We start from the raw sequence: 72,089 nt of genomic DNA, 5'->3' as shown, positions 1-72,089 counted from the left end.
ATTTGATATTATCTTAACGATGTCCAGGAACTAATTGAATAGGAATAAGACTCTGCTCCCAGCCAGGGTGGTCAAAGACATGAGTTGGATTTTACAATATTTTATACACATATATAGCATGAATTAACTCTAATATATATGTTATAAATGATTGAATCCGCAGCCAAATAAAAAAAAAAATTGACAAAGATTTCTTATATTAATTACAAATTATTGAAAATCCGCCACAGCCAAGACAGCGTCAGCTCCGGAATTTGGCGCTGGGTGAACCTGGATCCGACTGACAGAGTGCCAGCATTTCCCCGGAGGTTCACCCTGACCTCTCATACAGCCCGCTTATATCCCCAGTATTTTCCCTGAGGCCTGAATAACAGGATGTGCCTTGTGTTTCTTCATATGTAGAGTTAGAACATAGGGATGCAAAAGTCAGTCCGGTGCTTCTACAACCATCTAGGTTCTTCCTGGATGTTCTTTTCACATGGATAACCGAGTCCATACGGATGCAAAAGGCAAGCCTGATGTCTGTATAGCTGTCTTTCACATGTACTCAGGTACTGCTTCAGGACAGCTGATGTAATCTGTTCCTGTTTCTCCTGAAAGTTTAATCATCACAAGACGGGGGAAGGCTTCATTCTTAGGCTAAAGACTTTATATTATCTTTAGAGTGGTCCAGGAACTGATTGAATAGAAACGGGACTATGCTCCCAGCCGGAGTGGTCAAGGGCATGCGGTGGATTCGTGTAATATTTTATACATACACATATTCACTTACAGCATGAATTAAACATACATCTATAACATATATATAACAATTTTTAAGGTGTTTATACACAGCCAAAGAGAGTCAAGAAATCTCTAATGACTTTCTAATCACAGCAGTCATTGACCCTGTGTGAGTGGGATGAAATCTAATATAAAGCTTGACTCAAGACAATGCAGACCAGAGTTTTGTAACAACTATTGAAAACAAATTGTTTTTCTTTCTCAGAGCAAGGTACTTTCATGGAATTTTATGGAAAGATTGAGAAGTAAAACCTGGCTACTCTCAACAATTCAGTAACCCCTTTTTTCCCCAGGACTCAGACAATTGCTCCAGGCTATGAAATGCACCTGAAAAAACTTTTGAGACTGTCAGGATTTAATCCAGAAAAAAATTTGAACAGCCAAAACAGCACCCTCAGCCTGGGCCCTACCAGTGCTTCTTTCCTCTTACTTAGTCAAAATCCACATCTATTATAATTGCTCTCCCACTCTGTTTTGATGGGAATACATCCTGGGTCTTGGAAACACAAGTGTTAAGAGTGAGAAAAACTTTTAACAGGACTACTGACCAGTAATGTATTGGGAGCAAAGTCTTTTAACACTAGATAGCTGCATCACTAAGGTTAAGCTTCCTCCATTGTTTGACATAAATGTTCTTTGCTCTCTTTTTGTCTTAGTAATCACAGTTTGTGCATCACTGATGAATAGTTAAACCCACTTTTTGCTTTCTGCAAAATCAATTCACACATCTCTGTGTGAGCAGATGGAGGCTTCATTACCTGAGGGTGTACAACTGCAGAGAGGAGCAAGTGAGCAGCACACAGACACCCACTCTTACGCCCACAGACTTCAGTGTGATGTGGCTAAGGGGGGAATCAGAATTCCCCTCTCTGCTCAGCTACCATACCTTTCCTTCCCTTCCTCTATTAATAAATTATCTTTCATTCCCTGCCCTGGAATGGGAAACTACTTGCTTTGCCCTCTTAGGGCTTGGTTGGGCAACTGCTAATAGCAAATCTGTGCACAACCAAACCAGCTGTCAGCATGACTCTCTTTGGATCAGGTCATGGACATAGTCCTGCAGCAGCGAAGCTGACCTGCCAGTGAGCACTCAGTGTTTATGGCAGCTGGTGAAATAAATAGGGCAGGAGATCTTCCTCCTTTTTAATGCCTTTATTAAAAGTGATCTGCTCAGGTGGGGAGAATCAATGGGTCACACTCACGCCCCACTCTTGCCAGGAGTGGCACGGGAGGAGGAGGAGGGAAAAGTGCAGCTGTGTCCGCTGGTCTGCAAGCAGAGCTGGGGGCTCCATCCTCACGAGTGCACCAAGAGAGACCCGGTTTTTTCAGTTTGACATTCAAAGTTCTCCTTCTGGCCGACGTCTTTTAGGTTATGGTGAAAGGTAAAAAGGGTCTCAGCGGGCACTGGATTCTGTTCCTCACATCTAGACATCACTTTGATCTCTTAATTTCATGTTGGCTTGTTGTTTTTAGGGGTTTTGTTAGGTTTGGTGAAATATTTCTCCATTTGCATGTTATTCCCTTCATCCCCTCTCCTTCACCATCCCGGGGGGGGCCATCTTCCAGGCAGCAGGGTGGTACTCGACAAAAAAGGGGGATTCTCAACAATAGGGAGTTAATGACCGACTATTAACAGGTGATTACAACATAAAACTATCAACAAGGAACAGTTAGAACTCCCAGCACCGGCCCAACCTGTGAACTCTGCATCCTTTAAAAAAATGGGTAACTTTCCTACTCATAACAGCTGGAGCAGGGCACCCCACCTTCCCTTCACCCTTGGGTGCGCTCCTTAGTGCTGTTATAAATGATCAAATCTGCAGCCAAATTATAAAAAAATGTAACAAAGATTGATTAGATCAATAACAAAACATAATTTTGAAAAACCACCACAGCCGAGGCAGCATCAATTCCGGAATTTGGCGCTGGGTGAACCTGGATCCGACTGACAGAGTGCCAGCGTCTCCCCGGTGGTTCACCCCGACTGTCTCATTCAGCCAGCTTATATCCCGTGTATTCTGCCTGGGGCCGGAATGACAGAATGTCCTTTTGTGTCCCTTCACATGTAGAACTGGGACCATACAGATACAAAGCTGAGTTTCTCCGGAAAATGGCTGAGTTTCTCCGGAATAGCCTTCTTTGACATGTAGAACTGGGACCATACGGATACAAAAGCCGGTCCGGGTGTCCGGATGGCTGTCTGAATTTCCTTCTTTCACATGTAACCGAGTGGTGCCAGTACTCGAGATGGTAGATGCAATCTGCTCCAGGTGCAGGTCCTCATGAAAGGCTCAAACATTCCTGAGAAGTGGACACTCATGGCCCGGGAAGGTTTTATTCTTAAGCTAATGGACTTGATCTTATCTTTAACTTTGTCCAGGAACTAATTGAATAGAAATAGGACTCTGCTCCCAGCCAGGGTGGTCAAAGACATGAGTTGGATTTTACAATATTTTATATACACACATATATACAGCATGAATTAACTCTAATATATGTAACAGTGCTAACTATTTTGCACAGTGAAAACACTTCATAGGTGGTTACAAGATGCTCTGCTTGAAAGTGCCGTGTTGAAAGCATTGGCTCAATGCACCTCTGGCACCTGCCCCTCAGAAGTAGCTTCCAGTTCTTCTTTATTGGAAGGCATGTTATCTGCCATCTTCCAGACCTTTCTGCATCGCAGGAGACTCTTCCCAGGTCGGTAGTCTAGCTAAATTGTGGAGAAGAATTAATTCCTACCCATTGCAGAACATGATCCAGGGTGTGCCAGGTGGCCCAGAAGGGCAGTGGCATCCTGGCCTGGATCAGGCAGGGTGTGGCCAGCAGGAGCAGGGCAGTGACCGTCCCCCTGTGCCCAGCACTGCTGAGGCCACAGCTCCAATGCTGTGCTCAGCTCTGGGCCCCTCACTGCAAGAGAGACATTGAGGGGCTGGAGCGTGTCCAGGGAAGGGCAACGGAGCTGGGCAAGGGGCTGGAGCACAAGGGCTGGGAGGGGCAGCTGAGGGAGCTGGGGGTGTTCAGCCTGGAGAGAAGGAGGCTCAGGGGGACCTCATCACTCTGTGCAACTGCCTGAGAGGAGGGTGCAGCCAGGTGGAGATTGGTCTCTTCTTCCAGGTAATAAGCAACAGAACAAGAAGAAATGGCCTCAAGTTGCACTGGGGAGGTTTAGATTTTATTAGGAAAAATTTCTTCTTCTGAAAGGATTACCAAGCATTGGAACAGGCTACCCAGGAAACTGGTGGAGTTGTCATACCTGGAGTTGTTCAAAAAATGTGTAGATATGTCACCAGGGGTTGGAGTGACATGGTTTAGTGGTGAACACAGCAGTGCTGGGTTAACAGTTGGACTCGGTGACCTTAGAGGTCTTTTCCAACCTAAATGATTCTATGATTGTAACTCTTCCCTGCAAGAGAGAGTTAGAGGTGCAAGTCAGTGCTCTCTTTGGCTTGATTTGATAATATTAACAGGATCAGTACTTTGCCCATAGGACCTAAGCAACCATCTGACACCTAATAGACTGCTCAGGCTGGATGACATGACACTGAACTGTGTCAGCCCTGGATAATAGAAGTATCTCTTAATCCAGCAGGAACAGCCAGGGAACCACACTCTGATCTGCTGCAGAGCTCCTGTGGGGCTTGTTATGCTTTTGGAGAGAAGCAGAAATCTGTGCCAGGTCAGTCAAGAAACTTGTTATTCCAGGAAACATTAGAGGAATGTTGCTTCATTATCTTGAGCTAAAGTTCAGTTTTTCCAGCCCGACACACTGATAAGGGTTGAAGCTGTTGATGATTACCTGGGCAATAAGGGCATGAGAACCTTGCTAGCCTGTGCTGTTTCCTACGTGCAACCCTCGCTGTAATAAGCAGTTATTGGTTTTGTGCCAATTATTTTCTGAGGGTTGCCAGCACGTGGCTTGGGTATGACCAGCCTGAGAGAACAGAAGGCACTGAGGAAATGTCAGCCAAGGAGTAATGGAGGAGTGTGTGTGGTATATGGGGGGGCAGGATGCACGGGATACCCTGAGCCAAGGAACCTGCCTGCTCCCCACCCCCAGAGGCATAACTGTGTGCCTTTGCCTGCTGACTGTCCCCCAAGCCATTTGACTTGGAAAACAAAGAAGGCCTTGCCCTGTGAGTGCTCTCAAGATATACAGTCTATTAAACTTGGTTGGAGGGAAAAGTGGCCAAGCAGAGCCCCATTCAAATTTGGGGAAACTGGTAAAAGACAAGTCACAATGACTTAGAAAAAGCTGTTGGGCCCCAAGTACTTACAGTGAGGTTGGCAGGACTCAGAGACCACGTCCAGTTAGAACAGGGCTGAACACAGCTGGGGACAGATGTAGGGCACAGAGCTTTCTGCATCCAGCAACAAATATTTTTGAGCATGATTGACCCCACCATTAGTTTTCACTTGGTCAGCAGTGGCACCCAGAATGGGACTCACTGTGATTAATCACCAAGGCTGGTGCCTCTGGCTTAACTACACTAACCAGGCATAACAGAGCTGGTTTAGAAATGTCAGGGAAATACATCTTATTTTGGGCAGAAAAGTGCAAATAAAAGCATGACTGTATAAATTACTGGCTTTTGCCAACTAACCTTAAAATCCCTTCTTCAGCTGCAATTCAGACAATTACAGATTTAAAAATGCAGTAGGCAAGAGCAGAAAAATCCCATCCCAGTTTCATTAATAAGAGATTGTTTCTAAAATCAGGTTATTTGGGCTGCTTTCCTTCCCTCCCAACACTCCTCTGTTCTTCAATCCATAACCACTCAGCTCAGATCCAGGTTATCGTAATTGGCCAAGCTATGAATTTCATAAACACCTTTGGCACTTTAGCAGGTTGATGCCTGTAAAATAACCATAATCTCAGCAAGAAATATTGCTCATCCCACCTGTAAATCCAGCCTTGGATTTGGGTTGCAATCTCATTAGTGCATGTCCTGTCCAAAACTCATCACAGAGGACATGCAGGAGGTGATGAATTTTCTGACCAACCTTCTGAGTGCACAACAGAGACAAAAATTGCAGCCATCTGTCTGCAGCATCCCAGCACCCACCCTGAGGGACGTCAGGATGTATGTGGTACCCATTGAGCCCTGTGTCTGTGGAGGAAGGAAATTTGTTCTTCTGAAATCAGACCCAGTGCCCACTGGCTCTGCATGTCTGTCACACTCACTGCTCTGTATTTTGTATTCCCTTCCTGTTGTGTTTTACTCAGAAGTTTCAGATTCCCATCGCAGGCTATCAGCTTGCACATGACATAGAAGTGAGAAAAAAGGCGTGTTGTATTATTTGATCTCACTCCTGCCAGGTTTATCACAGACCCAAAAGTATTCCCTGGAGGAGGCAAGGCCTTTTACTGAGCAATGCACAGCTTGCCACACTTCACACATGGCTACGTGCAAATCCTTATTTACTGGGTTGCTGAAAATTTAGTTTGGAAAAAAAGTTTGGGGAAAAAAAAAAAGATGTGGCAGGATTCACCTACCCATTAAGTTTGTAGGACTGTCTCTGCTGGTCCTTGTCTTTTCAGCAGTGTCCAGGCACACAGGAGGAGTGGAGGGCTTTGCTCCCCTCTAAAATCCCAGAGATCCCCCCCTTTAGATCCCCCCTTTGCCATACAGATGGCCCCATCTCCATGCTTCCCACGCCAAAGGTACCATTTGTCCACCCAGGACCCACAGGCTGGGACGTGCCCAAGCATGGCTTCTGCAGTCTGTTACTGGCACAGTCTGGATATGATCATCCCATCTTAAGAGGGAAGAGAGCTATGGGCAGGGCATCTGGGCCATACCTCCCCCTCTCAGGGCAAATAATGGCCCTGGTTTGTTTTATTCAGTAGCACAGGCACAGCTGTGCAGGGCTAACACTGTGCCAGGCTGGTCAGCCTCAGTGCAGCCTGACGTGCTCTCACTCCTGTCCCTTTCCCTTCCCTTTCTCCAAGCCTCCTCACCTGGTGCACTTTGCTGAGACTTCATTTGGGTTCTTTTGAGCTGAGATTAAAAGCAAAGTGTTAAACCGAGCCTGGGAGAGGAGCAGCAGCTCCGGGACTCCTGACAAAGGGGATCCATGCTATTAACAGCGTCACAAGGGAACAGCTGTCCCACTTACAGTCCATGAAATATTTCTGAAATATACTTCTGGAATGTGATAAGAAGGTCTGATAGGATGTCACCTCCTGGAATTAACGAAGCACTAGAAGTGCTGTAAGGTCTCAGTCTCGTGGCCCTCATCTGCCACTTGGATTTGTAGGGTGGAGGCACGCAGGGGAGAAGCCCCTTGTGCCAAGGGCCATTCAGGCACAGGATTGGCCATGACCACACAGCAGCCCTGGAAGGAGGTGCCAAACCCAAGCAGGTCTTGCCACTCCGAAGGAAAGACCCAGGCTTGTCTTCTCTGGGGAATTCATTGGGCACTTGACTTCCCCTGGCTTTTGTGCATCCATTCAGGCTACAAGAACATTCCCTCCCCAAGCTGGGCTGTGGATCTGTCCAGCCTCTCATGCTGATGTTTGAAATCCACTTCCCATGGCAGGAAGAGCTGAGACCCTCAGCCAGGGCAGCTGGAGGAGCACAAGGTGGAGCAGGGCAGCCCTGGGAGCAGTGCTGGACTGAGCACAGGCAGAGCAGCCCGGCACCAATGCTGCACCCATGCTGGGGGCACAGCACCCCATCACAGGGGCTCCTCAGGAGCTCCAGGGCCATTGCAGTGCCCTCTGGGAGCAGCATGCAAACAGGACCCAAGGGAATTGCCCAGCACCCATGGAGCCTCTGCCATGATCCCACGGTGTTGTAAAAGTGAAAGCCAAGTCAGGCAACTTCAGAAAGCCAAACTATGGGAAGCTCATGGCATTTTCCTGCTTACATTCTAGGTACACTAATCCATGTAGATCAGAGGAGGTGAATCTTTAATAGCTACCCTCCCAATTTCGGGTGTTTCTAAAGGGTAGTGTGCTATACAGGTGGGAATGGCTGATAGGAGGCACACCTCACCACAGGAATATCCTGCTTTCTGCCATAGAAAGGTAATACAAGCAGAGTGGCAAGCCCTAATTTCTCACAAGCCTTTCAGCCTAGCCAGTACGTTATAACCTAAAACCAGCTTGGTGACCCGAAGGCAGGAATAGGAGGCAGGTCCATGTGCTTTAATGGCTTTTACCTGACTCATGCTGCATAATTTCCTCTTTCTGCATAATCCCAGCTACCAGAAAATGTCAGGAGCGTTAAATTGGCTGCATTGGGGTTTGTACACACCTTTTTCCATTAGGAATATTCCCTGAAAATTTCTGGTAAACATTCCCCTGAAACCTTTCTTTCTTTTTTTTCCTTAAATTTGCTGAAAAGCATTTAAGTTAAGGAAGCCTGGAGAAAATCACTGGCGCTTTGAGTGAGATTTTAAAATGCCTCTTCTCCTGTCTTCCTCTTGGTAGGACCGGGGAGGAATTATTCACAGTTTATTTCTCACTATCTTTCCTGAGAATAGTTCACTGAGGTGATGAATTTACATAAATTCATCTGATCTCTAAATACTGTACTAGTTCTTAGTTTTTCTAAAATATGTTCCTGGACAGATGCAAAAATTTCAGTAGAGAAGCAGTTAATGTTTACTGCAAATTGTAGCTCCAGTGAGCTCAGGGAGAAACAGCACAGCTGGCAAAACAATCTCCCTCTAGGGCCTGATTCAAACCCTAGGAAATCCAGAGAGACTCTGTCATGTTTTTAGTTCAAGCAGTACTTATGCTGTCAATATCTTGGACCTTTCACACTCTTGTGAATATTGGATGGACCTGCAGGACAAGCTGCTGCAAAAAAATTGAAAATATTTTCAGGTCTACTTATTTCATTTGGACAAAAAATTCTTTGAAAAAATGTTGGGTGTTTCATTCAAGAGATAGAAAGAGGAAAGCCTGGAAATATTATGTACTTTAAAAAAAGGGTTGGGGTTTTTTACCTATTCAAAAGCATTATTTGTTTACTTTATAGACAGCAAGTCCTTTTCTTTGAATTTCAAAGCTGAGGATCACTAAAGACCGAGCTATAGTCTTTCCATTTGAAAAAGGGCATACTGGAAAGCTCTTAGCTGTAAGTAGTTCATGAACAATGAAACTATTGCATTGAATCTTTTTTATTCCTGGATAAACCCAGAGGAGAGAATGGGGGGGGGAAAAGATGAAAAAGGCATATACCAAAAGCCAGCATGATTTTTTTTTTGCTCACCCATCTGTGTGATGAAGACTTAGGTGCACACTGCCAAAGCACAACTTCAGCCTGACAAGGCCATCTTTCTGAGATGCCCCAGCAGAGAGAGAGAGGCCAAACTCAGCATCTCTAGAGACCCTTCTACGGGATGTCAGCCAGTGCAGGCCACTGTGGACAGCAGGGTGGTGCTGGGGGAGACGCCTGCCTTGGTCCCAGCCACCCCTTGTGGGAAGGGTTTAACCTGCAGCCCCCCAGGAATGGGAATGATTCTTCCTGAGCCAACCTCATGAGATTGGTGCCAAGCGCTTCAAGGAGCACAGGGATCCCTGCGTGTCCAGCACTTTAAGGAAGAGTTGTGCTGCAGTTCAGCTCTGCATGGGACTGGGACAGCTTTGGTGGCATCTGCAGAGGCCAGGAAACCCAAGGAGAAATTCCTGAGACTGCTGAAGGACGGAGGCAACTTTTCCTTGATACAGCTTGAGTTCTTCAACTTTCACATGCTTCAGTCTCAGGTGGAGATGAATAGAGAAAAAGCAGCTGTGTAGACAGGTATGAGCACAAGACATTTACATTACTTTCTAGTCCAAAGAATTATACAGGTAACTTCTTTTGCTGTTCTTGGAGATGGAGAAGAACCAGAAAAAATATTTTCATAACCAGACACCATTAAGGATGCCAAAATAACCCTCATCTGTTATAAGCATTTTATTCCAATATAAATCTGCTTCCTGAGAACAGAAGGAACGCAGCCATGGCAAAAGATGTCTCAGCAAGGAGGAAAGGGAATCTAGATATGGAGCCTGGAGTTCATGCAGGATTCACCACTAACCTCTTTATTGCGACTGAAATAAATTGGCTTAAAAATTGCAATCCAAACCCAGCCGGGATCAGTCCCACTTGTCAAAGTTATACATTTGAAAATATTTGTATTGTTCATATACTTTATGTGCTGTAAATATCTTCTGTTACAATCTAGGAAAGTTGGGGCTTTTTAAAATCTATTTCAAAAATTATTTTTCAAAAAGAAACATACCAACCACAAATTCCCTGCTCTTTCTCTCGGTAGCAAGATTTCCCTGTTGGTACTGTGACTTTTTATGACTGTGAATACGGGTCTTTTACCAGACCTTTGGAGCTTATCATTCCTATGAGGAGATAATCTGAAGGGCTTGGTGTTTATGGACAGGCAAAGGACAGATTCCCATGGTTTACAGAGGGTTGAAAGCTAATCCTCGTAGACACAGTTTCAAGCAGACTTTGCCCCCTCAGTCATTAGCCCTTGGTGCTGCAGCAGCATCTGAAGTATTCTTTACAGCTCACAGCTCTGACCATCCACAGCAGCCCTGTTCCAAGGGGTCCTGAGGCCTGGCAGGTTTCCTGGGATGAGCCGTGTGGTCTCCCACAGCGAAGGCACAATGTACAGCCAGAGCCCGCTGTTGACAGCGTGGCCAAGGCAACGTCACGCCACGGCTGCCACGGCTCTGGGGCTCCAAAGCTCCCCCACAGCTGTCCCTGGAATGTGCATCCATCCCTGCCACAGGACACCTGTCAGCTCTTGCTTCAAAATCTCATTAAGGACTGGCTGGGCATTATCCAGTCCAGAAGGACTTGTTTGGATGAATTATTTCTACAGTGAGGATCCTGCAGTATAATGTTTCAGCTGAAGTTTGGTGCTCTTATTCTTCCAGGGATGGAAATCAAGAGAACAAATGGAGAAGGATTAGGAGGACTAGGTAACTCTTCACTTAGGGCGCTGGTTGAATAATCCACTGTCAGCTTCAGTCCTTGTCTGATTACCAAGAGGCAATCCCAGAATGGATACAGCTGATGAAATCAAAGTAAGCAACAAAACCACAAAAACCTTGTTAAGTGTTCTTGGCCTGAAAAAATACCTCTTCACATACAAGCAAAGTGTTTTAAGACATTTAAATAAGTGCCTTAGTTATACAGTGGAAGGAATGTGGGTGTGCAGTTAACTTGCAGCCCAGCTGGCACCACAGGATGGTACCTTGACTTCAGGACCTCCTGAGAGCCACACTCCAATTTGGAACTGAAGGGAGCCAGGACAGGGAAGGAAAAACTCACCAGTGCCACTGGCTCTTAGATCCCAACCTCTTTGTTTGCCTAGTGACAAAAAAGTGACAGTATAATAAATGTACAGCTCTGGAAGTGTCCATTCCCTCCACCCCCAGGCTGGCTGGGTGCCGAGCTCCCCGCAGGAGAGGGGCCACGCTGCAGCATCCCAACAAGTGCTTAAGTGCATGTTTAGCTCTTTGTGAGTCAGCTGCTGATTTCAGAATAGCTCTTCTCACTCAGAGTTGAGTGCACTTGAGGAGCTTTGCTGAATCAGGCCACAGGCATATTGTTATGCAGGCGTGTTATGTTTAAATGGTGATGCCCTTGGTGAAAAAATGTATCTATTCTTGTTCCAGCCATTTGAGATTTTGCCACTGACCAATAGAGGGCCTTTCTTTAGTCCAAGAAATGTCATGAAAATGCCAATACAGTGAAGTGTAACCAGTTTCAGCTTTTTAGAAGCTTTCCATTCCATTAGCCAGAAGCCACGTGTTCAGGCAGTACGTGAAATGGCAATGTCAGATACCTACCTAACCCTTGCTCTGTGTGTAGCAGGGTAACACCATGTACCACGGCCCACAGAGACAAAGGGACAGACCATGGCCCCGTGTTCCTGCAGTCTGGTTGCACATATTCAGCCAAGACAGGCTAAGGACACTTTTCACCTGTTACTGTCCCCATTTTCCCCCAACCCAAGTCCCTATCATCCCATGAGCCTTCAACGCCGCATTTTACAACACTGGGTGAAAAATATCCCCCAAGCTGTACTGGGAGAAGCAAACCTGGTCTTCCCTAGGCTGAGGGAACAGACTCCAGGTCTTTCATTTTGCATGTGAATGCTGCAGTCATTTCTCATTACACTCCAGGCAAGCAGTTGTCACAACAGTAGCAGTGCCATCACTGAATTTAGTGAGGATCCCGTTCCTGGAGGCATGGGGACACGGATGCAGAGACCAATACATGGTCCAAGAGAACCAGGTGGCACCTCTGGACACCTCTGAGTGAGCTGTGATGCCAACCCATGCTCCCTGTTCCAACCTTGGAGCCAAACATTGGAGCATGACAAGTGTGGGCAACATGCAGGAACATGCTGTTTGGCTTGAATCATTTGATGGGATACACTGGATCTGGGGTCATTCATTTCTGTCTCAGTGCCTTTTCAGGTCCCAGTGATCATTACCATAGCTAGCCTGACAGGATTAGTTTTGGGATCACTGGCCATCTTCCCACAGGTCTTCAATGTCATTGTTTGCTCAGAGTCTCATCCTGGTGGCAGGTCAGTAAAGGAAGGTGCTGCCCTTTGGACCACTGTTTTGCTTGCTGTAGTGTTGGTACCTGCTGGAGGATGTCAGAAGTCAGCCAAAGTGAGGGCAAAGTACTCCATGGAGACATATAGAGAAAAGGCTCCCAGGAATCCTCAATGGGCCTCAAAAGTCCTGCAGCCAGGCTAACCTTGCCAGAAGCAGGAGGTTGAACTTACGTCCAAGAAATTATGATAATGGCTTCTAATTGATTTAGCCCCTGCTGGTTTTTGCTAATCTGGTCCTTTTGATTGTGTTTTGTGTTTGGTTTTCTGGGGTTCTTTTAATTGCTGCGATGTCCTCTTCAGTACTGTGCTCTCTAACACCTCAGCTGTAGAAGTGCATGTCCTTGCAGAGGGAGTGTTGGTTGGGTTGCTCCACATCAGCACAGTGTAGCCAAAAGAGAGAAGACAGACAGCCAGAGAAGAGACATGCACTTCTATAACATCGGGAATAGCTTGCCTCCAACCTGTACACTAAAGTAGGGCAATTTCCAACTTCATGCAAGTATTTTGTACCATTTAGTAATGGCATTGGTAGGCACAATTTTTCAAAAGCATGTGAGCAATGTAATCATCAAAGGGGCAAAACCAGCTGTAGTTGCACATCGGAGGTATCACAGTAAAAAAAGTTTCCAGAGAGAGAAGTGGAGGGGCATAGAAATAGATGGGATAAGAACTGTTGGTTAGACAATGGAAAATAGCACAAGTGGCACCAGGAAGAGAGGAGACCTTCTGCCCCTGTTTGCAGAGGGTCAGTAGCATGAAAACATAAGGCATCAACAAGGAAAATCAGAGAAGGAGACTACCTGTGCTCTGAGCTGTCTTTCTGATGAACTCTCAGGACCTCGGTGATTGTGAATCAACAGTCTGCAGCCAGCAGTGCAAACTGTTGTATCTGTGGTATCATTCACTCACATTAATTTATGACCGTCAGGGACTAAGACTCTTCTCTATGTAGTGGCAGTGCTTAATATGGTGCAAGAAATACCCATTTGCAAGTGTGTTGCTAATGACTAAATTTAGCAGAGGATTTCATTTTAGAGTTAAGTTGGTATGATTTGCCAGTCTTCCAAATCTGTGGTCTTGAGCAGCCTGGAGCATGTAATGAAAGATATATTCAGTTACATAGGCAGGACCTACCCAAGCTGTAGCTGTATCTTGTGTCAGCTAAAATGTAAGTACAATTTTATTCCCACATTAACAGCTGCAGTATAGCCAAGGGCTACTTATGAACTTAACAGTGATTTTGTTGCTGCCCTTTGAATTAGGACCTGGAAACAAGAGCATTTGCTTGAAAGGTGAAACACAAATTGCTGGGTTAGGAGGTCATTTGCCTGATGGCTTTGCACCTCAAGACTCCTATTTTCAAGCACTTCTCACTATGCACATATGATTTTCAGTTTAAGTGAAGTATTCCTGTTTCTAATATGCTTCCTCGTGCTGGAGCTGCAAGGGGGACTTCAAAGGCACTGTGAAAATCATTATGAATCGCAAGACTTGACACACTTATACCAACCGAAAACTGAAGTTCTTACAGATTCAACCTGGGTATTGATTGATAATGGGACTCCAAACATGTCAGAACTTTGAATCTGTTTCATCAAGGGCAAGGAATTAAATCAGTCCACTGACTCAGCTGCAGTATCAGGGAAAGGGCTCAGACTTAAAATTAAGAGATCTCTCTTTCATTTCAGGTTCAGCTAAGCCTCAGTCTTTTCTGTTAAGAGCTCACTGATCAGTCTCCAGACATTTCCCTGCTTATCAAGCTCATCTGAAAACCTCCTTTTGGTGTATTCTTCCCTTCTCATTGTCTGCAATCAAACATGGATGGTTTTTTCATGATTAGTATGAGCTCAATGCTGACAAAGATGTTCTGGTCTTGGTTCCTCCACCAAGGTGGCTGTAAACAACTGCAGCCCATCTGCCTTTGTAATGAAAGGATGAATAGGAATGTGATTTGGAAAAGATGCTGTGCCTATTTACAAGGCCAGCTCGAGCTATAATTAGGCAGTGCTCAACTGGATGTGAAGGAGGTCCCTGAGCTGTAATGTAATACTTGTGTGGAACACAGTAGAAACAAATTTGTAATGCCAGACCCAAAAACTGGATCAAATATGGAATAAAATTGAGCAGATGAAAATGGGGAGGAAAAAGAAAATGCAGGATTAAAGTCTACACTAGATTTTCTACCCATATTTTACACCAAACCTTCTTTTAAGCCTACAAATTAACTCCCTCCATGCCTAAAAGCTTCCATCCCAGAAAAAAAGAGAGGCAAGAGTGCAGACAGGGGCGAGCACTTGACAAGCAGCAACTATATTTTAAATCTCATTAACTATTTAGCTTTACCTCAGGATGTGTAAATAGAAAGCATCCCTCAACTGTACTTCTGTCTTGTATCTGCCAGACCTTCTGGGGGCTCATGGTACCACCCCAGCCAGGGAGAAGTCTCCAACTACTGACAGCATATGGAGCAAAACCACATTTGGTAAAAATAGGGATGAGCCAAAAGTACAGGCATTTGGAGGCTAGATGAACCCACAGAATCACAGAATATTCTGAGCAGGAAGGGACCCAGAAGGGCCATCAAGTCCAGCTCTGAAGTGGATGGCCCATGGGGGATCAAACCCTCGACCTTGGTGCTATTAGCACAAAGCTCTAACCAGCTCCATCCGTTTTATGTTGCTGATTCAACATTCTGCAAATTTCTGACCTCATATTGATTTCTGATTTTAGTGGAGATGGTGTTTATAAAAACCAATTGTAACTTGACCTACTTACGCTTTCCAGGTCTAAGAATAGCGTGTTTGGGCTGCTGCTGCCTGCCAGGACTGGCAGCTGTGTCTCAGATCACTATCAAACATACTTGAAAGGGTGTTTTCCACTTAAGAAAGATGCCTTTTGCCTTTTTTAGGTTTCACTTATTGATGGGAGGGAAAAAATACTTATTTCAAAGTATTTGTGACCTAAAATCAGCCTTGCAAGAAGTCTCCCTCCCTGTCCCTACAGCAGCACTCAGCCCACCTCTTCGTGGGGCTCAGGACTCAGCACTCCCTGGTTCACTGCAGGCTGCACCAGGCCCTAATTTTACACCTGTCTTTCCATTATCCTATTCTGGGTTTTCTACTTAATTTTAACATATTTTTTTCCCAAGATCAAATATATTCATGGGTTTCTGGTGACAGCCAAATAACTTTGATTTTTTTCTCCTTTCATTTCTGATTTTAATTTTTTCCTACTTTTAGGATTATAGAGCACCCTCTAGGTAGGAGCTGTCAGAGTCCTCTCCCTGAGAAACATTTGTATTTTACAAAAATGAAACTGAAAAAAGAATCAATTACAAGTATTAGAAGTATTAGAAGTTGTGGGGGAAGGCAGAGAGAGTGTGGAAGAAGGCTTGAATTTTTATTTTAAAGAAAGCAAAGGAGGAACCCCCGCTACCTCTTCACTGAAGGGTGGTGAAGTCCATGCAAATCCCTGGGTGCATTTCACAGGGGGTGGGAGGGAGGCCAAAAGGCAGCAGCAGGCACGTCCCTGGCTCTGTGCCCTGCCAGGCAGGCTGCAGTGCTGCCCCGATGGTGCCGTGGCTGTAGCACCTCGGCTGTGGGGCTGGCAGCACTCCTGCCAAGTTCCCAGCCCCAGCGTGCCCTTCCCAGGGCACCATGGACCCCATGGACATCTTGACTCCCTGCCCACCACAGGGCCAGCTCTGCATGGGGAACTGAGCAGGAATGGCTGCAGTAGACTAATCCCAGGGCAGATTTCTCACTGGGCTCACAAGGCACAGCCAGCCTGTGCAGGAGCGCCAAGCTGCAGCGTTCGAGGCACGGCTGCCAGCCCAGCAAGGCCAGGCCAGGCACGAGGGCTGCAGCCATGAGCAGGCAGCGGCTCCCCCAGGGGCACAGCATCCCACCCAGGACACAGCATCCCACCCAGAGGCACAGCATCCCACCCAGAGGCACAGCATCCCACCCAGGGCACAGCATCCCACCCAGGGCACAGCATCCTACCCAGGGGCACAGCATCCCACCCAGGGCACAGCATCCCACCCAGGGGCACAGTATCCCACCCAGGGGCACAGCATTGCACCCAGGGCACAGCACCCACCCAGGGGCAGAGTATCCCACCCAGGGGCACAGCATCCCACCCAGGAGCAGAGCATCCCACCCAGAGGCACAGCATCCCACCCAGGGGAACAGCATCCCACCCAGGGGAACAGCATCCCACCCAGGGCCAGGGCCACTGCCAGGGCCCACTGCTGGTGCTTTCTGGGATGCTGAGTGCTAATCACACTCCCCACTGGGAGCAGCTGGCAGGTCTTGGGGACAAAGTATGTGTTTCAGTGCTGCAGCTGGAGACACAAATGGCTCCTTGCCCAGGGAGCACCGGACAGTAGCACGAGGGAAATCATAGAGGAGGCCCCATGGGGGTCTTTGCTGCATGGACACCCACTCCCCCAGCCTGAGAAAGATGGCTTGAGGTGCTTTAGAGCAGAGCCCAGAGACCCCAGTGCCAAGGTGAGTGGTGAGGGCCAAGCTGAGTGAGGGGAAGGTGACTGTCATGCCCTGGGCTGTGGTAATCACATATCCTCTGAACAGAGAGAGACACATAGCTCTCTCCCAGGAATTTCCTGGGAAGCTGTGAGATAGTTCACAGAAAAGAATGAGAAACAATTCTTACCTCCACTTGCTGCACCTGTTGTTGAGCACATGTGGAATGTGTTATGGAGATTTGTTTACCAAAGGGTGATTTCTTTACTGGACACTGGTGATGGTGTTTGGATTTCAGCTGAATCTGTCTGTCTGTATCGGACTGTCTGCAAGGCCAATGTTTTTTTCTTAATAATATAGTACAGTTTAGTACAATGAAGCCATTGATCAGCCTTCTGCAATCATGGGGTCAATGCTCATTATTACCCAGGGCTGCTACAATGCTGGGCAGCCCTGAGTGGGAGAGAAGAGCTATCCTCCCTGCACAGCCTGGGCAGATCCTCTTCCCCTGCTGTCCCTGCGCCAGCGCTCTCCCTGTCCCCAGCTACAGCATCACTGCTTCCCACAGGTTTGCTGTGAGATATTAATTTCCCCTTTTCAGGCAGAGGACCAAGCAGGACATTCACTGGGGTGAGCCTGGGCCCCCAGCTAATTGAATCTTGCTCTGATGACTGTGGGGCAGCTTTCCACCCTGGAGTGTGACTGTGAGGCATCTTCTCCCCATGCACACCAAGCCCTTTCCTCTCTGGCCACCCAAACCACTACTCTACCACGTAAATGAAACCATTTACACTAAGTGCCAAACAGAAAGATAGAGCCAGCCTCTCCATTCCCCAAACCTTCAGAGACTGAGGATAGGATTTATCCAAGTCCATGCACAGATCTCCTGAAGGAAGGAGCTGGAAGATGGGTCTCCATCACCTTTTTTTTTCCCTTGCTTCAGCTGCTGCTTGTGGAGACTATGGCTGGCCAAGGACATGCTGTGGTAGGGCATGGCCAAAACCTGATCCTGACTGAGAGGTCGAAACTTAAAAGATTTAAGACCTATGTGCTCTCAGCCTTTGAGACAATGGCAAGAAAGACAGACTGTATTTATTCTCAGCGGTATATGATGTTTATTAATGCGATGCTTATTTGCATTAAAATCAGAGGTATTTATTAATACTTGTCATTCATAATGGACATGTTTTGTAGAAACACGTTTTGATCCATCTTTCTTTGTCACCTGATAGCTGTTACTAACTGCCACAGCTTTGTGATTTGCAGCTTTAGAATATCATAGATCCCTTGAATCACACAATTGTCATCTTTCTGACTGAGCACTGTAGATTTTATGAACAGGAATACCCTTATCTCCTTGGAAATTACATTTAGATAAGTACAAATTTTTAATTACTACCTCTAATTTATTATCTATTTGATAAATAAAAGTGCTTGACAACACCTAAAAAGTAATTTCAGTAAGTGCCCTCCCAAAGGCACTATTACCTTCATGTTTTATTACAGTGGTAGTGTTTCAAGAGCAGACCTCGCCCAGGATGCACCAAGCAGTTAAATAACAATAATATCCCTGTCTTAAAGAATCTATGTCTACACTCAACAGTATAAAAAGAGATAGCTAAACATGTTGGTTTTCTTTGCATTTACTGCAAGTAAATGCATGAGGAAAGACTAAGAATGTTACTGGAGGAAAAATCTTTTCTACTGACACAATCAAATAGAATGTGCTTAATTCAAATAATCAAGCAGAGAAAATTTCTGCACTCAAATACCTGCAACATCATGTGGCTCATTTGCTGTGTACTGGTGATAATACTCCCCATGTTGGTTTTGTTTGGCTTCATTTACTCAGTCCTCATCTTCAGGACAGCCAGGATGCAGCCCCAGAGCAATCACCACTCTGCAGCTGTGATGTACAAGGAAACCAGGGCTGTGGACTGTAGTTTGGTCTGAATTGCCCGGGTAGTTGCTTCTTTTGATCCAAGGAATTGAACAAAATTGCAAAGTGTTTCTACTAGGAAGAAAGGCTAAGAGGTATGTTATTTTCCAAGTATGCAAAGCATTTTTTTCCTGTGAGTATACAGTAAGAGACCACCAGGAACATACATTGTCTCTGGCCTTGACTCCTTCCACCCAAAGTTTCATGTTTTATTTCTCTTTTTCTCGCAGTTTCACAGAAAGCACTTCTCTGATTGCCTAAAAAGCTGAACCTTGATGGTTTCCCACTTTCTCTCACAAATATGCAGTAGCTACCACAGCTTCTTACTGAGGTTTTTCAGAGCAGGATCCAAACTCATCACTTCATCATAGAATCACAGAATAGTTTGGGTTGGATGGGACCTTTAAAGATCTAGTCCAGCCCCTGACTGTGGGCAGGGACATCTTTCACTAGATCAGGTTGCTCAAAGCCTGGTCCAACGTGACTTTGAACTTTTCCAATGTGGGCCATCCATAACTTTTCTCAGGAACCAGTTCCAGTGTCTCACCATCCTCATCACTTTGCCCACGTGCAAGAGTTTTCCTCTATGTCTAACCAAGGGGGCATTCAGTTTTCCCTTGCTCCCCAAAGTGAAGGCAGCTGCCATGGCCAGAATCTTCTGCATGCTGATATGACCACTCAGCCCTGAGCACACTAAGGATTTGGTAATTCTGCTCCTGTTTGATGGAGTTTTGGATGCACGAAGTCAAAACTCACAGAACAAACAGAGGCAAACACACAGAACATCAAACATCCAATCCTTGAGTAAGGCATCAGCCTCTCAGAGCAGAATGCGTGTGGGACCAAAAAAATTGAAGCAATAACTCTACTAGTTCTGCAACATCTGTTTTGACCTGACTGGAAGCTACTTTGGCTCTAGAATGAAACAGGTCCTGGTCAGGGTGAAGGTATGGATAATGTGGACATTAATCTTTTGATAGGCACTGCACAGCATGGTAAGCAGAGAATCATCTCACAGGCTGCATACCCCGTGTGTCCCCTCTGCAGAGACAGTGACCCCTGAGTTAGCAAACATCTTTGACAGGAAGGAGATCTGCACTGAGATCTGAATCCAAGCTACCAGCTTGTGCTTTGCTTCGAGCTTCTTACTTCAAAAAGGCAGATAAAGCCTTTAAAATGAAAATCCCGCACACTTTCTGCAGAAAAGACATGGATGCACGCAATTGTCAATGTTGACTGAAACTCATTTACAGCCTCAAAATCTGCACCAAGTTGTGCAGCTGCTCAGCTGAGCCACAGAGCCACAACCCCTCCTCTGGCAGAGCTTGATGATATTGAGAGTGGCAACAGCTCCCTGCAGGAGTGCTGAACTTGTGCTAAGGCTCTTCCCTGGTTTTCATTTAACCAGGCTCTGTCTCACCACAAAATGACAAATAAGAGCCCCAGGAACCGAGGGGATGTGCATGGACATCTAGTGAGTTCATAGTAGTGGTGCTGGTCTAAAAACTTGTCTCTTAGGTGATAAGGGCCTCTAGGGCAAATTCCCAGGTGCCACAGGATTGCCATGTGTGTGCATGAGGTGCACAGTGAACAGAAAGACAATTGTACTTGTCCACACAGGAAAGGTGATTTTTATTTGGGGATACATTGAAGACAGGGAGTGCTGCTCTGGAGCTTATTTGCCTAGGACAGTGATAAGCAATCTGCCATGGGAGACAAGTGTCCAAGAGGTCTCATGCTCTACCTAAAGGAAAGACTTCCATAACATCCCTATTCTCCATATGGGATTTTCATATGAGAAACAAAAGCCTGCTCAAGAAGCTCGCATCTCACCGTGCCTCAATATGATACTTTAGTGACCTCTTATGCAATAGTAATTTCTATGGTACACATTTCTTGTTGAACGAAAATAAGATACCTGCAAAATGGCAAATGACTGTGCTTCCATCTGTCTGCTTTCTTGAGCTGAAAATACGTGAGAAACTTTCCACTTCCTGAATACACAATAGACATGTTCCTAGAAGAGCTGGATCTTGATTTGAAATAAGAATATAACTTTCAGTTCATCAAGTGCAGGTCTCTGCTGTCTTGGAGAAGGGATCCAAGCCAGTTAAATCAATGTACAATTGGATATGGAGCTTGACTTCCTTTTCCCCCTTGTTTCAGGACACCGAAGCTCAAAGGCGTGCCATTGCTGTGAATTCTGGCACAAATAGGGAAGACTCAGGTCTGTCACCACCATCTTTACATTGTGAAGAGGTTGTGGAAGTTTTAAATGGAGAAACAAAGAGTTGGTTGCTACTGCCAGATTCAAATATTTAAGTATCATGAGCCACATTCCCCTAGGTCCAAACAAAATTTTCTTTAAATAACAAAGGCATACTCTTGACTTAGGCTGTTATTATTCCTTTGATCATATTTCCTCTGCAAGCACAAGGACAAGAAATTTACGTTCGGTAAAAAAACAAGACCCTAATCTCAGATCTTCAGAACCCACAGGTCTAAAAGTGGGTTAAGCCAGCCAAAAAAATCACAGGCATGGTGCTAAATAAACCTCTCTTCAAATGCTACTTCATTTTCCAAGCTCATTCACTTGGTAACTGGACTTCTTGTCTTCTCTTTTCTTCAGCGCTTTTTTGTTTCACGTACAGAGGGGAAAACAGTGTTTTAGAGGGTAGCATGATAACATTCTTCCAAGTGGGTCCAGAGCCTCTTTTTCCTCTTTGAAATGCTTTAGATTATGAGATATTTTCAAGTTTAAAAACTGCCAGGGAAGGAAATTTCTTTAGAAGTGTCCTTTGAGTCAGAGATAAAAGTGGTGCCCAGCAGGTATAGGCTAGCAGTAGTCAAAGAAAAGATGAACTCCCAGCAGAAGCTATGAAGTTCACTCCCTCTAGTTCTGCTACTGTATAAGACTACATCATTCTTTATTTTCCTTTTCTTTTTCTATCCCCTGGCTGTACCAATAAATGTACAAAAATATCTGCCTGTCAATCTGTGTTCTTAGCCTAATTATCCTGCTGTTTATGATGTTTTCCCTGAGGACAGGACTCAGACTACCAGCCACTTTGTGCTCCATCAAGGGGTGACACATGTGGACACCTCTGCAGAAGATGGAGCACCCCCCAGGGCTGTGGGAACAGGCATCAAGTTGGACCTCAGGAAGGCAATATTCAACTTCCATGTTTAGCAATGATCTTTTGATAAATCAGTGAGCATTTAAGATCTTCTGCCTTGATAAATCTGAGGGTTTGTGAAAGTTCATTGATAGACTCTGGATTTATACATTTGGATGCAATGCTATGAATGCAGGGAATGTTAAGATCCTTTTGCAAGGGGGAAAAATTTACCTGGAAAGGCAGGGTAAGAGCATCCAGACGCTACAGGAAAGACTTTGGTGGTGAGAGAAGTGCTTCTGAGAAACTTGCTTTTATCTCCTGCAAATCTGTTTTACCATTTCAGCCCATATTCCTCATTTGCTCTCACCTCATGTTTAACTTAAACCTGAGAAAAGCCAAGGACAGAAACACAAACTCTGTGTCCATGACCCTCTCATGCCATCTCCAGCTTCCCCAAGAAAGCCAAATATGCAGAGAGTGACACAGAGACACCTGTTCTGGCAGAGCAAATTAAAATGTTGGTGCTACAACATAAAATCAATGTTGCACATTAAAGGTTCCTTTAATGTGCAATATTGAGGGAGGAAATTACATTCTTGTCTGGCTAGATGAATTAACTTTTAGATAATAATATTTAGATATTAGTATTCCTAATCCATTTTTAACTCCCAGCCCTTTAGGATTGCTGAGGAACAAACCCCTTATAAGCTGTTTCTAACTCCAGAAACATTTGCAAAGGGGGCTGCTATAATACCTGGAAAACTTGAGTTTGGAAGATCGAATGTCTATTCATAGCCAATTACCAGAGCTGTGACAGACTGAGTCTCCTGGCTCAGCTCCTGGGGTCTCAGCTATCAGTACAGTTGCTCAGACAGTGGCAGTTTCATTGTGCTATTTGAGAACCTGTAATAAAATACCTTATTTCCATGCTTTCTCAGTAACCTGTACTCCATGCACCCCTTCTGTGCCAGTATTGCAGGCAGAAACCAAAGAAGCCTGTGCTGACTCCTGCCTACCCAAACAGCAACCAGCACCCCTGCATGCAAAATGCCTTCAATACACTTCTTCCAAGCTAAATAAATGTTCCTGATGTTCTCTGATAAATAAAAGCCCTATAAACTGTTCCCAGTAGTGAGCAGAGAGAAGTGCATCCGAAGCCAACTACTTTACACAGAAGTTTTATATGAAGAATATGCTGAAGCTTCATCATAAATAATTAAATACCTTTCTAAACTATTAATGCAGCTTGTTGATGGCTTCTGGTTTGCTCATGGTGTTTCAAAGGTGTTGACTGTAGGCAAGTATAGATCTTTATCTGGGATGAAAAATAGCTTTGAAAATATTAAAACACCTTTGCAGTTGAAAGTCTTTCTCCAGACAGGGACATAAAACTGAAGTGTGCTGTCTGCAAGACAGCACTCCTAAGAAGGATCTAGAGATCAAAACAGAGCTCAGTAAAGTCACTGCAAACAAATCTATTTGGTGTTTGACCAGCTAATGTCAGCCACTTACAAAACACAGAAATTTCACTGCATAAGGCCACCATCAAAATATGCTGTGCTAGCAGAAATTGTCTGAAGCAATAATTGACATTATTTCCAAACTAACTAACACCAAAAGTGGTTATTCAAGTCATTCCTGAGAAATCAGGTATGAGACTGCAGTACATCACTTTTGCTTGCAGTTCCCCTCCATTTAGAAAGAGCTTAAGGGTATCAAGGCAGATGGTATCTAACAGACAAGTACTATCCCAGTTTCTGGAGGCTACCATGATGTTTCAAATTATCAGAACTGTATTTTTGAACTTGAAGAAGTGTGACAGAGGTTTTCCAATTATGTTTCTGTTCAGAAACAGAAAAATAATTGGAAAACATTTGAGTTTTCTAATCAGCTGATAAAGGGTCGCATAGAGAAGCCTGGAGTTTTCCAGGCTCAACCTCCACCAAGCAGAGGGCACAAATGTCCCAGCTCTTGTGCCAGATTTATAAAAAAATCCCTGTCTAAGCTCACTCTGCTAAGAATGATCCCATGAGCAATTTTTGTTGAGCCACATGCCCTCTGCCCCAAACAACTCCAGGCTAATCCACAGCTGATATTTCTGCACACTCTGGTGATGATGACAGCCCACAGTAAATGTCCCAGTGGATTGCATTAGTGATTTCATGTCAGAATAAAAAAAATATTCTGCTAGCTTGTAAGTAGAGTCCCAGATGTGGAAAAGTGTCCCACCTCACCCTAACCCCACATCACTGCCTTTGTGCTACCACAGTAAAACAACAATTTCAAAATGCCAGCATTAAATCATCTCCTGTTGGTGCAGTAAAGCTGCAGATGAGCTCTGCTGAGCTGTCCTACAGAACACAGGGAGCTCCTGTTAGTGCTGCTGTCTGCTGAGCTGGGATTCCCATGCTGCTCATGGCTGCAAGGCGTTGGAATGCCGGAGCCCATCTGCTCCGATGTTAAATGGGCTGCCGATGTAAATACCAGTGTAAATGGTCAAACTCATTATTTCCTCCGAGGAAGGTGCTCTATCTGTTCCTGTTAGAAGGGGCTGCCTCTCTTGACTCCTGCAGCCTGCCTGCAGACCTGTCATTGCAACACGATCTCCAATCAATTAGGCCACTCCAAAACAAAATGAGAATATTGAGTGTCACTGGCAGATGGTGAAGATCTGTACCAAGCAGATAAAGTCCCTGCATATTTTTGAGGAATATGAATGAAAAGAATAAGAAGAAAAACATGAAATGTTGCTCAGCTTAGGAGAAGAATCATGTTGGCTGGACAGGAATAGCAGAGCAAGGAGCAGTGGCATCAGAGGGGGTGTTCTCCTGCAGCCTGAGCTGCATCACTCAGATTCCCAAAAGCCTCCACTCACAAAGAGAGCCTAAGGAAAATAATTAAACTCTCATGGATAATGCACAACTTTTGCCCCACCTCATATAGCACCAATATTTTTTGGTATCATGTTGGGGCACAGACATTTTTCTGAGTGCCTGGTCCATCTCACAGAGAGGGCACTTAAAAAACTACCAAAGGGCTTTCAAATTGCTTTTGTATAACACTATTGGTCTGGATTCTTGTCCTGGCAATTTAGCATCAAAATGTCACTGATCAAAGTGCTGGAATTCACCCTATTTTTCTCTTCTTGAGGAAGTAACATGATTAACTAGGTTATTAGAATAAAAGCAGTGTATGTATTCACAACATTTTGCTCCCGCTAATTAATTTCCGATCGAATACCCTGCCAGAGGATCAGCTTACTGCTGAGAGAGAGATCACAGCACACAGAAGCTTAATTGGATGGGAAGTGGTCCCAGAAGGACACAGCTCCACTGCATCTTGACGCTGTGCTGGATCAAAGGCTGCCAGGAGCTGGGCAGGACTGGAGCCCCCTAAATGTGGCTGCAAACGCAGTTGCAAGGCTTGGCTGGCAGCAGGGCCCTCATTGCAAGCAGCAGGCATGGGAGCACAGGAGACTGAGCGTGTCCTTCACACTGGAAAGGGTCTGCAGCCAGCTCTGCATCCCTGGAGGAGGCAGGTTTGCACCTCAGCACAGCATGGTCACAGCGCTGTGTCCGTGCTGGGATGCTGGCACAGCTCAGCTGTGCCTCTGCAGGGCACACCCCAGGGCTGGCTGCCAGAGCTCCTGCTCGGGTCACTGAGAGCTGCCCCATGGCACCTCGGTGTCCCCCTGTCTGTGCAGCCTTCAGCAGCAGAGGGGGAAGGCAGGGACAGCCGGGGTGGGCACCGTGCCCATGACCCTCCCTGCTGGGCACACAGGGGCATCCAGCACCTCATGGCCCTGCCAGACCGTGCTGCCAGCAGACACTGCTAGGGACAGGTCCCTTGTGGGGCAAAGCTGACCTTGCTGTGGCTGATGGCAGACAGGGAAGACCAGTGCATTCAGGTTATTTTAGCCAGCTTTGGTCAGTTAAACCAGGAATGTGACCAACATTCATCCAACAGAAGCGTCCACATGGCAATTCCTTACTGCGAGAGGTTAAATTGGCAGTTGTCATCTGCTCTCTTTTCCCTGCTTTAAGGGAAGGGTGTGAAGGATTTGGTCACAGGTTTGTCCTGCACTGACCTTCAGGCCTGTCAGGTTTCCAAAACATGGTCAGTACCTCATGGACACAAATCTGTCAGTGTTGTCTGGAGGACATGAAGCACAATCCTCAATTCTTCTGTGAGGCTAAAGGTCAATCCAGTAATGAGTAACTAAACATGCAGCTTCCCCAAATTATAATCAAAATTGAATATTGGATCATTAAAATGAAATTAATCCGTCACTTCTGTTAACTGAATTGTGGTTAAATGACCTGGGGTAAATTGAGGCAGTCCCTGTGGAAAACTTCGTAACACTACAAGCAAATTAAAAAGAAAAATGCAGGTCTTCTTTAAAACAGTCTTAATTGTTATAAACCTGACTCCAAGTTCTGCCAGCAGCCTGATAATGCTGCTAAAAGACAGCTGTACTCTCCTGCAGAAAGAAAGGGAAGCAGTTCTTCAGTTCTCCTCATTCAATGCTGAGGTGAAAGGTCTTTTTCTTTACAATAAAAGTTACCAGCTCTCAGTAGACCATAATCCTCATGTTGGAGTCTTGAGGTTAACAGCCTGGGTTGGGGCATTCATCTTTTGAAATGCCTTTCGTGCTTTGACAAATCATTCCTTTCCCTCAATGCAGTACCTTTTTTCCCAGCAGCCATTCAAAAATGAATGAAAAGTCTGTGAAGGAATTGTAGACAAAAAGAGAGCAGACACCTCAAACTTCCAAGGAGTTTTCAAAAGACCTGCAGAAAACCCAGATGGGTGTGTGATACAAGATCACAAGTTTTATTAGCAGCAGTCGTAGCAGCTCGCTGGAGCCTCTGAAGCATCTCCCTCACTCCTCTGGGTGACTCATTTCTCCCTCATCCCAAACACTGCAGCCCATCACAGTGGAAAATACTGACTTTGCCCAGCAGCATTAAGGGATGAAGAGCGTGCACTCTGAAAATTCCCATGCTGTCCTTTAACAAAAAAGAGACTTTACTGAAAGAAACAGGGCCCAGGAGTGTGCACAGACTTGACATTTGGGAGATTGTCATCACACAGCACTAATGAATGTGCACTAATGCTCATCACTGGTTGTTCCTGGGTGAAATATGTGCAGATTCCTGACATCCAAGTGATTTGTTGCAGAAATCACACAGCAGAGGGTAGCAAAGGACATTATAAAAAGCATCTGGAGCACGAGTGAGGTGGGCCTCCCACATTTAACCTTGCTCAGCCTCCTGAATAGGTGTCACAGTAGGATCATGGTGCATAGGAGGAAGTGGAGGAATTACTGGATCCTTCCCTCCTGACTTTGCTTGTGATAACCAAAGGTGCAGCTAACTCTGCCAGAGCCTTCACTGGGTGAAACATGGAAAATAAAATAAGGGCTGGCAAACTGTGGCCTGTGTTGGCTGAACTTCCCCAGCAAAGTCAGGGGAGACAAGCACAGAGCGGGGCAGAGCAGCAGCTCATCCTGGAAGGCAGATCCATGAAGCCCCAGCCTTTAAGGAGAGAAGTGTAGGTGCAGGGACACAAGCTGTGTCACACCACCTGTGTGCAGAGCCAATCAAGGGCTCCCAAACATCTCACATTCCTTGCTGACTCCTGGATCTTGCTGCTCTGATCATCCAAGCCAGCATCCTCTGAGACCAAACCCAGCCAAGGGCTGCTCCAGGTGAACATGGATATAAGGTTGCACTGGTCTGGGCTCCCACAGCCCTCTGCAGCCCTCAGCACTCTCCTGGGGGACTCAGACAGAGCTTCCTACTGCCTGCCAGAGCCTGTGAGATGCATCCTCAGTTCCATGAGGTGAGACCATTCTGCTGGCAGACTATGCCTCGCCCTTCATGCTTTTTCAGACTCTGAAACTAAGGAACCCCCAGAACGATAACCAGCATCTCAGAGATTTCCCCTGAGCCCCGGGAGGATGGGGGCTGATTACCAAGGCAGGGGAGGCAGCTGCAAGCACAGCACAGCACAGCTTACAGCTCCACACCACTCCAGGAGACCAGAGTGTGAGCACCAGGCAAGACCCATGATGATCTACACTCTCTCAGCAAAACCTGCTGTTACTGCAAGTCTGTGAGGCAGCCAGCCTGACAGAGGATTTCTTTTGTTCCCACTGGTTTCTCCTTTCTGCTGAGAAATGTTTTCATGGCAAGAAATGTTATGAAATATATTAATATAAAGCAAAACAGGAAGGGGGAAAATAAATGCAAAGATTAAGTTAACCATGGTGTTTTCACGGTGTTTCTCAGGCCTTTCTTCATGTCAGCTGCCACGAAGATGAGCGTACTTTCCTCTTTGCAGAAGCAAGACCTCAGCTGGGGCTGAATCTGCAGTTTTGGCTTAGGGGCCAGAAAACAGCCTCTTCTATTTACTGGTGCAAACACATCCATAAAGCTGTGTCAGTGACCTGGCTCTGCAGGATGGCTCTTACAGGGTTTTGCACCCAGAGTTGAAGCACCCCAGGTTTACGGGGTAACCCCGCGCTCGGTGTCTGGTTAAGATCCTCACCAGAGCGGAGGGCTGAGCTAACTCCAGATCCTGCCACACGTTCCTCACTCACACCCTGCTGCAAATCCCTTCCAGGAAGTCATCACCTGTGTATCCCAAAGTGGGCTCCAGAGGGTGAGGCTGGAGCCAGGTTCCACTGCAGTTAACATGATTTGGGACCTACCCCTTCACTCTGTCCTTGTGAGCACAGACTGGCACTGCAGAAGGCCCATGGCAGCTTTATTGCTGCAGTAAATGCTCTCTGCAGAGGCCAGGGGACACTCACCTTTGGAAAACAATGCTCCACTAGAAACCAGGACCCTGGGAAAGCCACGACAGCTGCAGTGCATCCCAGCCAAGAGCTGCACTCCTGCAGGCGCTTCCTGCTGCCCCAGGGGAAGCCCCACAGTAGCTCCTGGAAGAGTCAGGCAAAGGTGAGAGGTGCCCAGACTCCTGTCCTGTACCCTGGTGCTCCTGTGCAAAGAGAGCAACACCTCCCAGCAGCAACTCACTTTCTGCCTCCCTCAGACAGGGGAAAACAAGCGGGATAAGAGCAAAATCTCTCTGACAGAGCACAGTGAGTGTCGCTGCCCATGAGCTGAGCTGGCATTTCCCGTCTGCGCACACAGCACCCGCAGGTAGTCCTCGGGTCCTGTTCAGCTAACACAGACATCTCCACGTCAGCTTGAGCAGACAAACACCACAGGAAGGAAGGGAGCACATCTTTGTGCAGGCTGGTTCCAGTTTCACTACATTCATAACCCTAATATCACATCAACACAGCGAGTGCATTGATGCTGTAATTGCGTTCCAGCTGCCTGAATGCTCCTCTTAATTTAGTCATGCTACCTTAGCTTTGTTGTGAGTTACAAATCATTCTTGCTCTCAAGAAGCAAATCAATTTACAGATGTTGCAAGAGATAGGATTACCCAGTAGGCTTTCTTTTTTAAACACATGCAATGTATAAACTTTATTAAATGAAAGCAATTTCTCCAGGGAAGTCCAACAGGCTCTTACACTGATGGCAGAGGGAGACAAATTGCAAAGGTTTTTGAGCTTCAGGGAGCATCACGACCTCCTTGCAACTGACTTGAAGGAATTCTGCCACAAACAAGAACACACATTGTATCCTGTAACTGGGCAGGTTTTTAAATACTCATTGAATTTCAAGGGTACAGATATTATGCATATAGATATATTATTATCAGTCCATGAAGCATTGGCTTTTTTGAGATCAGTGGCATCTCTTTTACTCTGAGCAAGACTTCTCAGTCAGTTTGAATTTTGCCATGGTTTTGACAAGGAAAGGTGACCCAATAGTTTGAGGCTAAAATTTAAAACATTCACTACGTTGTCACAATGATCTGTGTATGGATAAGTTATCCAATTTATTAAACAATAATAACGGATTAAAGCAAAATCCATTTTTTCTGGACTACAGGCAAGCAGCCATATTCTTGTGCAGCCTTTTTCTGCTACATTTATCCCATTTCAAATCACCCCCTTGGTCATGCATTTACTGAATTACATGGTTGTGCTGGGGAAGCTGCACTTTTGCCTGTATGATTGCTGTTCCTAATTAAAATAATTAGACACAGTGTCAACAGATGGTGCTGAAGAGCAGCAGCATTGCCCTGGACTGCTGTAAGATCAAAAATATTCCAGAGAACTCCAACCACTGTCAGCAGCTGCTGATTACATAAACTTCCAGTGATGGGTACTTCTGGAGATAACACCCTGTTTCCAGACATCAGTACACAATAAACTTTGTATTTCTATTAAAACATTGTAGCATCTCAAATAAACATCAGCATTTCATTTTCTACAGTAATAATATGTCTCTCCAATTTTTTTAAGCCATCTTCTTTAATGCCTTCTTTGGAAGTGTCTGTAATGCAGTCTCAATTCACGTTGCCTGCTTTTTCAGAGCACTCTGAAGACTGTGACACTGTGAGTTATGGGGATGAAACACACATTTCACCTGTAGTGCCAGTGATCTTTCTGCCTTGCTGCACAAGCTCTGCTCCTGGTACTGACACAGGGAGACAGGCTGGAGATGAGCTGGTGAAACAAAGTCTGTTTTGAATAGGGTGATGTCATGGGCCTCAGTTCAGTGATACTGACCCCAGGCCATATATTCAAGATGAAAATATCACAACTGTTCCCAGCTGGCACCTCAACAATACATCAGCCTTGAAGGGCAGGGAAACCTGCTTGTGGAGGCTGTTAACTCTCAGAGAGCTCTGAGAACTGAAACTTTCTTCATACTTTATATATCCAAGAGCCAGTTCATGGAAATAAAATAATCCTCCTACTTCCAGAAAGGATGAGTTCAATATTGCTTTGAGAATTTATGAAAGATTTTAAAGAAATGCTGCAACATTACTAAAACCTATACCTTTTTCTGATTTAGGCTGGGATAGAGTTAATTTTCTTCGTAGTAGCTGGTACAGTACTGTGTTTTTCACTTGTGAGCAATCAGATGCAATATGTTGACCCGTGTTGTACAAGAAATCAGGTTTTTCCTTCCGGCTCTTTTCTGTAAAATCTATAACTTTCAGTCTTGAATGCTCTTATACAAGAGAAAAATTAAATTGTATCAGGAGAGGAGTGAAGGATGCACATTTTAGATACCACTACACACAAAACCTTGTTGAACCAGCCACGGGCTCCTCATAGCTGCTAAGAAAATCTCTCTGTGCCTCTTTCATCTTTCACATAAATTGTAAAAGGTTCAGTTTGTATAGCCCCTTACTACAGACACCAATGTCCATAAGAATGGGACATTGCACTTGGCTGGGATCTCTAGGTTTGCCTTGACTCCACTCAAAACAAGCAAACTCAGTAAATAAATATTGGCATCTCCAAGGGAGAGCAGAATTTCTCCTTCCAAGGACTGCAAAGCGAGAGCTTGAGAGGGTGAGGTTCCAACACCTTGGATGCTGTTTGTCTGATGAATATATTTTCAGGTGTAGCCTCAAGTTGAATATTAAATCTCCAACATCACAGCTCGTTGGATTCTCATCAGGTATAACACTGAAATTGCCAGAAGGCTGTATTTTGGTGAAAGACCAAACCAGTCGCAGGATCCTTCACTCTGCATTTTCTGGAATCTGTCTGCTTGCTCAAAATTGTTCCTGTTCACAGAGCCTGTGCAGTTTCTCTCTGTCAAAGCTCCTAAATTGATTGAAATAGATTGTTCCAAGACAAGCGTATGTATAACACAATGAAATATCCCACAATAAATAGTGTGAATGAATGGTGCTGACAAGAACTGATGTGCTTGTTCCAGACATCACATCATACAGAACTGAGTAGGTGTGACCTAGAAAAGGTCAAAAACCTTAAAATAGCTGATGTCCACAAGCCCATCCTCTCCCTCAAGCTCTAGAGATGTTAGGACTCAATTAGTGCCACACTAATTTCTTACTTCCCAACACACCGTGACATTTTGATGCCAGATAACTTTTGCTGTTTTGTAACCAAACCTTGGAGGAAGGCTGGATGTCACACATTTTTATTTGGATTCTTGTGTTTACTGCAAGTGACAGATGGATTCTTTTTTTTTCTCCAGCTTATTCCAATATTCCAGAAAGATTTATGTTAAAGACTCACCGAGGCACCTTGTCTCAGAGGTACCAGAGGATCTGGCATATGTGATTCCTTAACCAAACATTTGTTTCCCCACGAGCAATGCGTGTGTCACTTGAGCTCTGAAGCAATGCATCTTTCTTCAACAGTCTGCACCCGCTTCCTTCTGATTCATGGGACAAACAGCAAGGATCACTGATATATCTGGCCCCCTCCACACAAAGCAGGTTCAAGGGGCCAGCAGCCCGTGCTGAGGACTCTGCAAGGTCAGGCTTCAAGTACCTCACGTGCCCAGAGCTTGGACCACACCATGGTGCTGGTTTGTGATGCAGCCTCTTCTGCAAGGCAACTTTGCCTCCCCTCCACCCAGCCATTCCACGGGAATGCAGCAGAAATTCAAGGTGATGAAAGTCAGGACACCAGGTGTGCATGACCACCAGTATGTGGCTGGCCACTGTCCAGGCTGCTGGAGGAGGTAACTGCATCCCGCAGGATCACAAGGAGATAAATGGGATCCATGAGGATGGCAAGAACACAGAATCATTCACAAGATTTATAAAAAATATCAATCTTGTCCTCACTGAGAGCTCCTTCTTGGTGGCATTACCACACGTGAATCTCAGCTACCCTACAATATTCCAGGAAATCTTTTGCATGGTCTAAAATCACAGCATAAGAAGTTAAATCACAGTCTGTATCTGTGGAACAGAGTTTTAAAGCTTTCAACTCAGAATATAAGTGTCAAATCACTAAGGTGTCCCAATGTCCACACTGGGGAATCTAAGCTGCCCCACACTGCTCCCCTCTCCTTGCAGAAGTCCTGTCTGGCCCAGTTTGCTTGAATCAGATTCCAACCTCTTATTACAGACAGATTTTAAAAGCCTTGGAAGAAAAAACCCAGGCTGTGGATGTTAAAACATCCAATCCACGTTTTACACAATTTTGGTTTCAGTGGTCTATATGCTGAGAAGATGAACTGCTGCCTGAGCATTCTCACCACACCACAAGACAGTCCTGTGTTTTGAAGACTGGCCAAAGCCTGAGCCAATACACACTCCCATGCACACTCAGATAAAATCTGCATTATGTTACACTGCTCTGTGTTCTGATGTTACTACCACATCATCTTAGAAAATAAAATAAATACCGTCCCCCCTCAGAAGGAGCATTCTACATGGGAGAGCACCCAAATGCTTTCCATAAAACATCAGCCCCTGTTTACACCTCTGTGCATGAACAAGACAGTGGAAAAGCAGCAATTGTTGCTGTAGTATCTGTTGAACCTTTGTTTTCCTTTTGCAAATAACAACCAGGTCAAGATTTTTCCAAAAATTTTGCTTGAATAAACTACACCAGAAACACAAACCCAGTCTGTCTCATTTGATCACCAGTATCTTCAGAAAATGTCGTAGCTCCTTCTAGTGCCAAGTTTAGCTTGTAAAAGGTTTATTTAGTTGACAAAAATAATGAAAACAATTTTGAGCAGTAAAGAAATCCTAGCTTAAAAAAAAGCAAACCAAGACCAACTGTCCAGCTGCTGAATACTTTATTTTTTTTTTACTTCATACACCTGAGCTTTTAAGGCTTGTAAAAAATATAAAATAAAATCCCAGTATGGTTTTACTGATCTTAAAACTGCAGCCTTGTATTTTTTCGTCATTTATTGTAAATATAAAGAGGGGTATGAAAATTGCCAGTCTATCTACTGAAAGCACCTAACCTTTTGGATATTATGTCATTATTGTTGCCATGAGAGTTGGCTTAAGTGATTCAATTTTTTGAAGAATGCCAATTTTATTACAACTCTTTCAGCAGAAATGTGTTCCGTTTCAGAGAGAAATTCACTGAGAAGTGAACTTCTGTTCAAACCTTTTTGCTTTCTCACCCAGGAAAAGCCCCCCACTTTCAGTTCTACTGAAGAGAGGAAGAACCTGCCTTTGCCTCCCCCACAGCTAACAGAAATGCACCAAAGGCCACAGAGAGAAACAGGAGGAATTATAAAAACACATATTTAAACTTCCCATACTAGCAAAATTCAAAATAAAATACACATTGCAGCCCCAGCGGCGACAGGGAGTGCAGCAATATGAAGAGATGAACATTTGGGTGGAATGTAGGCAGCAAATCCTTCTGCAGAGGAATGAAGTCCACTGGCACGTAGAAGGTGTGTGAATGTACTGTGGCTTGTTGAACCAGGTCCTGGGAGAAGCTGAGCGGCTTCTGCAAGATCCTGTCTGAGGGCACCCTGCACCGAGGGGTGGAAATCATGAAGCCCTCAGACAGCATTGTGCAGATTTAGGTCCCTAACGCAATATAAAACATATTTCCTCTCCATTAAAAGGCCTGGGAGCTTGCTTTGGCTTAGTTTTTTTCCCCAAACATTCGTTGTTAAGTTAATTGAGCATTTAAAAATAACAGTCTCTCACTTTCCAGAGACTCCACATAAATACTAATCTGTCTTCATCTAAAGGCCAGATTTTCTGCAAGGACAAATCAATACAGTTTCACTGATTGAGGATCTGGCCTTAGAAGTCTATCAAGTGCATTAAACCCAGCACAGTATGACATGTGCCTTGGCAGTAGGACAGTTCTCTGGATTAATTTTTGCGAGAAATTTGGCAATTAAAAAAAAAAATCTCTGTTTTGAAGTGTTGCCATTTCTTTAATTGGTGCTGAGCACTTCAGTTTCTCCTGTGGAGAACTCCACGGCCACGGCCGGGCTTTCGCCGTTGCTCTCCTCCAGCTTCAGCGCCGCGTTGTCCATGCCGGCAGGGCCGGGCTGCGGCGGGGCCGGGTGCTCCGCCGTGGGAGTGGGAGCGGCGCAGTACAAGGTGAAGCCCAGCATGATGACAACAAAGGACAGGATGTAGAGACCTGAAAACTGGCAAAGGAGAAAAAGAGATGCATTAAGTCTCGCCTGATGTAAGAACGTGCCAACGCTGCCTTGTTTCAAGAATGCGAAAGCTGCGCTTCCTTGTAAAAGTTATTTTAATGAGGATTATCCCCGTGAGCTGGACTCAGGTCTGAAAACCAGAATTCAACAGCTCTATGTACTTAAAGACTTGGGCCACCGGCTGATTTTCTCTTCACCTCGCTCTCAAGACTGCTGTACAGGGAGTTTCCTAATCTAAACAGGGAGAACAAATGGGTGTAAACAAAGTCATACTGAATGAAAGTTGTTTACTCACATGAATACTGAAACACTCTACCCCTAAGAGAATTTTGATCCAGCACATGCAAGTATTTCATGTTCTGGCAAGAGACGAATCTCTGTGCTATTGCAAGCCACCAGAGCAGCTAGCTCTCTGCATAGATCTCTAACCATCTGCAGGGTCAAAACCAGTTTGCACTCTACACCAAACAGGTCCTCGAGGGGACAGAGGCTGGGGCTCCTTTTACAAGACTGGCATGTGCAAGCTGGGAAGAGTGGTGAGAGCTAAAGAGTACAAACTGCAGAGGTACACCAGGCACTCTGTTGCTCACTTGCCTGTTAAAATTCCAGTGACTGCCAAGATTCATCCACCTTGACAGAAAGACAAATACTTACTTCATAACACCAGATTGAGTAATACCAAGTGTTGAAGTTATCCACAGACAGGAACAATTTTCAGCAGGTTTATTAAAATCCTCCATATTCCCTTTGTCAAACCACACTGATTAAATACTAGGAGGAAGGACTAGCATATCCTACACACCTCTGTCAATATCCTCTAATTTCCTTAGAGATGTTTGAAAAATACGTTCTAGTTTATCAGGATGAAATGAATGGTAGGACCTAGATAGTGGACTCTCCTCCAAAAAAGCCTAAGGCATCTAGAATTTGGGCACTGCAATTCCTAGCTGGCAGTCACTTGACTCGGAAACTCTTGGATGGCAGCACACAAAAGCAAAAGCAGACTGAAACACGGTGGCTTTGTGTTAAGTGCCCTCTGTCCTCACTTTGTTGGATGTTTGCCTGGAGGAGCTTGGACTCAAGCGCTTGCCCCACACAGGAGGAAGCATCAAGCTCTGAGCTATCCCAACAGAGGCAGCAGGATCACCCATGGTCATACTCCCACTGACTTGTTCCCAGCAAATGGGCAGAGTCTGGGGCTGTATCCCACCACCTGCACAGATTCTCCAGCCTAAGGCTCTGAGTGAGGGTGTGCCTGTGTGCAGGGACCTGTGCTGGGCAGTCATAGGAGCTGCAGGAACTGGAGCTGCTGGAACTGCAGATCCCTCACAGCACAGTGCCCACAAGGCTGGAAGTGTCTCTGATCCTGATGAGTCAATTCCTCCAGGAGTGGATACAGTCACCAGGGCAGGGTGCCAAAGCTGTTGCAGGGTAGCTGTGCCTCAAGGCCTGCATGTATTTTTACATTTATTGACACAGGTGAACATTACCCATGCTGCTCTATCAGACCTACACTTTTTTTTCCTTTAGAGGACAACCCAAGTGTTTTTCCTGGGTATTTTCTTTCTTCTTTTTTTTTTCTTTAATTTCAAATATTGCAACAACTTTATTGCTTCAGCCATACTTTGTGCAACTGATATCCTCATTCCCACTGCTGAGTCTGGAGAGTACTTTAAATGTTACTGGAGGACTGTATCTCCATCTAGTGTCTGCTTGTGCAGTGTACTCCCTTCTACAGTGATTTATACAACTAATGCATGAGAAGATCTTTCTCAGTATCTCTTGAGGGATTACAGGTATCTATATTAATTCATTAGGAAGAACAGCAAGGGTTCATTATGGAGTAAAAGGAAAGAAATATAAAAAAGATTTCAGAGCAAGCATGAAAAATTTATATTTCACTTGAAATAGACACGGCTAAGGCCAAAAAGTTAAGTGCATTAGCAAAACACTGTGCACAAATCAAAACTTTATCAATTCCTGGGCCTGGTCTCTGCTGCAGACACTGATTGTGGTTCTTCTGTTTGTTTGTTTCAGAGCAGGCTCAGGCTATGGCAATTCAGACTCTCCATGGCTCTCTCCACTCTACAGCCCATCCAGGCCTCCAGCAGCTTATTGTGAAATATCATCTGATAATGGGGAATACAGAGCAATTTCCTGTTTTTTTGCTTGTAGATTCCTGTATTCAGAGTCCTTTTTAATCCAGCAAACATGCTACTTGGTTCCTTTGCCCCAAGGTAAAAAAACTATATGGTTAACTTGGCAATAAGATTTTCTACTGCTAAGAGCCATGTCAAAATTAGGCTCTCTCAGTTCATGGTTATCTCAGATAACAGACAAGATAATAACTTATTTCAGATCCTCTGATTACTAAAGATGTGACATTATTATTGCTCCCCTTTTTGCTACTTCATTGTTTCTAATCCCAGATGCAAGTTCCTATTTCAATAAATATCTGAAGTTCTCTCAACACAATCTCAAAGTCTTCACCTGTCCATTTTTCCTTTTGGCACCAGATTCCCTCACTGTTAGAAATTATGAGATGGCCTGCTCCAAGAAAAACCTCTTCCCAAAATAAGCTAAAAATGCAAAAAATAAAAATTTAATATATCCCTTCCAAAGCTCTTCTTCCTCTTTCCTATAATGAATATAAATGTATAATCACTTCTTGAGTTAAGCTATCTGGGTGCCAAAATCCACATTTGGAAGGGACTCAGAAAGGATTTAATTGTTAGACCATAAGTATGGTTTGCTTCCTGCATTCATTTTTAATGGATGTTTTGTAGTTTGGAGCAAAGTCTGGAACCCAAGACAGGGAGGAAAACTGAGCTAAGAGACTCTTGAAAAGGAAAATCTAGCTGCTGTCAGACCCTACCATTACCAGACTCTGCAATGCCCTCATTTTCAGAAAAAAAATCTGACCTAAAAGCTTCTGGCTGAAGAGAAAGCAACCACATGGAATAATACAAATTAAGCTCCTAAGCAAAGTTCACAAGCTTCTCACTCTCACAAGCTCTTCCAGTCACTGAGTGGCTGACTCAATTACTCCAATTACTTTAATGAACTAGATTCTCACAAGTGATTCTGGATGGAAAGTGGAGGGTGGAATGAAATCCTTTCAGCACTGTCATGTCATTTAGCCTGATCAGAGATTGCCAAAAATATTTTAGACCACAATGGAAGTAACTGCCTTTTGGAGAGTGTACAGAATAATACATTTATCTGTATTTTTTCAGATCCTTTAGTCTCTCCTTAGCAGCAGCCCTGAGAGAGCTTGAGTCTCATCCCAAAATGTAGGTAATGAACAGATTAAACTTCTGAAAGAAAGCATTATTTTCTGAAAATCAAACCAGTCCTCTTTCAGACACCAAATGCCTTTCAGGACAGAGAGATTCAAACTCTCTCCTTCAACACTTGGAGTAATGAACCAGATCTAACAGACAATTCCACAAAGGGCTTTCGGTGGGAACTCTATTATTGTAACACCTCAGGAAATTATTTACTATCTCTTAACATTAACTTATTCCTTCAAGTGTGAACTGGCTTGAAAATGACTCTCTGGCTAATGGTGTGAGGCTCTGCCATTAACTGACACGACTCCTCCTGACTGGCACCTGCCAACAATGAATGACAGAAGCTGCGGAAATGTGCAGGGGCAAACTACTGTTCTGGGGCTTTTAAGAACATTACACTTTTTTCATCATTTTGGAGGAGAAACGTAACTGAAAGAATGTAAAAGTGGAGGAAATGAATGTACTCACCTGGTAAAAAAACAGGTAAAGCCCAAGGAAGAGACTGTAGAGATCTGAAGTCAGAATCGCCAGGTTGACCGAGGTCGCACTGGTAATTTTAATCACAACTGGCATGAAGCTGTACAGCCCAAACATGCACAGGGCAAAGGCTATGAACAGTAGTGCTGCAAAACAAGGTGACATGTTACTCCTCAGGCATAGAACTCTGATTTTATAGAGCACTGATATTCTTCAGATGCCTTAAAACTATGCATTTTTATCTCCTAAAAGGTATGGGACTGTACATGTAAGAGAAGCATGAAAGATTACCTTGTATTGCAAGAATTACTGTATCTATATAAGAAAGTATAGAAGATATATAGAGATAGATAGATAGATAGATAGATAGATAGATAGATAGATAGATAGACAGATAGATAAATATACAAGATGTATATATGTGTGTGTGTGTAGATGTATATATACAAGAAAGTTCATGTTCATTTCTACATAACGTAAGAGCTGACTGAAGAAATTTTGAGCCCCACTTCTTGATAATGTTTAGTTCTGTTCAGGTCAAAATGTGTCAATTTTCCCTGTACTTCATTTAGGAAGGACAAGAGAAGAATGTTCTTGTGATGTTTCAACAACAAACACGTCAGTAATTAAACAGGTTTCATTTTTTACTTATTTCAATTTACTTTGAAAAATTATTTCAAGTTATATGTAAAATGCAAAACCTGTTTTAATGTTCAATCCTACAGGCCCTCTCTCTTTGCTGAGCTGCAAAGTTTGAAGAAAATAAACTTGTGAAATACAGTTTTAATGCTGCCTGTTATTCAGAGAAAGAAAAGCCCCACCATTCAAAGTCTAAATGATTATAATTTTCCAGTGTTCTGTAACATGCACATTATTTTGTCATACACATACCAATTTTCCAGTTCCACTGAATTTTCATTAACTCCTTATGTTCAACAATGGCTCTAGAGTTAGAGAAAAGATATAATAAAAGGAAAAAAATCGTACTAAAATAGAGAATTTAATTACCAAATATATAAGAAAGTTTTCAACTACAAGACATTCATTTTTTTTTGTTTTAAATTTTACTGAATGACACTAGCTCAAACATCTAACAAGCATAAAAAAAGACATAAAAATTTAAGTGCCTGAAAGTCAAGAGCACTGTTATTTAATTCTTATGCCTTCTTCACAGGCGTTTTAATCCTTCAGCAATTCAGTTTTATTTGATATACCATTGAGGAAATTATTAACTATAATGATGAGAAATGAGGACTGTATAATTCATTAGACAGACTTAAGTGCATCTGGGCTGTTACTCAAATGTGGTTATTTGTAAGACTATACACGGCTTCATTTTAAACTTGAGTTTATTATGGAACATCTCTTGCTAACAATTATCTCCTAATCTTTTCCACAGAGAAAATTCTTTAAGAAATACAGTCCTATGAACAGTCCTCAGCAAACTGAGTGTCCTCACAGACACCAACAAAATAAAAAATACAGCTAAGTATCCTTAACTGCAGGAGTTTAGCTTTACAACTGCTGCAATAGGAGTAGTGCAAATAAAAAAGATATAAAACAGATGCTGATCAGCAACAAAAATAAATTCAAGTGGAAGGACTCCCATATAGGCCACATACAGATGCAAGAAAGAATTTAATAACATCATTTCAGGGTATACAAGCAATCATCTGTAGTATATTCTTAATTAGTTTTAAAATAAATATTAGATCCTTACAGCTGTAGACCGCTGAAAATAGTCCCAAACAAGCCCAACATTCCTAGAAACTCCACTCTGCTCAGATTTTTCACAATGTATTCCTCACCCACATTAGAAATGGCATACAAAGAAGCAGCAAGAAGCACTAAGACATCTCCAATCACCACGTCACTACCTGTACAGAAATATTAATCCACAATAAGGGTAATGCCGCAAATACTTTTTAACTTTCCTTAAAAAAGTAAGCAAATTTATCTTGAACATCTCTATCTTCCTAGCTCATTCCAGGGGAAGGGGGAAGGAAACCCTTCCTGTGTATGCAGAGGAGTGTCTGAGCACAGACTGCTGCCTGCTCACCTCATCCTGCACAGTGTGGAGTGAGCAAAACCCAGCATTTACATCTCATCCCAGCCAAGACCCTGCTGTATCATCTGGTCCAATCCTACTTCTGCTGACCTCAGGCCCTGCAGGGAATTGAGCAATCCCAGTAAGAGATGCTCACTGCATTTTGAGAATATTGCCCCCACTTTTGCAGTAAGGCTGATTCAAAGCTTGCTAAAATCAGCCTATTGATTTTGGAGGGACCTGGACTCAGCTTCAGATTTAGGACATGCCCTAAGTGGGCACTGCAGATGGGTGGTACTGTGTGTCCTGCTGCAACGTATTTATACTGCAAACAGGACTCCCTGTGCTACCATCACTCATCATTAAATGTCTCTGTGCATCAGCTAAATAGCAAGAAGATCACTGCTGTTCAAATCCTTCGACTGGTTTAAAATTTCCTTCCCTAAGCAATCCCTAAGAAAACATGTCTAAAATATGAGGGTAAGCAGCAGTAAGGATCCCCAAGTCAGCAAATAAAGCACAACTTTTTAATGTCACAGGGGAATATTCTTCTCCATCCAAGATACTTGTACCACAGAGCAGTAAAGCTGAACTTCCGTTTGTCCTACGTTTTACCTACAGTAAGGCCTTAAAACAACAGCACACATTCTTATCTCTACGCTGCCTGATGAAGGCAATGCCCTGAAATTTACCTTCTCTCTTAGCCTCTGGCTCTGAAAATTCAAAATTCTTATTCAAAATAAGATCGTTATGATAGGGGTTGATTTAGGCATCTGTTATAGAGAAGACAAGACCTGCCCTTATCTGCACCCTGCTGGCTCCTGGCCTCAGAGCCCAGCCTCCCTCACAGAGGTCCCAGGAATCCTGGCATCCTACCCCACCTCCTGCTGCACTCCTGTAGGAAGCCCCCGCTTTCTAGGCTGTGACCCTGGGGACACATGGACCATTTCTGTGGGGTCTGCCAAACAGAACTCTGAGAAGTCAGCTGCTGTGAGCAACTTTTTATGTGTTACTTGTACCCAGAGAAAATTGCAAATCAGAGAATTTGCAGAGAATCAGCAAATCTGGCTGCCAACAGGTTGATACTGTATAAACAAGACAGGGTTTGCAGGCAGAGGCCACTTCTTCTATTAAACCATCTCACATGACAGTCAAAATGAACAAGCTTTCAGGAATGAGACTTTTCATCACATTGTCTAATGAACAGCAGCAAAATTTAAACTTAACACAAGTGAGTTTTTTTTAAGGTGGTAGAAATTTCCAAACATACAAGAAAAGAAATTCCACAGCTCCCCATAAAATCAACATCTCCTCTTCCTGGACAAGAAATAAAAATAGCAACATGCTCTCTTTGAAAACAGAACTGTATCTGCTACTATTTCTGCTTTACAAGTTCCTGTCCACAGCAGGAACCATCTCTTTGCTCTTCCCCCCCCCCCAATAAAGGACTCCTTACCTTCACCTTCCGCCCTCCCTGCCAAAATGTCTGCACCCACCATTGTTCCCACACCCAGCAAACAGATGGCAACAGCAACAAAATGTATCAACTTGTATCTTGCTCGGAGAAGGTACCAGGACAAAGTCATCAGCACGGGAATCCCAAAACAGTCCAGGAGCTGTGTGTACAGAAAAATTGTTTGAGTTAGAAACCCACTCCAAATCTGGACGGCAACATCCTGAAAGCAAATGCACAGGATCTTACTTCCAATCATCAGATGTTAAGGAAACCTGCAAAGCAGCCCCAGGAGAAGAGAGGGATGAGACCCACATTTCACTATTAAAAGCATTTTGCAAGTGAAAGAGGAGCTGGAACAAGGGTCCACTTTCTCTTGGAAGGAAAGCACTGATTTAGAAACTCTTCTAATGATGGATCTAATCAATCTTTGCAGCTTCACAAATGAATGCTAGGATGCTGCTCTGGAACAGCATTGCTCCCCAGGGCTCCATGTACAAAGCAAAAATACGGAACTATTGATGAGTACAAGTAATCTAATTTTACATTGACATGACTGTGACAAGGACCTGACCCTGCAGCTTTGGGTTTGATGCTCTGACTTATCTTTCCTTTCTTTCTTTTTTCTGTTAAAGTTTCCATGTATCTTTGCTTCGCTGTTAGACCCACCCGATAGAATCACAGAACCGCTTGGATTGGAAGAGATCCTAAAGTCCATCTAGTTCCAACCCTCCACTCAACCACTCCAACCTGGCCTTGGACACTTCCAAGGATCTTCTACATATTCCCCTTTAGGAAGCAGCAAGAGTTAGCTGTGTACTTAGTACAGAAGAACATATGCTGCAGCATAAGATGGGCATATTGTTCTAAAATAATCAAATACCATCAAGACCACTCTGCTAATCATAATTGGTTTAAAATTTAGTTCAACAAAACAGATTTTGTTTCTGAATTTGTGAAAGAAAGAAAAGGTGTAATTCCTGACCTGCCTCAGTAGAGTGCCACAGAACTACAAAAGGGAACAGCCTACAGCAGAACACACAATCAACTTCCCAAAGATTCCTGAGAAATTACTCTCAAATGTCAGCCCTTAAAACTTGGCCTCTTGAAGGCCCAATAAAACATGTCCAGATCAGTAGGACTGGGGTATAATCCCTGCAATCATGAAAAGAGCCCTTAGTTCTTAATGTTTATTTTCAGACTCTGCCTGCCTCAGTGCACCACTGCAGTCAACTTCAGTGCTGTGCCACTTCCCCAAGGACTTCAACCAAACTTGTTAAACATAAGTCTGGTTCTTGATTAGTTTTAAAATAAATATTAGTTCATAACTATACATATATATACAATATAGGTCATAACTATACATAGTAAAGTCTTAGAAGCATAGTGCTAAGAGCAGCTATTAAAGATTGAATCCTAACAGCGCCTCTAATCCTTCCACCTATTTGTCTGTGCTCCTTGGATTGCCTACAGCTTGTCCAGTTTTTAAAGTCTATGAAGTGTAAAAGTGCTTCTTCAGGCTGTATTATGAGACATTACAACTACCTGAGTCCCACTATGAGATACCAAGTATATCAATACAACTCTACACCACGGAAAATATCACACTGTGACCTTCTATCTTGTCACAGATCTTGTTCTCTATCTTACCTTTACTCTAGACTTGAGAAAACCTCTAACATTTCCTTCAAATTTGACTGTTTTGACTAGTATCAAACAACAAGAAATACTACAAGCATTAGAAAGCAAAATTTTTAGCCTTCTGGTGGTAGATACATATCTCTTCTACTAAGAAGTAAGTTTTCACTTGCCATTAACTGAGATGTTAGCATGTAGCCTTCCAACCTCCAAGCAGTTTTTCCATCCAAACAGAAAGAGTAGAAACCCTTTGAAAAACATCTTAATTAGGATGTAAGGGAGTAATACATAATGAGCCAGAAGCTCTTCCAGGAATGCCAGATGTGGAATTGCTGCATCCAGACCAAGAACACCCTGGAGAACCACAGCACCATGGTTAGAGGACTTGTAGCCAGGGCACAGAGGCACCAAATGATGAAAAACACACTCTGGTAATCTGTTCCAGGAGACAATTACCCTCAATTACAGACAGATGAAATCAGATTTCCAACTACTGGATCTTACCTTCCCTTCATCTAGTAAATTACAGAGCTCTTCTGTACAGGATCAACATCAAAGAGGTGCAAAGCAGATATAGTATCACGATGAATTGTGTCAATGGAACCAATTAAAAAATGAAGTTTATTTATTGAGGTTTTACAACATTTACAGCAGTACTATGGTACTGGCTACTATTTCTAGTAGAGCCTCTTCAAACTCTCATCTTATTCAATTCTAGTATTTTTAACAAGGGAGGGGGGGAAACCAGATAACCTGGTGATTTGATTTACAAATGTTTTGACTCAAGCCATGCTTTGGCCCCAATGCTTATAGGAGGTTTTAAAAGTAGGGTAAATTATTAAAAGATGTTTTAATACAATGGTTAATAAATTATCACAGACAGTTGGAGGTCATTGGTTTGCTTATAATTGCCAGCTTCAGACAGCTTTGTAAGCAAGAATGCTCAACTGCTCATCCTGCTCATTCCCCACAAGGCTCCCTAAGGGCAGCCTCCAGCTGAGCCCCAGGGGCTCATCCTGTATTTTCTCTTATTGAGGCTAGCACTCTTCCATCAGCTGACAATCTGTCAATAGTTGCCTGAAAAACATTTCTATCTAAATCATCTACAGAGCAAATGTTAAATGTGCCCAATAACATGTTAAAAATATCAAACCACAGCTATACTCCTTGTTTTTTGATATAAATCACATAATTGTTATCACAGAATATCCTGAGTTGGAAGGGACCTATCAGAATCTTTAAGTCCAACTCCTGGCCATGTACAGGACACTGCAAGAGTCCCACCATGTGCCTGTTGTCCAAAGGCTTCTTGAACTCTGTCAGGCTTGGCGCTGCGACCACTTCCCTGAGGAGCCTGCTCCAGTGCCCAGCCACCCTCTGGGTGAAGAACCTTTTCCTGATAGCCAACGTGAACCTCTCCCAACTCAGCTTCATGCTGTAACAGGTGGTCAAACTGCAGCACAGTCAAGTCCTGACACAGGAAAAAAGGATACTGGCAGCAAGGAGTATCCTGGCACTGCCTCAGCCACAGCCAAACAGTTCAGCTCTGGACCAAAGTCTTTGTCTGTATTTACCAAGAAATGAGAGCTGTCATCCCCCTGTTATCACCCTAAAAATCTCCAAACCCCTCCTGTAAAATGCTGGTATTTGATAACTAAAGGGAAACCAGTTCTGCTTGCGTGTGCATGTGAGAGAAAATACACGGAAGTTCCTTGCTGAGCTGAAAAAAACTTATCTTTGAAGCTATGTTTCATAGTGGTGAGCTGAAGCTCCAGCCAGACAGCATTTTAACAATGATTACACTGCATTTGGGAAGGTGCCATAAACCCCTGTGCTGTTTTTATGTCCCTGGGAATCCACTCACAGCCAGGACTGCAGAGAGGCCATCAGGCTGGGTGCTCTGAATCACAGGTACTGATGTAGCTGCAAAATCACTTGCCAAAAACAAAAGGAAAATGCCTTGCACTCAAGCAAATCACAGGCTTCTGTGGTTTGGGTTTTTTTCACTATATCTCATTTCTGACAATGGAGAGAAACTGGCAACTTCAGAGAATGTGCAAGAAACCTCAGGGCAACAGGCAACTGCAAAAAATTGCAATTACTGAACTGATCAGTTGCAAGGTCACCAAAGGGGAAAAAGGCACAGAAAATGCTTGCTTGAGTTTTTTGGACAGGACAATCTATTATATACATTCTTTTTTAATTTCTATGAAAGAAATAATGGAAATAGCTTTACTATTTCTGAGAACTTGGATCAAAGTCCTGGCTTCTTCAGCTGTAAACTATAAGGTCAAATAGTGTCTAACTTACCAGCTTTACTTGATCTTGATGCTGAAACAAGTCACTCTTAAAACTTTGATTTCTTAGGCATTATTTGTAAGGAGATTAAAGACCTAATGAGTCATAACACATAAGTACGAAGTGGAAATGTGACAAAACAACCCAAGAGACACAACTGGTCTTCAGTAGTGCAATGCAAATTTACTGCAGTTCTCTAAAGGGAACCCAGATTGCAGGAGTTTATTGCTTTACAGGTATTCTCTTAAACATTAACCCCTATTACTTTGACTCTGTAAAACACTGACTCCTTTCCAACTAACAGCCAAGTCTTCACGTTACTATTTTTTTTTAAATATAGGTAAGTGGAGCCATGACCCCAGCCACAGATCCCCACCACTGGTAACAGCAGGCATGACCTGGCACAATATGGACACACTCCCTACCCCTCCACACTCACATAAGTGAGTTAACTTGGGCCTGACACAGCTCACTAACAGTACAGCCAAAGGCAGGGTTTACTCCCACTTTGCTCAGTGTTCTGAGTTAGTTTAAGAAAACTGCACCTGCAAGCTCAGGAGACTGCAGGAGGAAAGCACTGACTCTTCCAGCAGCTTTTGTCTGTGCAGTGTGACAAAGAAAGCCCAGCTGTAGCCCTTTTGTTTATAGAGATTTTTCAGAACACAGCATTTATCCTAATGTAGCAAAGCGGCATCAAGTACTGGTGTTGCAGAGGATGTCTACTATTACTTTATTTATGCTGACTTTCCTTCCACCTCTTCCAGAGAGGGCCCTGAACTGCCATATCCAAAAGCCACGAGGCTGGTACCCCCCTGCATGGGCAGCAACACCAGCTGACATTCAGTGTGTCCTCACAGCTGGGGTTGGTTCTCACAATGCCTCCCGCAGCTTCCAGGAGTAGGCAAAAGATCCACCTCACTGTCGTCAGCAAGAACCTAAACTGAGTGACTGCATCTGGTCATAAATCTTTATTTTGTGTCAGGAGAAAAAACTGAGTGGCTGTCAGCAAACTCTTAGAAGTGCTTTTATCAAAAGAATTAGGGTTCAACTCAAGAGCTGGCACGGCTCTACCAGCCAATCTTCTCTGCTTACTGGAAAGGTTATTCATGATACAGTATGCTCTGCCCTGTAGTGCAGAGAGAAAATAGATACTGGAAAGTTCTTTTCAAGCTTAAATAGCTTCCATGTCTGTCCTATGAATCTCATTTTAGAAACCAGTCCAAAACTGTAATAAAAGCAACAGTTCAAAAAGACAGATTGGTCCTTACCTGCACACTTGTGAGGGTTGTATATTGGTAGGCTTTTACAATCGTGTAATTGGCTTCAACATCAGCCAGTGCCACAATAATATACTTCCACCACCTCTGTTTCAAAATCTGCCAGAGACTGTCACTGCCTGTTTAGAAGAAAGCAGCAATCAATATGTGTTTCTTTCCAACCAAACGCTGCACGGGAATTTTGCTTTTTAGAAGCATAAATAATACCAAGATTGACTTTGCCTGCCCCTGCTTAAGATACAATAACAGGAAACACAACCTGGGAGGAGACAATGCAAATGGTGAAAAGCACAGAAATTCTTCCACATGAAGCCAAACACAGCAAGACTAGAGTTGTCTAAAGAGTAAATGAATAAGAATAGGAGGAATACTATATAGCCTCTGGTAACAAAGCATGTTAAAACAAAGCTTATTTTTCCTAATATAACATATGACTTCAAACCAAAGAGCACAAAACTCTAAATAGATATGACATTATATCAAATTAAACGCACATTTAACCCGTGAAATTAATTTCCATGTGTTGCTATAAATTAGGAACTTTAAAAACTAGTATGAGTATTGAGGTCTTTATTTTCAAATTCTGAAAGGAAAATATAGAAAACAAAAAAGATGAACGAGACTCTCCCATCCCGTATTTCACATACCAGTCTTAAATGCCAGCATTGTTGTATAAACCAGAAGCAGCAAACAATAGTTGATGAAACTTTGCAACATTGGAGTATTCACTTGGAATCTGTCTGCCAGGTACTGGCTTGTAACAGCAGTCCCACAGATACACAAGGAGAGCATCTGGCCCAGAATTACAGTTTTCCAAACATGCCTGTGAACATAAAAGACAAAACAGTAAGCTTAGAATTAAGCATTCAAGTTTCTAAAAAAATATTTTCTAGTTTTACAGGAAAATGACATTTTTGTAGACTGACACTTTTTTTTTCCCCTACTCCCTACAATGTTGTCCTGTTTCTGACAGGTAAGCAGGGTTTTGTGTACACAGAAGGTCTAGTCTGACCTCAGGACAGCCAAGTGAGAAGTGAGGCCAGCTCAAACCACCAGCCGTGGAGACTTGCAAGGATCTTCAAACAATTCACCTGGGCAGGCTCTACCCAATAGCAGATCCTAGTCTTATTAAGCAAGTTTTGAGTTAAATCCTTTGTCCTCCACTGAATTCCATCCTGACTGATCAACAAAGATCTAAAACAAGGAGATAAAGCACAACTACCTTCAGGCTCGTCTGAGACCTGAGTTTTAGTGAGCTGAGACCTTAAGATGAGCCAAAGACAAAAGTATTAATGGTAAAAACAAGTAAGAGCTCCGTTTGGAAGGCTCTTGAAAGATCATCTGGTCCAACCCTTCCTGGGAAAGGAAGCCTCGAGGAGACCATTCAGCACCCTGTCCAGCTGCATCTTGCAAACCTCCAGTGATGGGAACTCCACAACATCCCTGCAGAGGTTGTTCCAGTGATTGCTTGTTCTCACCATAAAATAAATCTTTCTTATAATAAGAATTATTGTAATTAATACTTATTGCAGATTGTTTCAGTTATATCATTTTCTGCTGAAACTGAGGATGGACTTAAGAATGCATTTTGGGTAAGATCATGTTTGCATTTATAGCTCTTCTTAAGTCCCACCCACAGCCAGCAGGGACAAAAAAGAAAAAAAGAAGCTCATGCTCTTTTAGTAGCAATTCTTCATCTAATATAAGACGAACTATTCCAGATGCTCCTAGACAAACAGGGGCATAGAACTCAATGTATTTTTTTTGGCTTGCTCTTTCTCCTGCCAGTGGAGCTATGCTAATTTGTACCACTCCAAGTCTCTGCACGTGCACAATATACAGCGACAGGAGCTCAGCCCTGTCCTGCCTATACAGGGCTGCTAAGTTCACATTTAATCTGTTTACTCTGAAGACTACTGATGAAAATTTAACTGTCTGCACAAAAGATAAATTTGTTTCCACTCAAATTAATCAAGCAAGGGAAGAAAGGACCTCATTAGGATTCTGCACCTACCCTGTGCCCACATCCCTCCACGCTGACTTCTGGCAGGACACCCATGTGCCAGGCACACCACCTGAGAGTAACATTGGCTGACTTCCCAAGATGAGTAACCCCAACACAGTAAGTACCAGCTCACCCTGCTGTGCTGTGCTGCACAATCCAGCTGCCAGGCAATTAGAAGGGTGTGTTTGACAGTGCTAAACCCCACCACAATCATGCAATCAATCCCTCCTTTTGGAAGGGAGGCATCTTCCTTGCACAGACTCCAATGCACCTGCATGAATCCTGCTTTCAATTCAGCCTGACACCAAGCTCTCCTGACTTTGAAAATGCTGCTGGGCACATTTTTCTCTCCAAGTCCATTCTAATAAGACAGCAAATCTCTACAAAGTCCAGCCACATTGTACTTCCAAGAGATTTGAATCCCATGCTTTGCTACAGCTTGCCTTGCCAATCCCAGGAATGGTGCACACTCACACTCTAAGTATTATATATCTTGTGACAATCTTGTATTGTCCAGTCTCATCTGAGTAACTCTTATTGGTGTGTGAAAAAAACATTCTCATTTCTAAACAGATTTCTAAAATACATATGGTGGGGGGTGGTGGGTGGTTTTCATTAAAAACAGCACAAGAAAAAAATTGAAGCGACCTCACTTCTGTTATATTTTAACTGATTTCTTTTTAATTTCTTTATATTATGGTCAATGGTCTATGCTATTTAGTGAACAACTCAAAAACATTCTGACTAATTATTCTGGCTGATGCAGAAATATCTTTTTATGGTAATGTAAGGAATTTAATCAGTTGCCATTAGAACAAATGTGATGTAGGTTAGCTAAAATTTCAAGCAGGCACAGATGAGGATTCCAGCTTGGCCTTTGCCAGCCCTGCAAACTCTGGCTCCTTTGCAGCAGGTAAAGTGACAGAAGATCCACTGAAATTCAAAGGAAGATACACTGTGGTGAACATACAAAACTCGTTTTCAGGCATTTAAAACAATACACATCTACTTTTTATAACTCAAATAAAGCTTCTTGCCACAAACTAGCAGAAAAATGTTTCTTCTTCACCATCAGCACTCAAGTAACACAGCAAGCCTTTAGCAGTTTATTGGACTAAACTCATCCTGCACTTGGACTAGCTGGGAGCAGTGTGGAGGTAGGGATCAGACATGAATAGAAGCATGACTGAGAAAAACTGCTGCAGTTTTACTGGAGCAAAGCCTGTGTGCTGCACAAAATGAACTGCACTTGTCAATATGCTACCAGGAGAGGTCAAAGCTGCCTTGGCTGGCAGAAGCCCTGATCTGGGCACAAACACCCACTGGGCGTTGCCAAAGAGAAGGGCAGAAGCACAAGCAATACCACTCCACAAGCCAATTTAAGGAGACTCGTTTAATACGGACTTCTGTGTGGTAGGGCCTTAAACATTTTTGTCTAGGGTCTGAGTGGCAAGGGGCAACTCTGCTCCCCCTGAGCTACAGCACCTTCTCTACAGCAAAGGCCTGGACTCCACATGCAGCACTCTGGCAAACTGGATAGCAATCATGTTACAGTGAGAGGATAAAATGGGGAAAACCTGCTGCCTCTCAAATTTGTTAACAATTGAGCCGCTCCAACCATCATTTACTGAGAACAAGACAGACCCATCTGCCCTCCTGCAGTGCAGTAACTCCAATAAACTGATCCTCAGCTTTTCTAATGACCAAATTTCCCCAGTTCAAAGTACCTAAGGAACTATCTCCTTGCATTTCTGCATTTGGGAACAGAGACAGGTCCAGAACCTCCAGAACTGTTTGCTTTGTGGTTACTGCCCTAGCAATCATTGCTATTTAGTTAATATATGTCTTGGCAGTACTACGGTATTTACTTCTACTGTAACAAAGGTGTCTGACAAAGCAAGCAGGCTTCATCACACCTCATGCCCTACTCTATTTTTGTCTATTTTAATTCAAGGAATTTTTTTTCTTGCCTGAACAGATTCAAAATGTTAACATCAAAAAACACACAGAAAGACTTAGTCTTCAGTGGAAAACTGCCCTCAAAAAAAGGCTTCTGTGAATCCCAAAATGCTCCATACCTGGCAGCTTTCTCAGCTGTGTGTAAGGTAACAGCCTCTTGCCCTGACTGCTCCCCAATGCCAGGTGGAAGCCTCAGCAGGAAGCAGCAATGGTTTCCCCTCATACCATTTGCCAAAGCATGAAAAATAATTTCTTCAAATTGAGATGACATCACCGTGTTCCTGGCATGATGCACTAGGCTCATAGCCTATCTTAAAAAATATGTTTGATCCTCTGTAAAACTTGAGAGCAAACTTTAAATTCTACTGTTTGCATTTTGCATGACAATTTCTTCTGAGAAAAATGCTTTGAAGACACAAGTTTCCATTCATTTTGTTACTGATATGAGTATCGATGACAGTGACTTTCTTATAAATAATTGATCAGATTTTGAAATATATTAATTATTAACTTTTCCATGCCAGAACTTAATCCTCTCAGCTTTTTTTTTTTTTTTAATGCATTGGAAAAGACTAATTCACTTTGGAGTCTCAGATGATGCAAGGTAAGTGATCTGAAAAGGCCTTTGTTTCACAGTTGGGTGGAGTGGGTTATTGTTGGCCTTTAATACTTGGTAGCAAGCTACTAAGATTAGTCCTCCCCTCCCTTCAGCCATCCTATCTTAGCTAGCTGTATCTATGGCTTTGAGCAAAACTAAAGTCATTTTGGGACTTTTCAGAGCATGAAAGTTTGCCACAAATTGGTCTAAAGTGAACACTGAACAATGTGCAGCTCTCAATATCATGAGAAACTCAGGCTGGCTTTCCTTGGCTCCACGTGAAATGAAGAATAAAAAATGTACCAAGATATTAAAATACAATCTATATAGAAGGAAGTTAATTTAGTAAGACTATAGTTAACAGTTTTGCTGGCAATTAGTTTACTAAATCTTGTAATTTTAATGTAAATTTAATTTTTCATTTATAATAAATACAGCTAATCCAATATTAATTTTATTTATGTCACCAATCTAACACTGACATGGCAAATCCTGGCAATACTGTTCACGTACAGAGTGTATTTGCACTTAGCTTTAACTGCCTGAACCCTTCCTAAACTGGGGAGGAAGTGACCTTTTAATTTCAATTATCTCACTCTTTCATGCCAGTGGTTAAGGGAAAATGCAGGTTCAGACCGAACCATATTGCAACATAATTAGTAATTAACTAAGAACAACAGAATATATTTTTAAGAACTAACATCATCAGAAGTTAATTTTTGCACGTTCTCCTTTGAAACTGATGTCAATTTAATTTGCAAAAGGTAAAAAACAGAAAAGAACCAGAAATATATTTTCTAATGGTTCTACTCAAAAAAAAAAAACCCAAAAAAAGGCAGAAAAAAACCCCCACAACATAACCCAGACCCAGCCTAGTTTATTACATACAACTATTAAACCTTCCTACGACTCAGAAAGGCCTCAAACAAAACTGAAGTGGCTGAGACTGCTGTCACCTGGAGGGAAAAAAAATAAGAAAAAGTATCAATTCAGTATCTCAGACAACACTAAAAATTCAGTGAAAGCTATTGATTTTCTTTCAAATACCTTCCATAGATTCACTTAGTGTAGCCTTTGGCAAAACTAATGGCATGGGTGAGGTTACTGAACAACTCACAAATTTCTGTCTTGCCTTTTGGGTCTTTCCTCACAGGCATGAGGAGTGAAAAGAGAAAAACTTCTAACCAACAGAGAAGATGAGACTTCGTCCACTGGAATAAGGCTCTTCTTGGCCAGCACACACCATCACATAAGTCCAGCAGCCAGACTACACTTTATGAGCACGAGGCTGGCAGGAAAGCCAGCACATCCTTGGCTGACAAATCCTATGCACTAACTATTAGTGGCCAAACTTATAGCTCAAAAAAAGCCTTTTAAACAAGGACTGTTTTCCCCCCCTAGAGGGAAAGTGAAGCCGTAAATGGATGGCCTGTAAGTCTGAGGATGCAGTCCCACTCTCATAGAAGGTAGTGCTTCTGAAGTATCAGCTTGTCTGCACAGCTTGGCAGATATTTTTCCACAAGTCTTCCATGCTTAACCAGTGCTCATATTTCAAGAGATACACCTGAACGAGTCTCTATCTAAGCTGATTCACGGAAGGAGGAAGTGGGGATATTGGTCTTTCTGTACTCCACACTTCGTTTCAGTTAATTTTGCTCTGTTACCTTCGCACTCCCCCATGACCTGTCCTTCATAATGATCGAGAACTACAAAACAGATAAAGTGCAGGGAAAAACCGGAAAACAGGAGAAAAAAAAAAAAAAAAGACAAATGCATCTGTTTATGTGTGAGAGTACAGTCCTACTTCAACAGAGTCAAAACGTCACTCGCTAATTCCACGCTCGGCCGAAGCGACCCCGAGCGCTCTCGCCCAGCAGCATCTGCAGGCTGCATTCGGCGGCGCTCCCGGAGCAGTCCCGGCATCAGAGCGTCCGCTCCCGGGGCAGCGGCCAGAGCTCCCCCGGGCTGCCCTATGCCGGGCTGGCCGAAGGCTCCGAGCTCTGCTCAGCCCAGCGCACCCCCGGCCGTAACCGCGGGCCCGCACCGCGGCGGCCGCTCCGGCCCAGACTGCCCGCGGCTGCTCCGGCGGCGCAGAGCGGCCTCCGCATCCCGACCGCGCTGCCCGCCGAAGCGCCGAGAGCAGCACGGACGCTTCCCCTCTCCCCCCGTCCTTCCCCCGCTCCGGCGGGCGGCCCGGAAGCCGGCGGGCGGGGAGGCCGGCGCCGCGCGGTTCCACGTGGAGGCCGGGGACTCACCAGGTGCAGAGCCTGGCTCCGATAAACGCCAGCAGCCGGCGCGGAGAGGAGGCGGCGGCCCCGGGCGGTGGTTCGGCCCCAGCAGCATCAGCAGCAGCAGCAGCGGGCGGAGGTGTCCCGACAGTAGCGGGCGGAGGTGTCCCGACAGCAGCGGGCGGAGGTGCCTCGACAGCAGCGGCCGCCTCCTCCATGGCGCCGCTGCCCCGGCCCCGCGCCCGCCGCCAGCGGGCAGGGAGCGATGGAGGGCGGGCGTTGCGAAGGCGGCACCCGGCGGAAGGAAGGGATGAGCAGCAGCACCGGGACAGCGGCACTCTGCTCCCCGGAGAGCGGCCGAGCTCGGCTTTGTGCCCGCCGAGGTGCCGCCCCCGGGAGGGTCACGGCTCGTGCTGGGGCGGGGGGTCGGAGCTCTGCTGATGTTGCTTCTCCTGGACGCGCTCCGGCCCTGCAGTTTCCTTCAACCGCTGGGTGTAGGTGGGGAGCTTTAGCAGCGCCAACGCCACGCTGGGGTTCCGGCTCTCCCGCGGGCCCCCTCCCCGGCAGCAGCCCGGCCCGGTGCCCCGGTGCGGGTCCCTGCAAGGCTGCTTTGCCCCCAGCCCCTTTGCAGGCATCGAGCCCCAGGGCACGCGGGAGCCTGGCAGCGGCAGGTTGCTGTGCAGGCAGTTCAGGCGCATCTGCCAGTTACAGGAGTAACAGTTACTGTGTTCCCTTCGAGTTCAACTTCTCGCAGCTTTCTGCGCAGCCTCGGCTCTTCTAACGTTTCAACTTACACTTGTTTCGCTCCTTCTTTCCCGTGCCTCTGGATTTTTCACATCCTGTTTGTCTTCACCAACATCCCGGGGGAACTCACCTGGAGAACCTGGTGACATTTTGCATACTTTGGTGGGTTTTTTAATAGTACTTCTAATGATGCTCTGTATGTGAGGGAATTGAACCCCGAAGGTGTCTCCAGGAAGAACAGCCTTCTGCCCTCATTGGGGCAGATATTTATCACTGTCCTCACTGAAAGAGGATTTTCTGCCACAAGACACTGTTGGTCTCTACCTTCAGCTTTTCCCCACAGAGCACCACAATCTAATCTTTCTCCCCCCAACACCATAAGATTTTTTTTTCCAGATGTTTTTCTCTGTTATAGTTCTCTCATTCAAATTGTGTTTATCTCCCTATGCTACTCCTCAAATTCATCCTCATAGGATTAGATTTAGGAGTCAAAAAGGCATTACTGTGCCATTTTCAGGTTATCTTTACTTTTCCATGTACCTGTCATTAATGAAGGTGAATTTTAGTCTCCCCTTTCCCCAAGGGCCCAGGCTCACTAAGGTATTGGCTATATGGGAGAGGACCTCAAATATCCTCTTTGATTCTGTGATGGTGTAATGTTAAAGGACATTATGAAAGAAAAGCTGTATAATTACATGTTTTAAAAGCATTAATAAATATACTACTATATTTATAACATACATACCTATTTGTTTATTATACTGAGGTTTTATGGATTTTTCCTTCACTTGTATAACAGAATAGTTTAGTGGTATTTTAACTTTGAATTCCTAATCCAATAAAAGTCCTGTTCTGACTCCTGCAAGAAATCAGTCTGCCAAGATTAGTTTCAGTGTTATGATAGTTATGGATCTGGTCATGTTTAAAAGAAACAGATTTACCGGACCCTGTGTATTTAGTCATATCTGAGTTCCACAGCTGTGGTTCTCTTATCTTCACATTTAATTCATCCCGTGTCTGCAATCTGCTGCCAGTTTTCCAGACATGAGAAATCATGTCTTTGGTGCTCTTAGTCTCCATTTAAGCTCAGCTCTTGGAATTTCTTGCTACAGGTAGGCTGCAGTAGCCTCACACCAAAAAGACACTGCCAGGCCAAGGAGCTGCTCAGCTGCAGAAAGACTGCAGTGCCAGAGGGGTATCTATGAATTCTAAAAATATGAAACAAAATAAAGTTTGATCTCTTTTTAATTTAAATTTTAACAATAACAACAAACAAAAAAAACCCCAGCAACAACTGTTAAAGTGCTGTCTGTTAGACTTTGGGGACTAAGTTCATTGCAAATGAACTTGGGGCCCCTAGACTAACAGATAGGTATATATCTCGGTTTTGACTAAATTTTTAGCAATAAATTTACTGAATTCTTTAAAAATTAATTATTCCTATTCAAAAGTTGTGTCTAAAGTATCAAACTATTTTGAAGTGGGACTGAAAGGAACTAAGAATCCAAATATTTCTTACAGTTGGATATCTTCTAGCATGGGTGAAGGATAACTCAAAAGTACCAGCATAGCTTTTTTTACTGTTTTTCTTTTTAAAAAAAACCAAACTTTTGAGCTGAGGACAAATAAAAGAATTATCAAAGCCATAACAAATACAAGACAGACATAGCTCTGGTATCCTCATCTGCTTTCAACTCCTTTTTGCTAAATAATTTCATTTCAGTGTATCTTATCAGGCTGTTCCTCCTGTTGAGAAAATCATAAGTTTTAATAGGTGATAAAAGTAGATAACCATGATAACAACTAAAGGGAAAAGCCATTGTTCAGCTAGACACTTTGTATACATTACTGTAACAAAATTATATTTTTGCATCTGTATCAACTGAAGGAAAGACAAAAAATATTACATGAAGTAAAAATCTGAAACGGCAGAAGTGATTCTTTCTAAAATGCTGAGCAAGTATAATGTCAGGGGTTTTTTGATTGGAAGTATATGTGCCACTAGAGGTCCTTCATGGTCAGATTATGTTTTCCTCCACAGCATTTTGGGAGGGTTTTTTCTATTCTTTTATCTATGTTATATATGAGAATTATAATTTCTACAGATATTTATTTTGTTTAATGTATTAAATTCTTAGAATAATGGAGTGAGTTTATTGTGATTAAGCCTTTTCTGAGAAGATAACAATACGATTCTTCAGATAGCATTTATTCAATAAAAGCTCTTGTTTTAGTATGAAATAATAAATGTTATTTATTTTTACTTCAATAACTGTACGTTTTTAAATGTCCAATTTTTGATTGTCTTATACCGCGTCTTCAACATAATCACTTTTCTCCTAGAAAAATAAAGGAAGGAAACAAATGACAAATGAGTGAAATTAGGATAAACAACTGGAACAATAAAACAAGATGTAAGGTAATTTTTCTCTGCTGTGTCATTATTTTTTTACTTCTCCTAGTTAGAAGTTGGTTTAAAATGTCTGAACATTGTTTGGAAGAACCGTGCAGCATTGGGACTGACATTAAATTTACCACTACAGAACACAATGTAATTTATTGGGAAACTAGTAACAAAAAACCCATAGCTTATTAGTTGGAAATGTTTGGGAACTAAGGCAAGGAAATACTTGCTTTTCCTGGGATGGTCATGAGCTGGAAAGGAGCACAAAGGGCAAATGGAATCACAGAATGCATCAGCTGGAATCAACACAGAGTAGTGTTACACTGTACTAAATCCTGGGGGAGCTTTTAATGAAAGGTGGGGTATGTGCTGGTTACTCATATTCAGGACAAATATGCAGAAAGATGCAAAAAGATCTGTGGGACACCATGGGTTCTTTGCAAAGGCCCTGACAGCCAAAAGACTCCTTACTATCTTGTATTAAAAAAAAAAAAAAAAAGATTCTGCAGATAAAGGAAATCACTATTTCAAAATTAAAATATTCTAATATTCCCAAAAATTCTCTCCCAAAAAATTTAATCTGAGAAACATCACAGTAAGATATTTAGTGAAAAAACCACACCATGTGTCTGCACTGTCATATCCTGGGGTGCAGGTGTGGTCCTGCTGTCTCTACCAAGAAGGAAATGTGAAGAAACATGTTTTCACATTGTAATGTCAAAACCAGTATCTACTAAGCAAAAACAACTGAATGAGGAGGGGTGAGAATTTCAATATGTGGTGATGTTTATTCACGAGAAAATATCAAGAATGGAGTTTTGGTCCATGATTTTCATTGAAAATCAGCAGAGCCAACTGAAGTGGTAAAACAGATGCATTTTGGGGGCAATCAGTACGAAGTCACACAAGTCTATGCATCTGTAATTCTCATCTCACATACCATCATCCTCACTTCCCCCTCACGTGAGAACCCCCTGCTTGCAACTGTACCCAGACCAAAAAAAAGTGGAGTTTTGTTGCAAATTTAGTGTTTCCAAGGCCTAAATAAACCAATGTGGATGTTACTTTCACTAATAACTGGCAAAATCTCAAAGGACTCTGGTTATGTGCCCAGTCCAAACAGAGCTCACTCAAATCTTTAACTTTCCAGCACTGACACAACATATATTATATTGAAAGAGCTAGTGGGACAAGTGGAGATTACAGCTACAAACCATGAGCTCAGTCTCAGAAATGTAGACATAATAAAGCCCAAGGACCATCAAAATTTAAGCCTATTTAGCACATGTTTAAGGCTTTATTTTAATTAAAACTCTCTGTCCCTGAAATGAAAGAAAATATTCTTTGACTCTCTTTACAGATTTCTTTCTCTTAAAAGAATTGCATTCTCTCAGTGGTTTCATGGAATAGCATCTAATACTTCTGGCTTAATACTCCTGACTCCACATCTGCAGGATCCAGTAGGTCCTCTATAACAGGCATTTTCTGCTCTTTGGACTCTACAGAATAGTTTGGGATTTTAGTCTTAAAAAGAAAATCACAAACAAATTAGTCATTTTACTACGTTGACCCCATTTTTTTTATCAGAATACCCTATGGCACTGCATTCAGCCTTGCTATTACATAAAAAATCTGTGTAAATTTAATTGCAAAACTTGCCAGTCTGAGATCTTTCTTGATTAAGACTGTGTAGTATTCATTTCAGCTTACTTGCCTGTCCATGATGGGATATTGTTAGAGTAACTGAGACTAAACTTAGAGTAGCGAAGGCCAGAATTCACAATTCCCTGCATGAATGTGAATGCCAGACTTTGCATTGTGTGGTGCATCTTTAAATCCTACCACTCACATGCAGACTAGGGCTGAGAAGAGCCAGGCCCCAACTAAGACAGGTATAAGGGTAGGATAGTATTTTACAGGGAGGTGACACCCCTGTTTTCACTCCCAACCTAACAGAAGAGTTGGGACAATCTTTCCATGATTGTTTTTACACCTTACTGGCACTGGTACTTTTCCTTCACACCTTGGTGAAAAAGTTGTAGGTAGTGTCATCTAAGGCAGCATTGTGATGACTCACCACAAACAAAACATGGATTCCAGGTAGAAGAAATACTTTAATTAAATCAACTAGTGTAATTTGAAAAGAGTTTAGCCAGACACACTGTAGTTCATCCAACTGGATTTGCACTGTTGCAGATTTGGGCTGCATCAATGCAATATTATTAAGGACGCTAGGATATATAAAAAGATTTTCACAGAATTGCAGAGCAGCTCAAGTTGAAAGGGATCCCTGGAGGGTATTGTAGCCCAAACCCCCAATTAAAGCAGGGTTATCTTGAGCAGGTTGTTCAGGATCCTGGCCTGTTAAGCTTGAATTTCTCCAAGGCTGATGATTTCACAATTCTTTGTGTTCTTCTTTCAGTGTTTAAGAATGCTCACAATACAATACAATAGATAATAAATAAACATATAAATCCTTTTCCCTACTCAGAAATTCCTTTACTGCAAATTGTGATTGTCAGCTTTCCTCCTTATGCCGTGTGCCATTAGGAAGGCAAAGACTGCAAAAGAAAAAAAAGAAGCTTCCCTCAGCTCCACCTTGGCTGTCATATGCTGCAGACCCCTGACCATCTCCATTGCTGAGCACCCTCCTAAATGCCATTGTCATTCTTGTGCTGGAGAGGCCAAACCTGAACACAGGAATGAAGGTGATAAAGTAGAGTGACTTCAGCAGGTTTAATTTTTTTTTTCTCAGAAACATGGATTCTGCCAGGTCCCTTCTGACGACTTGTATCTTCTTACTGATCAATTGATTCTTCATTATTTTTGTGTACACTGAAAGAAGTCTTACTTATTCTTAGGATAGACTTTGTTCTTGAAATAAAAACATGCATTCTGACATTTTAAATCATACTTGGATGAAAAGCTTTCTGTAGAAGCATATTAGGAGTTACACAAGGAAAAGCAAAAATTGAGTATCAATTCCAGTGGGGAACTAAGACCAAATTTTTTTTCTTCCTTTTAGGTTTTGGCAATCTAACAAAGCAGAAGTGAAACCAGACATTTGAATGGTGTAAAATAAAACTATTCTACATATAAAAAGATACTGTAGAGAAGAGATATAATATAAATAATGCAGAGGAAAACAGCTTTACTTTTTTTTTTTTAAATTCTTACATATCCCAAAGCCATTTTATTGAAATTTCTAGCTTGAATAAATTTTAGTTAAATAATAAATAATAAATTATTCCTTCTCAGAAAAATAATTCTCTTTTTTCAAGAATATTTTTTTCAGTATTAAGTATATAAAGTTGGGGAAGGGGTAAAAAATCTCTGTTCTTTTACTCATATTGGAGATTAGGAGTTAGTATTTTTATCCTGAACAGTTCCTAAACACTTTCTTTAAGCAAGGAGAGAGAGGTGAGGGTTTTGCAAAAGTGGAATAAAAAGCGAAGAGGTTCAACGCGACCTGTGGAGCTGCATTCCACTCTCTGTTCTAATCTTGGCAAGGCATTCCACTAATGAGTAAATGATGCAAGCTGCACCTTGATTGTAGCATAACTTCAGTTGAACTTTCACCTTGTGGGAAGATGTTGGAAGACATTTTGAACCTAGGGTTTAATATCATTCCAAGGGAAATTTTTTAGTTCTCAAAAATTGACACAAAATAAGCAATGCTAATCAAGTGTTCATTTGCTTGTTTGTTTTCAATATGACTGTCAGAAAATTTGAGACACTTGCAGAGCTTAGTTGCCAGGTTAGGAAAATATTAAGTACCCACGTAGCTTCATATATTGAAGTGCTTTCCTAAACATTTTTCACCAAGAAGTGTAACCAGATCATTTTACTCATTCCTATTCCTATTATGATTCCATCATGGGACTTAGATATTTTTGGACTAAGACTGATCACAGAATTCTCTTTATCTCTTAATATATAAGCAATCTTAGTAAATTGAGTGTTATGTTGAAATGTAAGTTAATGAGAGGGAAATTATTCTTTTTTGGGGGAAAGGTTTAAAAATACATGCACTTATCTGAAAGCTTATCTGTTTTATGATAAAGCGTGCTCTGTGTTTCAGATTTTTATATCCTTTATAACAATGTAAGGTAGTACTAAGTTTGCAAATCATAGCACAGAACAGAATTTTATTTGCTCTTTTTCTTAGAACTTTTTCTTACCTGGTCTTCAGTCCTAGAAGCTACAAGTTAGATCTTTCCACAGGAAATACACAGGCAGAGAGTGTGTGTCCGAAACTGAACAACCATGGTGTAGCAGGCTGTTACGATTGTTGCTTTTTCATGCTGTTTGGGTATGATTAATAAAACATCCCATGCCAAAAAAATGGCATTGCATCTGTAAAAGAAGAAGAATGACTAAACCAATTTACAGAAATCACTTGCACGTTATTACTAAGTCATTACTTTATGAAAACTCTTCTTTTTGCTGTGTGCCCTCTATTGTTTGCATTTCATTTGTGTGGGATTTCTGTTTGGCACACAAATTTTCATGTCCTCCCCTCCCCAACAACCCTTGATCCATCACTATCTCTCAGTCCACCACTACCACACAGCCCATGAAACCCCTTGTCAGCATTGCCCACCTCTCCAAATCAGTGGTATCAGCCATAACTTCAGCAGTCATGAAAAATGTCTCAGGTTACAGCGACTACTTCCAAGACCTGATTCCACCTTCTGATTCTATAACCAGTATGTAAAAACCAATGGTTGTTCAAATGTCTCAGCATGCCGAGGGAAATCCTGTTATCTCCATTGCATTAACAGTGAGCTAAAGAGTTTTTCAAATAGCTCTGATTATTTTTGCATTATGAAAAGGCCATTGTGCTTCCTGGAGCTGTAAATAGTACAATATCTTAGACAATGCACACTTAAGAAAAAGAACTTCCTAAATTTGTAGTCAAATATGCACTTACTTCTGTGTTTGGACCTATCTGGAACAGTCACACCTTTTCCCGTTTCCTTACAAGTTAGTTAGACCTTAACCAAAAGAAAGAACAAGGCATTCTGCTATTTGGAAATCACAAGCCAGATTTGAGTTAGAGTGGAATAAATTCAGGGCAGCTGCCAAGGCTGTACATATACATCTGAACTCCGGCTTTGATCTAGTCACATTCCATTTTCCTTGCATAGAAAAATAACCCAAATCAAAGGATCAAGTAACTGAGCCTGCTAGCTGGCTTTGGCTATCTGTAACTACTAGAGGAAAAAAAAAAAAAAAAAACCCAAAAATCATCTTTTCAACTGTTTGGCATAAATGCATCTATTTGAATGAAATACAAAACCCTGAATGATTTAAAAGACTAATGAGGCTCAATAAATGTTGACCAAGGGAAATAGATTTTATCTTCAGGTCTGGCTTGAAGACAGCTGGCAATTGATCTGTAATGCCAAGAGACCTGTGCATGTTTGGCACCTCCCAGAAAAAAAGTGACAGGCTGAACATGTTTATCCTGTGTTCCCTCTTAAAAGCACCTGGGTTATTATCTTCTGGACTATTTGACAATCTTGTATGGACAACTGTTTGTACTAAATAACATTCATGACATTGTTTCTGTTGGGGCAGTGAACATGATACTGTCACCTCCAAAGACATCACAGAGGAGAGAGTAGGAAACACATCCTAATCACAGCAATTAAAATTTATTCCCAGAAAAAGTTTTTCATTAAAATGATCCATCTATAAACCTGTCTGTGGGTATGATCCTGAAAATCAGTGAGAATCTACTCAGCACTAAAGGTTTTTTTTCCTTTGGCTTCGGAAAAAAAAAAAATTGTCAAATCATTTGGGTTTCTTCCCATCTTAAAATGCCCTTGGTGCATGCAGACACATTTCTAGCATAGCATATGGGCACAACATGCCATTACAACCTCTTACCATGTTTACTGCTAATGCACCCACATAAGCCTAGTGTCTTCCACAGTCACAATGGGATAAAGACAATGTGTTTTAAGCCAAGTTGTAGATTTGGAAGGTAAAATGTAGAGCTTTTTGTAATTTTGTGTTAAAATGATAGAATTGTAGGATGGTTGAGGTTGGAAAAGGGTTGTTAAGATCATAGAGCACAACTGTTAACCTGATTGTGTTCACCACTAAACCATGTCCCCGAGTGCTATAGTCACACGTTTTTTGAACACTTCCAGAGATGGCGATTGCGCCACTTCCGGGCACCCTGTTCCAATGCCTGACCACCCTTTCAAGGAAGAAATTCTCCATAATATCCTGTATAAGCTTCCCTTGGGGCAACTTGAGACCATTTCCTCTCGTTCTGTCACTTGTTACCTGGGAGAAGAGGCTGACCCCCACCTGGCTGCACCCTCCTCTCAGGCAGTTGCAGAGAGTGATGAGGTCCCCCTGAGCCTCCTTCTCTCCAGGCTGAACACCCCCAGCTCCCTCAGCTGCCCCTCCCAGCCCTTGTGCTCCAGACCCTTGCCCAGCTCCGTTGCCCTTCCCTGGACACGCTCCAGCCCCTCAATGTCTCTCTTGCAGTGAGGGGCCCAGAGCTGAGCACAGCATTGGAGCTGTGGCCTCAGCAGTGCTGGGCACAGGGGGACGGTCACTGCCCTGCTCCTGCTGGCCACACCCTGCCTGATCCAGGCCAGGATGCCACTGGCCGCCAGTGTCCCAGGAAGCGCCCGTTCGCCAAGGCCCGCGCTCATCTCCATGAGGTGATCCCAGATTTCCAGGCCGCGCCCTCCGGCAGAGCACGAGCGGTGCCGCGGGCGGAGCGCGCCCCCTGGCGGTCACGCGGCGCATGGCAGGACCCCTCTTGATCATCTGCCAAAGCTCTTGGGAGCCTGGGGAGCTCCCTACTGGCGGGATGTAAATCCCATCTACAAAAAAGTATGTGAGGGAGGACTCAGAGAACTACAGACCTGTTTGTCTAACCTCAGTTCCTTTCCTCAGGAAAAAATATAGAAGATTATACTGGGTACTATTAAAAGGCATTCAAAGAAGAATTTGTAGTCAACATGGGTTCACCAAGGGAAATTCTTGTTTAAGTAATTTGGTATCCTTCTGTGATAGGGTCACCTCCCTAGTGGAAGGAGGGAAGGAGTGGATGTAGTTTTCCTGGATTTTAGTACACCACCCTTCTGGACAAGCTGCCCAGCTGTGGGCTGAGTGGGTTCATGGTGTGCTGGGTGAAGAACTGGCTGAAGGACAGAGCTCAAAGTGTTCCAGTGAACGGGGCTACATCTGGCTGGCCGCTGGTCAGCAGCGTTGCTCCTTCAGGGCTCAGTTCTGGAGTGAGTTCTGTTCAATATATTTGTTAATATTTGTTAATGATCTGATAATACCAAACAGGGAGGCACTGCTGGCTCTCTTGGGGGACGGGAGGCCCTGCAGAGGGACCTAGATAGATTGGAGCATTTGGGCTTAAAGGTGATTATTACACTGTATTCCGGACTGGTGTAGCCTTATCTTGAGTGCCATGTGAAGTTCTGGGCCCCACAATTTAAGAAGGATGTGAAGGTCCTTGAATGAGCTTGTCTGTTTTGGAGAAAAAGAGGCTCAATGGCAACCTCCAGTTGCCATCAACCTCAACTCTCTCCACAGCTTCCTGAGGAGGGTAAGTAGAGAGGGAGTGCTGAGCTCTTCTCCCTGGTATCCAATAGCAGGGTGTGTGGGAATGGTTCAAAGCTGTGCCACAAGGGGGTGAGATTGGACGTTAGGAAGAATTTCTTCACCAAAAGAGGGGTCACATACAGGAAAAGACTTCCTGGAGAGGTGGTGAGCGCTCCAAACCTGTCAGTGTTTAAGAGGCATTTGGATAATGCCCTTAATAGCATGCTTTAACCTTTGCTCAGCCCTTTTGGTTAGGCAGTTGGACTGGGTGATCATTGTAGGTTCCTTCCAACAAAAATAGTCCTAGTCTAATTTATTCTATTCTAAAGCTCCTATAACAATTACTGGGGGGATGGCGAAAGGCAAGTGCTTTTCTATTAAAAAGCTCTCTCTGCAATTCTGGGTAATTATTAACTATTTCTTTGGCAATGTTTGATTTTTAAAGAGTAAAGAGCAGTTTCTTCTGTATATATACCACACTTATTCAGCATGCCAGGCCACAGCATATATTTTGAGGAAGAAAAAGTGGTTTCATTGATTGCCTTTCCAGGAAAATCTTCAACATTCATTGTCATACTCTAAACCTTAAAAAAGATGTGAATTCTGCTAAATCAATAATAGACTCAGAGGGCACACATGGAAACATTACAAATACACAGATGTTATGCCATTGTTTTATGGCATAGGTATATTTTAGGAGCTGTGCAGCTGTTGGACATACTCCAGAGATTTTTCTTTAATTTCTCAGGTTAGCTAAATTTCCAAATCCTGTCTCTGCATTTGCACACTGCAAATAAAATTTGTGAACTGAAGCTTCAGCACTTTTCTGCTGCAAGTCATTCACAGTGACCTTTTGTTGGTGGATTAAATGGCTGTTGGCCATGCAATACAGACAAGTACTCTTCTGAATAGAGGCTCGGTGCATCCACTTCTAGCATTAGTGGTGTACTTTGTGCAGAACCACTTATCTGCAAGTGCTGGAGCTTTTTTCTGTGTTGTGAGAGAAACCTTTTGCCCTGAGGATTGCTGCAGCTGGTAGTACAATAGAGGCAAGGCTGCCACAGCTCCCTGTTGCCAGAGGTAGTGAGTACTGGGGTGGGCTATTGCTTGTATTCCAAATAGTCTCACGGAGTGTGTGTGCATGTATATATACACAGCTGATCACTCCACCAGAGGCACAAACATCCTAATCCTGCCTCCTCTTTGGCAGTTAAAGGGTTTTTTATTGTGAAATAATTTTTTTTATTATGGCCATGGAATGAGTATAATTCAGGCACTCTGTCCAGTAACTGATCCTGGACCTTTGCCCTTCCACTTTACTTTGCATGACCCCACACAAACCAACAGCCTACATGTGTGCACTATGGATCTTCCCAGTAACTGTCCCTGGCTCCTCCTGTCTCCCCATGACTCACACTCAGAGACAAAAACCTGCAGATGGGTCTCAGGTTGACCACTGACCTCATAGCCTCTCCAGTGGATGGGTTGGACCTCTTGGTCCCTCCAGGAGCCAACTGTCAGACCACTCTTGTCTCCCTGGTATCCAGCCTAGACCTATGGCTTCTCCATTTTACAGCTTCCAAGCCTCTTGTCCTTCTCCCCAACTAATCCAACTTGATATTTGCAGGCGTGCACACGCTGATATACATATCTTCACAGCACACAATCTTCACCAAAAAAGCAGCATCCTCTCTCGATACAAATTTATTTCATCTGCACTTGCTCAAATCACTTGCTCAGGTGGGCTTTACAAAGATCACTAGAACAGGGGTTGCCTTTTGCTTACAGCATCTAGTAGTGGTTTCTTTCCTTGTCACTTCATATTTCTTATGCTTTTCAATTGCTGCAGTTTGGATTCCTCCCCAGACTGTAGTCCCCTTAAGTGTAGTACCTGTTCCTGCAGGGATGCCTTCATGGGCTGCAGTTATCTCAGGATGTTTCTGCACCTATGTCTTCTTGTGTGTCATCACTTGTACCCTCACAGATCTCCTAGCAGATCCTTTATTAAATGTGTTTCACAGAGATGCTGCATGCTTCTGTAATTGGTTAAGGTTTTGGCATGTGGTGGGTTAGTGGTGTCTGTTGCCAGGCCAGCTGGAACCAGCTGTGACTGAAGGGCAGAACTTCTCCTACACAGCTTGGCCCTGTAGCCCCACTCTACCAAAGCTCTGCCAGCTATGCACAGTGTAGCATTTTGTTTCTGTTTGAGGCGACTCACAATCTTTGGAGTTAGGAGCTGTGTTTAGGCAGAAGCATTCTCAGCCTCATCTCAGGTTTCCCCAGCCTTTCACTGCCCTCCAGTGGATAGTGCTGCTTGTCAGCTCTGTCTGCCGTGGCAGCTTTAAGGTGTTTCCTTCCGCCCCATATCCTTTAGCAAATAAAAAAAAAAAAAAAACAACATGCGAGTGGCTGTGTTCCAAGTTTGAACATTGATAATCCCTAAGTGTCTTTGATTGATTCCTGCAAAATTGGAAAGGTTTTCTTTTGAACCCAGACACGTTCCGGGGCATAAGAATTAAAGGAGTGAGAGCAAAGATGCTCAAATGATATTTGAGAGATCCCAGAAAGGTGTTAGGGTGAGGGTTTGACATATTGTTAATAGTATTTCTTTTCATTCCTGGTGTCAGAATGTCTGCTGAGTTCTGTTTCAATTCATAGTGTATTTTACCTGAGATGAGGAGCAGGACTTCACCTATGGAAGGCTTGTCTGTATTTCTTTCCAAAGAACTGTCTAGTCTGGGGTACAGGCATATTTCTGACACTAACATTAAATGATTCATAAGGCGTAGCAGAAGTGAAACCCTCTTGGGAGGATGGTCAGGAGCTAGTTCTTAACTGGACTGCAAACAAACCCTCATGAGAAACACCCTTCTTCCCTCTGCACAGCTGTCCCCTCTCCTGTTGTCCCATTCCCTTGCAACATGCACTGCACTCAGTCCCTTCAGTGAGGCAATGGCCAGTGCAGACCCTGGGATCAGTGTGGAGTGGTTCCTCCATCAGCAGCAGTCCCTTCAGAGTTGTGCCAGGTGGGCCCTGCTCAGGCATGGTTTTTGCTATGCTCCTGGTCATTTTTTCCTTCCTCGCTGGTGCTTTCTGCCCTTTCTAAAACAGATGTTTCAGAGGTGCTACAAACCCCTCTGGTGGCTCAGAGCCACCAAGAAGCTTGGCTGATGTGCTCAGCTATGGTGTGCAGTGTGCCAAGAGGAGACTGGCTGTGCCCAGTGTGGCTGTGACCTTCCCACAGAAGCTCATCCCTATAGACCCTTCCCCAGGCTGCTGGTTATGTTTAGTAGACAGATATATGACATTTTGCAAATTATATGACTTCCCTGTGCCATGGGAGAGACGGTGCAATGAGGTGGAGCAGTTGAGCAGGCTGGCATTGTGGTTTCATTCACAAGATCCTCATTCTGCAGGAGATATGGTGCAATCCTGAAGGAAGCATGGGTGGGTCAGTGTGGTTGTTCCTGCCACGCTCTGGCATCCCAGCACAGGAACATGGGTGAGTCTTGGGTTTCCCTCACTCTTTTCAGCTCTCTGAACTCAGAAGCTACAGATACAGTCCTGCATCTTGGAGCAGAGTCATAGGCCTTCCCTCCCCAGAGTAATTTTTCAGTCACCTCCAGTTACCCCAGTATCCTTCCATGTCCTTACTTATAGGGACAGTTAGGCAGTACCTCATTGATGATGACATCACTTGTTTTCTGATTTGTTGTTGTTTTCCAGTTCTTGCTTCAGTTACTTCTGGATGCTTTTCCAGTTACTTCTGGATACTTTTCCATTTCCTGATGATCATTGGCATGGATTGGCTATCTGTGTCCTTGAGCACATCAAAGCCATCCCCTACAACGAATGGAGCCCAGGTGAAGGCCCCAGCCAGTGCTGTCCTTCAGCACAAGCATACTGACCAGTAACCTACTTACATAGGTCCAGCTCCTTTTGTCTTCTTCCTTCTCTGTATTTTAGTACTCATTCCTCCCAGGTCCAGTTTGATCTTTCCCTCCTCTGTCCTTGATCCTTCCCCTAAGCATCCCATAGTAAGTCTTGTACAACCCCAAAAAGTTCTTTCCAACTTCCCATGGTGAGTCCTATGGTCCTGTAGGCAGTAATTCTCTCTGAGTCTGTAAAGGCATTGATGGGGAGTGTCTTCAATTGACCCAGCTGGGGGTGCTACCCTCAACCCACAGTGCTGGTGACTCCCCTGTTCCAGCCCTTGGAACAATCCTGCCAGGAGCTCATTCAGCTCAGGTGCAGTTACTGGATTTCCCCTGCCTGTCATTTTGTGTCTCTGCTCCTTTGTGCTCATGGGAATGAGCCTTCAGTCACATAGATTAATCTTTACCTAGTCCATAAAAGCTGTACTCATTTAGGTTCACTTCTTGAAGTTCTGTGGGGTAAAAAGTACCCAAATAGCTCTGTGACAACAGTCTTTTAAGTCTAACCCCTTCTGATGATTGCCCTAATTGTAAAAATTATATCCATTCATTTCTGCTAATTCCCTTCTACGAACTTCTTTTTTGTTCTAAATATCCTCATTTGATGTGTGCCTTTTGAGCACACATCAAGTTTATAATTTAAGTTTATAAGAAATTTTATTCACTTTTTAAAGGCTTTAAATTCCCATGGACAGAGGGAAGGCTTCCTGTCCTAAAGTCACTCAGTCTACCTCCAGAGTAAACAAGGAGGGGTTTCAACTGGAAGCATAGGGGATGGTGTTCTGGGAGAAAGACCATGGGACCTACTTCCAGTTGCAAAACCTAAGACAGGCCTTGATACCAGAAGCAGGACTGCAGGGCAGCTGTCACTGTTTTTTGAATACAAGCTGTCTCTGATCTACACTATGCATCCCATGGTCACAAGGAGATGAGGTGCGATACACAGTTTGCCTGAGCGGATGGGTAAGTGGGTAATGATGATTCCTGATCTGCAAACACATCCCACACAGATCAGAGCTTCAGCCCCACCAGTCCTATACTGGTAATCCCAGAGGAACAGGTCTCTCATTCTGACTGGTTGATGTGCTGAGTCTATGGATGACAGTGTAGCTTCCCTGCATTACAGTTCTTGTGCTTCAGCTCCTACATGGTATCAGATGACCATGTGTGGTGCTGCTCCCAAAGGACTATCACTTGAACAATTTAATACCTTTCCTATTAAATCATTGATATAAGGTGGCAATGGCTTTGCTAATCACACGGCCTTAGGCCAAGCATCTTTGACTTCCTCCATCCTAGAGGCAAATCATCCGTTCCCACCAGAGTTTCCATAACCCTACAGCCCTCCATCCAAGTAACGAGAGAAGAAACATTTCCTGTGCTACCAGCTCACACTGGATTCATCAGTTCAAACCTGGCAGATGTTATCACAGCTTATTTGTCTGGGCAATTCTTCCAGATAGGCTAAACTCAGCAGAACTTACCATACAGGGAAGTTCTTTGTTTAATATTTGCCAGCAGTGCAGGGAGACTTGTTTGCCCATCCTGAATTATCTCAGCAATTGCATTTATGAAGGCAATTAAAAAAAATACACCTCTTAAGAAATTATCAGAGATTGCATCTGACCAAAAGTGGGACTGTGTCAAAGCTGACTATGATAGTGGGCCATGACTTGTAGGATTCCTTCAGAAATGCAGTGCTAACAGAAGAAAGTACCTCTTTGATCAATGTGTCCAAGGGGTCCATGCCACAAATCTCAGACAAGGAGCATTCTTTGTTAGTGGAAGTCTAGACTGTTTCACACACCAGCATTCCTAAAGAGAAAGGAAATGTAAGAGACAGACTTTATCAGAGCAAAAGATGCATAGAATCCTTGAAAGATCCATTCAAAGAGGCAAATGGAAGAGTGAGGCAGGAGAACAAAAAATTGTATAGTGTCACAGAATAAATTTCCATTTGGAGTTTGGTCCTTTATCTCACCTAAAGGCAATCTAATCCTGTCTAAAGACAGGTTCTCAGCCAGTTTAGGCATTATCTCTGACATGTCAATGTGCATGAATTCACTTTAGTACTTTAGTGGAGCAGGTTACATGTTCCTGTATTTTCCTGACACTTGACTGCTCTGGATGTGCTTCTGTTACGGTGGCTGTCTAAGATGCCACCATAGGTGTCTAAAATGGCAAGATTTTCAGAGCTAGATACCTTCTATTGCTCCTGGAATACACAGATGTTTGGGAGGGAAAGACACTTCTTGTAGTGCATCTTATCTAGGCACAGCAAAGATCAAGGTGTGAGTCATTGCTCTGAGTATAACATAATATTCCTAACATTTTGAGGGAGGAGATAGTTGGCCAAGAGGGTGAGACAATGATGGCCCTGTAGTTCAGGCACACACTGTTAACCAGTGTGAAATACGGAGGGCTTAAGAGTTGATGAGATGTGAGGAAAAAATATAAAAATATCTAATGGTTATAAAGTATTTGTTGGGTAAATACCCAGTCCTTGATTTTTAACACCCTGTTAAGTAAGGAATTTTTTTTCCTCAGGCTTGTCTTTGAAATTATGTTGTAGTTACTTCTGGAAGATCAGGTCTGAACAGTTAGGAGAAGTTTTTCTTGTCCCAGATGGGTGTTTCTCTTCTTCACTGAAACTGCCTCTATGAGTTCGTTCAGCTGTCGAGAAGTTTCACTTGCATCATCTCCACAGAGCCATTTTAATGCCTTACAAAGTAGACCTTTATGTAGATATTAATTTATTTAGATATCTATTTATTTTCCTATTAGTCCATTCATGGATTCTGATCACTCAGTTGGGCAAGTTATTTTTTTTCCTGAGGTTTGTACAATGTTTTTCTATGCACATATTTATCTCAACAACATAAGGAATACCCTCATCAAACAAGGACATCTTCTAAGAGGTTGTCATTTAAGAAATGTCCTTTCCACCATCATGTGAAACCTAGCTGGTTTGCTGACATCTTAGAGGAAGGAAAGTCTCTGCCAATTAGTAGGGAGTATCCCACCTCCAGTCCTACTATATCAAAAGAAAAAAGCTTGCAGCAAAAAAATCAATAGTTTGTATCTATTGAAACTTGCTCTGTGAAAAAAATGAACAGCTATATCAGCCCCCAGATTAATAGCCTAGGCAATTAAAGGAGGCATGGATGCCATCCTGCTTCCAGACTGGTCCCTCAGTTCTCTTAGATCATTGGGTGG

The 72,089-nt window shown here is 43.4% G+C and overlaps 1 protein-coding gene across 1 annotated transcript; it reads right to left on the bottom strand.

Annotated features, from left to right (window-relative positions):
- Positions 1 to 34,702: 34,702 nt before the first annotated feature.
- Positions 34,703 to 48,208, bottom strand: SLC35F2 (solute carrier family 35 member F2; the record flags this gene model as incomplete). Its single annotated transcript, XM_084226500.1, has 7 exons — positions 34,703 to 34,921; positions 38,695 to 38,849; positions 39,595 to 39,647; positions 40,424 to 40,580; positions 42,207 to 42,366; positions 47,408 to 47,531; positions 48,060 to 48,208. 7 exons carry the CDS (start codon positions 48,206 to 48,208, stop codon positions 34,703 to 34,705), a joined length of 1,017 nt encoding a protein of 338 aa, XP_084082626.1.
- Between the last annotated feature and the right edge of the window lie 23,881 nt (positions 48,209 to 72,089).

This window comes from Fringilla coelebs, assembly GCF_963513975.1.
Source record: "Fringilla coelebs genome assembly, chromosome: 2".
NCBI classification, from domain to species: Eukaryota; Metazoa; Chordata; class Aves; order Passeriformes; family Fringillidae; genus Fringilla; species Fringilla coelebs.
This window is presented reverse-complemented; position numbering and strand designations above follow the sequence as displayed.